The sequence below is a fragment of the Manihot esculenta genome, chromosome 3 (assembly GCF_001659605.2).
Source record: "Manihot esculenta cultivar AM560-2 chromosome 3, M.esculenta_v8, whole genome shotgun sequence".
NCBI classification, from domain to species: domain Eukaryota; kingdom Viridiplantae; phylum Streptophyta; class Magnoliopsida; order Malpighiales; family Euphorbiaceae; genus Manihot; species Manihot esculenta.
In genome coordinates, this window is record NC_035163.2 from 23877523 (window position 1) to 23949611 (window position 72089).

Consider the following 72089-nt stretch of genomic DNA (forward strand, 5'->3'; position numbering starts at 1 on the left):
CGGGTGTCGGATCCTCTTTGGAGGGTAGAGCAAGGGTAAAGGAAAGGTTTTCTAAAATGTTTTTAAGTGTTTTATGGTTTTAAATAGAAAAGAGTTGAGTTTTGAAGAGAAAGACCAAGGAGGCATTTGCCAGGTTCGGCCGCCGAAAGTGAAGTTCGGCCGCCGAACATGTGAAGGCTTCGGGAGCGCCTTTGGCCTCCGAAAGTCTTGTGGGAGCAAGCCAAGGTTCGGCCGCCGAAAGTGAGGTTCGGCCGCCGAACATGCATGAGTTTAGGGGGCACGTTAGGCTGCCGAAGGTTGATGACCAGGCCACCTATAAAGGGCCCTCAGATCGGAAATGGGCGAGTTTTCTCCCCATTCTCGAACTCAGGTGAGTTTCAGCCCTCCCTTGGTTGCTTGTGTGTCTTCTCTTCAAAATCCTTCAAGTTTTCATAAGATCTACCCTTGGTTTGAAGTTTTGAAGCTAAAGTAGAAGTTTTGGGAGCTTGGAGCTTTTGGAGCTTGGATTCTCCACACCTCCGAGTTAGGGATCGCACCAACCCTCGATCTTCAAGAGGTAAGTGTAGATCTTGGTTTCCCTTGAGTTTTCATGAAGTTTTAAGTAAGTTTTATGGAGGTTATATGGTTGAGTATGGGTAGATATGCATGTTTAGGCTTTTATGGGTTTGATGCCCAATGTATGTTATGTGATGATGTGTTGAGGAGTTTAAGTTAGTTTCTTTGCTCTCTTTGCTTGTGGGAGTGTGTATGCATGCTTGGGAGAGAGTATGTGAGGTTTGGGGTTGTTTTGGAAGGTTTTGGAGGCTGGTGTGCAAAGGCTGAGTTCTGATGAACTCAGGTTCGGCCGCCGAAGGTGGTTTCGGCCGCCGAACGTGCCTGAGGATGCATGGTTTGGCCGCCTAACCTTGCCCCCGAAAGTTGAGTTGTGGCTTGAAAGCAGACTTTCGGCCGCCGAAGGTAATGTTCGGCCGCCGAAAGTGCCTGACTTTCGTTTCTGGAGAGAGGGTTCGGCCGCCGAAGGTGCCGCCGAACCTACCCGAGTTTCGTCTCTGGAGGAGACTTTCGGCCGCCGAAGGTGCCGCCGAAAGTGCCTGTCCAGCCTTTTCATGGCTGTTTTCCTATGCATATTTCTATGATGTTTAGAGGGGTTTTTGGGGAGTTTCTTATGAGTTGTTAGCATGTGTTTAGTACCTCATGTGAGTCCATCTGTGTAGGATTGGACCCGAGGAGAGGTGTCTAGCTTCAGTGCTAGTTGACCCTGAGTTTGTTGAGCAGAGGCTTCAGGTGAGTAGAACTAAACTTAATGTTTTACTTTAAGAAATTCTAATGTCTAAAGCATACTCATACATCATGTTATGTAATAGGATGTTTGCACTAGTTCATCATGCCCATGCACCATGTTTATATGTTATAGGATGATTGCACTAGTTTCACGAAGGTGACGCATTGCATAATGTGCTATGTATATGATGTGATGGGTGGACCAAGGCGACCTCAATAGCCCGCAAGTCTGTCAATGAGTCTTTGTCAATCGGGCGAGTACATGTAGGAAAGCCCCATGAGAGCTCCTTCGGGGCCAAGTTTTGACAGAGGGAACGTTGGGGTCATGTCTAACCCTGAGGGGAAGGACGTTACGTGAACCCTCAAAAATCACCCGCAAGAGGAAGAGATTTGCTAGCATGAACTCAAGCGGGGGTGAGATGTTTGTTGTGATATAATTGTGATATGACGCATTTCATGAATGCATGAATAAGAAGAATAATTGAATTGAATAAAATGTCTTTATAATAAAATACATAAAAAGGGTGGAACAATAAAAGGCATAATAATATACCTAAAAATGGAGGAACTAAAGCAAATGTTTTTCTCTGTTTCTACTCACTGGGCTCTTGTAGCTCACCCCATTCCCTTACCCCCAGTTTTGCAGGGCCAGAGTAAGTAAGCCAGAGTATGTCAAGCCAGAGTAAGTAGCCTGAGTTCAGTCAGAGTAAGCTATGGGATAGAAGAGGTTCAAGCATGGGTTGCCATGTTTGGTTGTAATAGCTTAGTTATGTTTATGTGTTCGTAGAAAGGAGAGATGCTTATTGTATATGTTTATGGAGATAGTATGTAATGTAAGTTGTAAAGAAATGATATGTTATGTAATGCTATGTATGTTTATTTTGCTTGTATAGCTTAGTTATGGACATGATGATAGATGGACTTGATGTATGGTCCTTATGTATATAAAGAATATGATGAATGGAAAGAGTAAAGAGTAATGGTATAAAGAGATAGAGCCAAGTTAAGAAAAGTATAGATTGTCATGTGTTGTAGCATGAGATGTGTAGAATTGTGCTTTGCCTAGAGTGTTGGTTAATCCCTTTTTTGTTATGCATGATCTTAAGAAAATGTTTTAAATGTTATGAGTTTTGAATGGCCCGTGAGGGAAGAAAGGGTTTCAATCCCTTGACCCAAAGCGGATATGTTTTAAAGCAAGCTTGATGACCCATCTAGTATGAGGTTCTATGTTTTCATGCATAGGTCAAGCTGAGGTAAGGAAAAACAAGTTTAAAGGTTTTTATGAGACCAAAGATTAAGTTTTCAAGAAAATGTTGATCATGTATGGGATTATACCTAGAGTTCAGGATGTATAGAGGCTTACTACGGGTCCCGGCGGCCTTAAGCCGATCTGGATCCTAGTGCCGAGCAGGTCGGAGCCGCTACAGAGGGGTACCGGTTTCCGGGCTGTTACACAACTCGTAGCAGAACAGCTAAATGATCATCAATCCTAACTAAGATAACTTGCTACTTGCTTACCAGCTGAAACTCACTGATTAAAACCTGAAGGATTCATCTTTCGTTTCCCACACCAACAGGGCGTAAACCAGGGTGAAGTACTAAGTCCGATAAACCCTTTAACTACTAAGCCTCTTTTTCACTATTCTGATAACTCTTAACTCTCTCTCTGCAGGTGCCATTCTGTAGATGGTAAAACTGAAAGGAAACAATGGTTCTGCGTCCAGATACCATTCTCATTCCAACTCTACCTCCCTGACAGATGGGAAACCTGACAGCCTATCTGGGAAATATCTAGAACGCACTAGACAAGGCACTGAGGCTGATTCCCTGTCCTGACAAACCTGCTCACAAGAGCTAGAACAACCCGCTGATCACCTTTCCTGAGACACTATGAGCCTGTAGGGCTGACATCAACTTCTAGGCAGCTATACTCTGTCCCCCTAAAAGGACTACTCTGATCCATCTGCAACTATAAACTCTCCTACCTTGTCTCTGCGGACACAGGTAGTACCAGGAGTAATGCATCAATCCGCCCTAGAATGACATCACACAGTCAAATCTAGAACCATAAGGTCAGCTGGATCGCATCTACTCACCACTAACTCTGAACTGAACTAACTGACTCTGCATCAGATGGATCACACTCTCAGGTTCACTGACCCAAGGAAAACACTCTAAGCCCAGAAGTCATCAAATCCAAACCTATCAACGGCTCACAACAACAAGGAAAGCGAAACACTGGGGTGCAAAACAACTACCTTACACATCTGAGCACTTCTAGGTGAACGTATCTGACGTCACCGTGCTTACTGTGGTAGGCAAAACTATGTCAGGGTGAAAATCCAAGCTAAGCAAATGGAACTTCCCTCGGGAATCTATGGAAAAAGCTAACCCTTTTTCTCTGCCTCACCTACCATCCATTCCCAGACAACGCTAACCTTTTCTCTTTTTGACTTGACGCTTAGCTTACTCTGACCTATGACTTGCTCATAGTTGTTTATCTCTTGTTCTGTTTCCTGCTTTCTCTTGTTTCCCTTACTCTTTGTACTCTTTCGTAGGAAAACCAATCGCACTATACCTGGGGTTAGAGACACCTGAATCATTCTGCTCTAATAACAATTCTCTCGTCTCTTTTGAGAAATCACTTCTCGCTATTCCTGGGGTTATAGGAACCTGAGCTATTAGCACATCTCATAGCAATTCTTCTACCTCTTCTTTGATTCACAAATCCTTTAACTATTAACTCTTCTCTGACTCTCTATCTGTTTCACCTTTACTTTTTCTATACAGTTGACATCCTATCAGGAGCCTCAAAAATACATATCAAAACACTCACAACACTTGAGCATACCTGGCACAGAGGTATCAGATGTGGCTGCCTCTCTTTCTTGCCTAGTGGCCTGAGCCATTCTAAAGTCTGCGGGGACTGCACTATGCGAGGCGCAATAAGACACTCACGCATCATATGCCCCTCCTGACCACATCTAAAACAAGCTGTCGTCCCTGCGAGACAAACTCCTTTATGCATTCTTCCACATCTCTCACATTTTGGTTTGCCGCTACTAGAACTTGGACCAGCTCCACTAATCCCTAACTCTCTTTTCTTTAACCCTTTAAGGCCTCTAACCTTTTTCTTCTTAGTTCTCCCCCACTTCACTCCTTTCCAAGTGGCTGTACTCCAGGTGGAGGGTTCATTCTCTCCTATCCTAGAATCCTTGGTCTGATCACCTGTTATAGACTCATCCATATTCACCTGTACGCCTATATCTTTTCTTTCTCCTTCTATCTCTCTCTGATCTCCTGATGCTCTTTCTAGATTCATTTCTTCGCTATTGTCCTCATAAGATCCCTCTGATGGGTCTGACTCCACAAAACGACTCATTCTAGCTCTCCTGAAGACCAACACACAAAGAAACAAGCATTAGCACACATGTTCATATGAAAACACATGAACTAACAACATATACATGCATACATAGCATACCAGTAATGCACATGCATATACTCATGGCATTTCACATCAGCATGCAAAACAACTTCCTGTGGACATGACTTTCCTTATTGTGCTTTGCCTGACTATGACTCTAAACCAACCTCTTTCCAATGTGTGAACCCTTGCTCAACACACCGTACTTAGGAGGCCCTATGCTCTGATACCAATCTGTAACGGAACCTCTGTCACGTAACCTGCTCTGATACCAACTGTAACGACCCGGAAACCGGTACCTCTCTGTAACGGCCCGAACCGCCCGGCACTAGGATCCAGATCGGCTTAAGGCCGCCTAGACCCGTAGTAAGCCTGCTATGAACTCTGAGTACCTGTTAAAATCCCATACATGATCCGACATCTGTAAAACTTTTCTTTCAAAACTACCAGACTTAACTTTTAAAACACTCTGTAGGTCCAATCATATGAACCAATGTTCAGATATACTAGTCTGAACTACCCCTCAGGGGCTAACCAGTGATGCTCTACCAAGTAACCTCCATGCCCTATCCGCTGTGTCATAAGACCGCTATAATAGGTCAGCATATCATAAGTCAACTTGGCTACCATAGGGTCGCAGGAATCGAACCCGGTCTTCCCCAATGGCCTCTCTGTGGATCACAGGAATCAAACCTGGTCTTTCCTCTATATCTGATATTTCACTGGGTTTTCGAAACACAACATCTATTAAGTCTGGTCTGACTCATTTCTCATCAAGAAACTATAAAACAGGATACATGTATATACTCAAGGGATCAACATACCCATACTATAGGCAAAAGCACATTCTATCTCATATACAAACTGACTTACTATCTATTACATCACTTTACAATATCTCTTTATTTTACATCATGTCCATACTATACTATTACACATGCAACCTTCTAGCATATACTCTGATGCTCCTACTCTTCCCAGCTACTCTGAAACCTGCAAATCTGGGATTAAGGGAAAGGGATGAGCGACTAAAGCCCAGTGAGTAGAAACACTGAAAACAGTTCATTCACACATATTTTATATGAAATGTGTCACAACTCAAACATTTCACATCTTGGATTAGACATGACCTCAAAACTCCCTCGACGGGCTATTGATGTCGCCTTGGTCCAATCCTCACTATCAATGAATAAACCTGTCACCACATAGTCCCAGTATCTGTATCGTGCCAGGCCATCGACTGGGGTCCTGGTCTTCCTGTCATGCATACATGCAACGTATATTCATTTTAATCTGTCAGGCCAGTGATGAGGTCCTGACTTTCCTTTATAATTATGACCATGCATACTTTTTAATCTTCCAGGCCATAGAATGGGGTCCTGGATTCTCTATACCTGTCTGGGAACTATTGGATTATTCAGTATTTACCCAACTCATACAATAACTATGCAATGCAACAGCTTCGTGATTCTAATGCAATCACCCTGATATAAATCATAGCATCCATGATGCATGAACTATGCTCAAACAAGCAATCTGTTACGTTAATATAAAACATTAAGTTTCGTTCTACTCACCTCTGCTCCTCTAGCAGATACTGACTGACTCTGCAACTGCTAACCCTGACGACCTCCCTGAACTGTCGGGTCCGATCCTACACAAAAGGACTCGTTCCATACGATCATGTTTTAATGACAGGTTTTATTGTTCTACTCACTGGGCTATAGAGCTCATCCCTCTCCCTTATTCCCAGTTTTGCAGGTTTCAGTATACAGGTTGTACAAGGGCAAGTCAGAGATGCATAAAAAAAAAGAGAGCTTGTACCCTTCTAGAAAACTCTGACATCCCCGAATTCCACCGGACGGTAGAAATTCCGATGCCTGATTTAGCCGGGTATTACAATCTTCCCCCCTTAAAAAACATTCGTCCTCGAATGTTAAAAACACAAACAAACAAACAAACAAGATCTAAACTCCACAGCTTTCGCTGTGCTACTCTGCTCCTTATTCCTTTTTTTTCTTTATCTGTTTCCTAACTTTCCAAAGGGATACTCAAAACTCTCTTTACACTAAACCCATAATCAACTCGTAGCAGAACAGCTAAATGATCATCAATCCTAACTAAGATAACTTGCTACTTGCTTACCAGCTGAAACTCACTGATTAAAACCTGAAGGATTCATCTTTCGTTTCCCACACCAACAGGGCGTAAACCAGGGTGAAGTACTAAGTCCGATAAACCCTTTAACTACTAAGCCTCTTTTTCACTATTCTGATAACTCTTAACTCTCTCTCTGCAGGTGCCATTCTGTAGATGGTAAAACTGAAAGGAAACAATGGTTCTGCGTCCAGATACCATTCTCATTCCAACTCTACCTCCCTGACAGATGGGAAACCTGACAGCCTATCTGGGAAATATCTAGAACGCACTAGACAAGGCACTGAGGCTGATTCCCTGTCCTGACAAACCTGCTCACAAGAGCTAGAACAACCCGCTGATCACCTTTCCTGAGACACTATGAGCCTGTAGGGCTGACATCAACTTCTAGGCAGCTATACTCTGTCCCCCTAAAAGGACTACTCTGATCCATCTGCAACTATAAACTCTCCTACCTTGTCTCTGCGGACACAGGTAGTACCAGGAGTAATGCATCAATCCGCCCTAGAATGACATCACACAGTCAAATCTAGAACCATAAGGTCAGCTGGATCGCATCTACTCACCACTAACTCTGAACTGAACTAACTGACTCTGCATCAGATGGATCACACTCTCAGGTTCACTGACCCAAGGAAAACACTCTAAGCCCAGAAGTCATCAAATCCAAACCTATCAACGGCTCACAACAACAAGGAAAGCGAAACACTGGGGTGCAAAACAACTACCTTACACATCTGAGCACTTCTAGGTGAACGTATCTGACGTCACCGTGCTTACTGTGGTAGGCAAAACTATGTCAGGGTGAAAATCCAAGCTAAGCAAATGGAACTTCCCTCGGGAATCTATGGAAAAAGCTAACCCTTTTTCTCTGCCTCACCTACCATCCATTCCCAGACAACGCTAACCTTTTCTCTTTTTGACTTGACGCTTAGCTTACTCTGACCTATGACTTGCTCATAGTTGTTTATCTCTTGTTCTGTTTCCTGCTTTCTCTTGTTTCCCTTACTCTTTGTACTCTTTCGTAGGAAAACCAATCGCACTATACCTGGGGTTAGAGACACCTGAATCATTCTGCTCTAATAACAATTCTCTCGTCTCTTTTGAGAAATCACTTCTCGCTATTCCTGGGGTTATAGGAACCTGAGCTATTAGCACATCTCATAGCAATTCTTCTACCTCTTCTTTGATTCACAAATCCTTTAACTATTAACTCTTCTCTGACTCTCTATCTGTTTCACCTTTACTTTTTCTATACAGTTGACATCCTATCAGGAGCCTCAAAAATACATATCAAAACACTCACAACACTTGAGCATACCTGGCACAGAGGTATCAGATGTGGCTGCCTCTCTTTCTTGCCTAGTGGCCTGAGCCATTCTAAAGTCTGCGGGGACTGCACTATGCGAGGCGCAATAAGACACTCACGCATCATATGCCCCTCCTGACCACATCTAAAACAAGCTGTCGTCCCTGCGAGACAAACTCCTTTATGCATTCTTCCACATATTGTAATACCCGGCTAAATCAGGCATCGGAATTTCTACCGTCCGGTGGAATTCGGGGATGTCAGAGTTTTCTAGAAGGGTATAGAAAGGTTTTCTAAATGTTTTTACGTATTTTAAAGAGTTGGGTTAGATAGAAAAGAGTTAAGTTTTGTGGAAAATTGGCCTAAGGAGGTTCTGCCAGGATTCGGCCCCCGAATGTTAAGTTCGGCCGCCGAAAGTGCTCAATGTTCGGCCCCCGAAGGTTATGTTCGGCCCCCGAAAGTTGCATGGTTTTGCATGCAGTTTCGGCAGCCGAAGCTGAGGAGGTCGGTTCGTTGTGTACACGCCTCAGTCCGTGGTTTGGCCAGGTGTTCACCTCCAGATCATGACCAGAGGTTAGGCCACGTATCCCTTTGACTCATCTGCAAGCTTTAATCAGCTCATGCAGAGGGTTTGGTCATTTGCAAAGGGGTTGAACGTTGTTGAGAGAAAAGAGAGAAAAGTGAGGTTTTGGTAATAGTTGAAGAGGAGTTGCTGAGTTGGTTGTTCCTCTTCTGTTTTCAAGAGGTAAGGGAAGTCTTTACGTTTGTTTTAATGAGTTTTAACAGCTTTTCAAATGGTTAAGGGTAGAGTTGCATGGTTAGGTTTTAAAGCTTAGTTTTGATGCTTTAATGGTGTAAGCTTGTATATATGTTGTACTTGCTGTTTTGTTGGGGTTAATAGGTAGTTTTGGACCCCTTGGAGCATATACCAGAGTATATGCAAGTTGAGGAGTTGTGTATGCATGTTGGAGTGGTGTTGGTGCTTGGCAGGAGATGGTTGTGCACGAAGCTGAGTTCTGGATGAACTCAGGTTCGGCCGCCGAAGGGAGGATTCGGCCGCCGAACCCCTTGTGAAGGTAGTTTCGGCTGCCTAAGGTTGCCCCCGAAAGAATGGACTTTCGGATCTGTCCTGCACGTTCGGCCGCCGAAGGTGCCGCCGAAGGTGTCCTGCCTAGCTTTTCCTTTGCATGTTTTAAGTGATTGTTCTATGAGCTTTTAGAGGGGTTTTTGGGAAGATGTTTAAGAGTTAATAAGAGTTTGTTTGACACCTCAATCGAGTCCTTTTGTGTAGGATCGGACCCGACAGTTCAGGGAGGTCGTCAGGTTTAGCAGTTGCAGAGTCAGTCAGTATCTGCTAGAGGAGCAGAGGTGAGTAGAACGAAACTTAATGTTTTATATTAACGTAACAGATTGCTTGTTTGAGCATAGTTCATGCATCATGGATGCTATGATTTATATCAGGGTGATTGCATTAGAATCACGAAGCTGTTGCATTGCATAGTTATTGTATGAGTTGGGTAAATACTGAATAATCCAATAGTTCCCAGACAGGTATAGAGAATCCAGGACCCCATTCCATGGCCTGGAAGATTAAAAAGTATGCATGGTCATAATTATAAAGGAAAGTCAGGACCTCATCACTGGCCTGACAGATTAAAATGAATATACGTTGCATGTATGCATGACAGGAAGACCAGGACCCCAGTCGATGGCCTGGCACGATACAGATACTGGGACTATGTGGTGACAGGTTTATTCATTGATAGTGAGGATTGGACCAAGGCGACATCAATAGCCCGTCGAGGGAGTTTTGAGGTCATGTCTAATCCAAGATGTGAAATGTTTGAGTTGTGACACATTTCATATAAAATATGTGTGAATGAACTGTTTTCAGTGTTTCTACTCACTGGGCTTTAGTAGCTCATCCCTTTCCCTTAATCCCAGATTTGCAGGTTTCAGAGTAGCTGGGAAGAGTAGGAGCATCAGAGTATATGCTAGAAGGTTGCATGTGACATAGTATAGTATGGACATGATGTAAAATAAAGAGATATTGTAAAGTGATGTAATAGATAGTAAGTCAGTTTGTATATGAGATAGAATGTGCTTTTGCCTATAGTATGGGTATGTTGTTTTAACAGCTTTGAAAATGGTTAAGGGTAGAGTTGCATGGTTAGGTTTGAAAGCTTAGTTTTGATGCTTTAATGGTGTAAGCATCTGTAACGACCCGGAAACCGGTACCTCTCTGTAACGGCCCGAACCGCCCGGCACTAGGATCCAGATCGGCTTAAGGCCGCCTAGACCCGTAGTAAGCCTGCTATGAACTCTGAGTACCTGTTAAAATCCCATACATGATCCGACATCTGTAAAACTTTTCTTTCAAAACTACCAGACTTAACTTTTAAAACACTCTGTAGGTCCAATCATATGAACCAATGTTCAGATATACTAGTCTGAACTACCCCTCAGGGGCTAACCAGTGATGCTCTACCAAGTAACCTCCATGCCCTATCCGCTGTGTCATAAGACCGCTATAATAGGTCAGCATATCATAAGTCAACTTGGCTACCATAGGGTCGCAGGAATCGAACCCGGTCTTCCCCAATGGCCTCTCTGTGGATCACAGGAATCAAACCTGGTCTTTCCTCTATATCTGATATTTCACTGGGTTTTCGAAACACAACATCTATTAAGTCTGGTCTGACTCATTTCTATAAAACAGGATACATGTATATACTCAAGGGATCAACATACCCATACTATAGGCAAAAGCACATTCTATCTCATATACAAACTGACTTACTATCTATTACATCACTTTACAATATCTCTTTATTTTACATCATGTCCATACTATACTATGTCACATGCAACCTTCTAGCATATACTCTGATGCTCCTACTCTTCCCAGCTACTCTGAAACCTGCAAATCTGGGATTAAGGGAAAGGGATGAGCTACTAAAGCCCAGTGAGTAGAAACACTGAAAACAGTTCATTCACACATATTTTATATGAAATGTGTCACAACTCAAACATTTCACATCTTGGATTAGACATGACCTCAAAACTCCCTCGACGGGCTATTGATGTCGCCTTGGTCCAATCCTCACTATCAATGAATAAACCTGTCACCACATAGTCCCAGTATCTGTATCGTGCCAGGCCATCGACTGGGGTCCTGGTCTTCCTGTCATGCATACATGCAACGTATATTCATTTTAATCTGTCAGGCCAGTGATGAGGTCCTGACTTTCCTTTATAATTATGACCATGCATACTTTTTAATCTTCCAGGCCATGGAATGGGGTCCTGGATTCTCTATACCTGTCTGGGAACTATTGGATTATTCAGTATTTACCCAACTCATACAATAACTATGCAATGCAACAGCTTCGTGATTCTAATGCAATCACCCTGATATAAATCATAGCATCCATGATGCATGAACTATGCTCAAACAAGCAATCTGTTACGTTAATATAAAACATTAAGTTTCGTTCTACTCACCTCTGCTCCTCTAGCAGATACTGACTGACTCTGCAACTGCTAAACCTGACGACCTCCCTGAACTGTCGGGTCCGATCCTACACAAAAGGACTCGATTGAGGTGTCAAACAAACTCTTATTAACTCTTAAACATCTTCCCAAAAACCCCTCTAAAAGCTCATAGAACAATCACTTAAAACATGCAAAGGAAAAGCTAGGCAGGACACCTTCGGCGGCACCTTCGGCGGCCGAACGTGCAGGACAGATCCGAAAGTCCATTCTTTCGGGGGCAACCTTAGGCAGCCGAAACTACCTTCACAAGGGGTTCGGCGGCCGAATCCTCCCTTCGGCGGCCGAACCTGAGTTCATCCAGAACTCAGCTTCGTGCACAACCATCTCCTGCCAAGCACCAACACCACTCCAACATGCATACACAACTCCTCAACTTGCATATACTCTGGTATATGCTCCAAGGGGTCCAAAACTACCTATTAACCCCAACAAAACAGCAAGTACAACATATATACAAGCTTACACCATTAAAGCATCAAAACTAAGCTTTAAAACCTAACCATGCAACTCTACCCTTAACCATTTGAAAAGCTGTTAAAACTCATTAAAACAAACGTAAAGACTTCCCTTACCTCTTGAAAACAGAAGAGGAACAACCAACTCAGCAACTCCTCTTCAACTATTACCAAAACCTCACTTTTCTCTCTTTTCTCTCAACAACGTTCAACCCCTTTGCAAATGACCAAACCCTCTGCATGAGCTGATTAAAGCTTGCAGATGAGTCAAAGGGATACGTGGCCTAACCTCTGGTCATGATCTGGAGGTGAACACCTGGCCAAACCACGGACTGAGGCGTGTACACAACGAACCGACCTCCTCAGCTTCGGCTGCCGAAACTGCATGCAAAACCATGCAACTTTCGGGGGCCGAACATAACCTTCGGGGGCCGAACATTGAGCACTTTCGGCGGCCGAACTTAACATTCGGGGGCCGAATCCTGGCAGAACCTCCTTAGGCCAATTTTCCACAAAACTTAACTCTTTTCTATCTAACCCAACTCTTTAAAATACGTAAAAACATTTAGAAAACCTTTCTATACCCTTCTAGAAAACTCTGACATCCCCGAATTCCACCGGACGGTAGAAATTCCGATGCCTGATTTAGCCGGGTATTACAATCTTCCCCCCTTATAAAACATTCGTCCTCGAATGTTAAAAACACAAACAAACAAACAAACAAGATCTAAACTCCACAGCTTTCGCTGTGCTACTCTGATCCTTATTCCTTTTTCTCTTTATCTTTTGCTAACTCTCATCTGGTGATATCCAAAACTCTGATCACACCAAAACCATAATCAGCTTGTATCAGAACAGCTAAAAGATCATCAATCCTAACTAGGATAACTTGGTACTTCCTTACCTACTTACCAGCGTAAACTCACTGGTTTACTGGTCTATCAGATTAAAACCTTAAGGAGTCATCTTTCGTTTCCCACACCAACAGGGCATAAACCAGGGTGAAGTACTAAGTCAGATAAAACCTTAACTACCAAGCCTCTTTTTCACTATTCTGATAACTCTTAGCTCTCTCTCTGCAGGTGCCATTCTGTAGAGGAAAGAAAGGAAACAATGGTTCTGCGTCCAGATACCATTCTCATTCCAACTCTACCTCCCTGACAGATGGTAAACCTGACAGCCTATCTGGAAAACATCTAGAACGCACTAGAAAAGGGTACTGAGGCTGATTCCCTGTCCTGACAAACTTGCTCACAAGAGCTAGAACAACCCGCGGATAACCTTTCCTGAGACACTATGAGCCTGTAGGGCTGACATCAACTTCTAGGCAGCTATACTCTGTCCCCCTAAAAGGACTACTCTGATCCATCTGCAACTATAAACTCTCCTACCTTGTCTCTGCGGACACAGGTAGTACCAGGAGTAATGCATCAATCCGCCCTAGAATGACATCACACAGTCAAATCTAGAACCATAAGGTCAGCTGGATCGCATCTACTCACCACTAACTCTGAACTGAACTCACTGACTCATCCGATGGATCACACTCTCAGGTCCACTGACCCAAGGAAAACACTCTAAGCCCAGAAGTCATCAAACCCAATCCTATCAACAGCTCACAACAACAAGGAAAGCGAAACACTGGGGTCCAAAACAACTAACGTACACATCTGAGCACCTCTAAGTGAACGTACCTGACGTCACTGTGCTTAATGTGTTAGGCTATACGATGTCAGGGTGAAGATCCAAGCTAAAGCAAATGGAACTTCCCTCGGGAATCTATGGAAAAAGCTAACCCTTTTTCTCTGCCTCAACGACCATCCATTCCCAGACAACTCTAACCTTTTCTTTTTAACTTACTCTAACCTAACACTTGCTCTTAGTTTTCTGTCTCTTGTTCTGTTTTCTGCTTTCTCTTGTTTACTTTACTCTTTTTACTCTTTTGTCAGAAAACCAGTCTCACTATACCTGGTGATCTCGCTTTGTACCTCTTTTCTGAAATTCTATCTCTTTAACTTGTTATTCTGAACATGGAACTCTATTACATTCTGTTACGTTCACTCCTACTAGGATCCACAAAACAAGACAGATATCAAAACTCTCAAAAAGAGCATACCTGGCAGCACTGGATCTAATGGGGCTATTCCCTGCTGAGCCTTTCTACCTGACAAAGACCGCTGGGACCGAACCATCCAAGGCATCATACGACACTCACGAATCACATGCCCCTTCTGTCCACACCTATACCATCCTATTGTTCCTGCCAGACAAACTCCCTTATGCAATCTACCACACCTCAAACATTGTGGCTTGCCTATACCAGAACTTGGACCAACATCATCACCTAGACTCTTATTTTTCTTTGACCGTTTCAAACCTCTAACCTTTTTCTTGATAGTTCTCCCCCACATCACTCCTTTCGCGGTAGCTGTACTCCAAGTGGAGGGTTCATTCTCTCCTATCCTAGAATCCTTGGTCTGATCACCTGTTACAGACGCATCCATATTTACTTGTACACCTACCTCCTTTCTTTGCACATCTACTTCGATCTCTCTCTTGTTTTCTGATTCTAGCTTTATTCCTGCTCTATTATCAGCAAAAGATCCCTCAGATGGATCTGATTCCACAGGTTGACTAACACTCCTCATCTTAACACTCCGCTAGTTCTCCTGAGGAACAGCACATAAGAACAAACATTAGCAAACATAGAGTTCATATGAAATACATGAACTTACAATATATACATGCCTACATAACATAACATCAATACACATGTTTATATACATGGGCATTTCACATCAGCATGCAAAAACCACTTCCTATCTTAGTGGACATGATTTTACTTATTGTGCTTTGCCTGACTATGACTTGAAAGCAACCTCTTTCCGATGTGGGATCTCTAATCCTTGAACAAAAATGCTCAACACACCGTACTTAGGAGGCCCTATGCTCTGATACCAATCTGTAACGACCCGGAAACCGGTACCTCTCTGTAACGGCCCGAACCGCCCGGCACTAGGATCCAGATCGGCTTAAGGCCGCCTAGACCCGTAGTAAGCCTGCTATGAACTCTGAGTACCTGTTAAAATCCCATACATGATCCGACATCTGTAAAACTTTTCTTTCAAAACTACCAGACTTAACTTTTAAAACACTCTGTAGGTCCAATCATATGAACCAATGTTCAGATATACTAGTCTGAACTACCCCTCAGGGGCTAACCAGTGATGCTCTACCAAGTAACCTCCATGCCCTATCCGCTGTGTCATAAGACCGCTATAATAGGTCAGCATATCATAAGTCAACTTGGCTACCATAGGGTCGCAGGAATCGAACCCGGTCTTCCCCAATGGCCTCTCTGTGGATCACAGGAATCAAACCTGGTCTTTCCTCTATATCTGATATTTCACTGGGTTTTCGAAACACAACATCTATTAAGTCTGGTCTGACTCATTTCTATAAAACAGGATACATGTATATACTCAAGGGATCAACATACCCATACTATAGGCAAAAGCACATTCTATCTCATATACAAACTGACTTGCTCTTAGTACGGTGTGTTGTGACATATACAAACTGACTTGATCTCATATACAAACTGATTTTGATCTCATATACAAACTGACTGATTTTTATGCATCTCTGACTTGCCCTTGTACAACCTGTATACTGAAACCTGCAAAACTGGGAATAAGGGAGAGGGATGAGCTCTATAGCCCAGTGAGTAGAACAATAAAACCTGTCATTAAAACATGATCGTATGGAATGCATCATATCACAGACAATTCACATCTAGGGTAAACCTGTCACCACATAGTCCCAGTATCTAATCCGTGCCAGGCCGTCGACTGGGGTCCTGGTCTTCCTGTAATGCATACATACATCCATACATACATACACACATATTTTAAATTTCCAGGCCATTGATGAGGTCCTGGATTTTCCTGTATAAATAATAAATCTGCCAGGCCATCGCATGGGGTCCTGGACTTCCTGTACAAAAAACAAACCTGTCAGGCCGTAGAATGGGGTCCTGAACTCTCTATACCTGCCAGGCCGTAGAATGGGGTCCTGGACTTCCTGTCTGGGACTATTGGATCATTCAGCATTCACCCACATCAACAATTAACTATGCAATGCAACATATTCGTGATTTCTAATGTAATCATCCTATGCATATTCATGATGAATGAAATATGCTAAAAGCATTACATTTCTTAATTAAAAGAATTAAGTTTAGTTCCACTCACCTCTGACTGACTCTGACTGACTCTGCAGGCTCCTGAAGCGGTACTCACTGCTGAACTCTCTGGTTCCTCTGGTCTATGCCTACACAGATAGACTTAAATGAGGGACCAAACATACTCTAACATATCTCTAAACATCTCCCAAAAAACCCCTTAAAATACCTTAGAACAACCATGGAAAACATGCAAAGGAAAACTGGACAGGGCACTTTCGGGGGCACCTTCGGCGGCCGAATGTGCATGACAGATCCGAAAGTCCAAATGTTCGGGGGCAACCTTAGGCAGCCAAAACTGCCTTCAGAAGAGGTTCGGCGGCCGAACTCCCACATTCGGCGGCCGAACCTGAGTTCATCCAGAACTCAGCTTCGTGCACAACCATGCCATCCAAACACTAACCCTCCAAACATGCATCCCACCTCTCCAAACATGCTCGAACACTTAATCATGCATATAGGAGTCTTAAACCACATTAAAACTCCAACCAACAACACACATCAAGCATACATATAGCATAAACGATTCATGCACCCTACTATGCACAACTTATGCATACACATGCATAACTCCCCTTCTCCTTCATCAAGCTTATGTAAAACATGATAAAAACTAAGGATTCACACTTACCTCTTGAAGAACAAAGGCTGGTGTGACTCCAAACTTGAAGAGATGGAGATTCAAGCTTCACAAGTTCTTAAACTCCACAACTTCTCAAAACTATCTTAAACTCACTTTAAACTTGTTTTTCTTTGAAAGATTTGATGAGAAACTAGGTAAGTCACTAAGGGGAAGCATGAACATGTCTCTGACCCAAAGGAAAGCTTAAGCACCTCCTTTCTCGGCCAAAAGCACCTTTAACAAAGAACCACCGCTTCACATTTGGTGGCTAAAGCTACATGCAACACCTCACCACCTTCGGAGGCCGAACATTAGAGTTTAGGGGGCCGAACATTGGGTACTTTCGGCGGCCGAACTTCAACTTTCGGGGGCCGAAAGTGGCAAAGACTTCCTTAGCCTTTTCTCTTCAAAACTCATTTCTTTTCTAAAACAAAAGCGTAAAACATGTAAAAATATTTTAGAAAACCTTCACTCTACCCTTCAGGGATGCTTTGACATCCTAGATTCCATCGGACGGTAGGAATTTCGATGTCTGAACATGCCGGGTATTACATTCTCCCCCCCTTAAGAACATTCGTCCTCGGATGTTTCTAAAACAATAAATAAAACACAAGGAGGAAACTAACCTCAAAACAAATATGGATACTGCTGGAGCATAGACTCCCGCGTCTCCCATGTGCATTCTTCTAGATTATGGTGGTTCCATAGAACTTTCACCATCGGAATCTCCTTGTTCCTTAGCTGTCTGATCTGCGTGTCCAAAATCCGCACTGGCTGCTCTATATAGGTGAGATCCGTATGAATCTCCACCTCAGGCTCACTCAGAACCTGATTCGGATCTGACACATACTGTCGTAGCATAGAAACATGAAATACCGGGTGAATCCTTTCCATAGAAGCAGGTAAATCCAGCTTATACGACACATTTCCGATCCTCTGTAACACCTCAAAGGGGCCAATGTACCGTGGAGCCAATTTACCTTTCTTCCCAAAACGAACCACACCTTTCATTGGAGACACTTTCAGCGATACCCAATTACCTTCTTGAAACTCTAACTGCTTTCTGCGAACGTCTGCATAACTTTTCTGTCTACTCTGAGCTGTTCTGATTCTCTCTCTGATCATGGGCACCATTTTACTGGTAAAGTCTACTAACTCTGGCCCTGCAAGAGCCTTCTCTCCTACCTCTTCCCAGCAAACTGGTGATCTGCATTTCCTCCCATATAACGCCTCATAAGGAGCCATTCCAATGCTAGCATGATGACTGTTATTGTAGGCAAACTCGACCAAAGATAGATGCTGCCTCCAAGAACCGCCAAAGTCTAACACACATAGGCGAAGCATATCCTCTATGGTCTGGATGGTCCTTTCTGACTGTCCATCAGTCTGTGGGTGGAAAGCAGTACTAAAATCCAATCTCGTGCCCATTGCACTTTGCAGACTCCGCCAAAAGCGGGAGGTAAACTGAGGTCCTCTGTCTGAAACTATAGACACTGGAACTCCATGTAATCTCACTATCTCATCCAGATAGACCTGTGTCAACTTATCCACAGAATAGTTACTCCGTACTGGAAGAAAATGAGCAGATTTCGTGAGTCTGTCCACAATCACCCATATCGAGTCTATCCTGTTGGACGCTACTGGTAAACCCATTACAAAATCCATGGCTATGTTCTCCCATTTCCACTCTGGAATCGGTAATGGGTTAAGCATTCCGGCTGGTTTCTGATGCTCTAATTTCACCCTCTGACAAACCTCACAGGCTGTCACGAATTGCGCCACTTCTTTCTTCATGGCTGGCCACCAATAGACCCTTTTCAGATCCTGATACATCTTGGTGGCTCCTGGGTGAACACTATACCTCGCATTATGAGCTTCCCTCATAATGTCTTCCTTACACTGTCCCTATCTGGTACACAAAGTCGACTCCCATAGCGAAGGATCCCTTTGCTGTCAAATCTAAACTCTGCATTGTTGCCTGACTGAACAGTTCTGGCAATTTTCATCAATTCAGGGTCCTCGTGCTGTCTCTGAGCTATCTGCTCCAGAAACACGGGTGTCACTCTCATCTGTGCTATCAACGCACCTGTACCAGACAACTCTAACTGTAATCCCTCGTCAAAGAGCTTATAAAGCTCCATCACAACTGGTCTCCGCTCTGCTACTATATGGGACAAACTGCCTAGTGACTTCCGGCTTAGGGCGTCTGCGACAACATTCGCCTTACCCGGGTGATACTGGATCTTACAATCATAATCACTGAGCAATTCGACCCATCTTCTTTGCCGCAAATTCAGCTCTCTCTGACTTAAGATGTACTGTAAACTCTTGTGATCAGTAAAGATCTCGCATTTAACCCCGTAGAGGTAATGCCGCCACATCTTAAGTGCAAAGATAACTGCTGCCATCTCTAGATCATGGGTGGGGTAATTCAACTCGTGCTTCTTCAACTGTCTAGAAGCATAAGCAATCACCCTGTCTCTCTGCATCAACACACAACCCAATCCCACTCGAGACGCATCACAGAACACTGTGAAATCTGTATTACTAACAGGCAGAGCTAACACTGGTGCTGTGGTCAATCTCCTCTTGAGCTTCTCAAAGCTCTCTTCACACTGGTCTGACCAGACAAACTTCTGGTTCTTCTGAGTCAATTTGGTCATAGGAGCAGCTATTTTCGAGAAGTCCTGAACGAACCTCCTGTAATAACCTGCCAGTCCCAGAAAGCTTTTAATCTCAGTCACTGTCATGGGTCTGGGCCAGTTAGCTACAGCCTCTATCTTCTTGGGGTCTACCTCAATACCCTCTGCTGATACCACATGTCCCAAGAAGGAAATGCTCCTTAACCAAAATTCACACTTTGAGAACTTGGCATATAAACCATGCTCTCTCAGTGTCTGCAAAATGATCCTCAGATGCTGGGCATGCTCCTCTGCATCTCTGGAATACACTAAGATATCATCGATAAACACAATGACAAAGTGATCCAGAAACTCACTGAATACCCTGTTCATGAGATCCATAAATGCTGCAGGGGCGTTAGTTAACCCGAACGGCATCACTAAGAACTCATTATGATTGTAAGATCCAGTATCACCCGGGTAAGGCGAATGTTGTCGCAGACGCCCTAAGCCGGAAGTCACTAGGCAGTTTGTCCCATATAGTAGCAGAGCGGAGACCAGTTGTGATGGAGCTTTATAAGCTCTTTGACGAGGGATTACAGTTAGAGTTGTCTGGTACAGGTGCGTTGATAGCACAGATGAGAGTGACACCCGTGTTTCTGGAGCAGATAGCTCAGAGACAGCACGAGGACCCTGAATTGATGAAAATTGCCAGAACTGTTCAGTCAGGCAACAATGCAGAGTTTAGATTTGACAGCAAAGGGATCCTTCGCTATGGGAGTCGACTTTGTGTACCAGATAGGGACAGTGTAAAGGAAGACATTATGAGGGAAGCTCATAATGCGAGGTATAGTGTTCACCCAGGAGCCACCAAGATGTATCAGGATCTGAAAAGGGTCTATTGGTGGCCAGCCATGAAGAAAGAATTGAAGGAGCAGTTGCGGGACTTGGTAGATAAGGGTTTCATCCGCCCTAGTACCTCACCTTGGGGTGCTCCAGTGCTTTTTGTCAAGAAGAAGGATGGATCCCTCAGACTTTGTATCGACTACAGACAGTTGAACAAGGTCACTATCAAGAATAGGTATCCTTTACCTCGGATTGATGATCTATTTGACCAGCTAGCTGGAGCAGGTTGTTTCTCGAAAATAGATCTGAGATCCGGGTATCATCAGTTGAGAGTCAGAGAGGCAGATGTGCCTAAGACAGCTTTCCGGACCAGATATGGGCATTAAATGAGGGACCAAACATACTCTAACATATCTCTAAACATCTCCCCAAAAACCCCTTAAAATACCTTAGAACAACCATGGAAAACATGCAAAGGAAAACTGGACAGGGCACTTTCGGGGGCACCTTCGGCGGCCGAATGTGCATGACAGATCCGAAAGTCCAAATGTTCGGGGGCAACCTTAGGCAGCCAAAACTGCCTTCAGAAGAGGTTCGGCGGCCGAACTCCCACATTCGGCGGCCGAACCTGAGTTCATCCAGAACTCAGCTTCGTGCACAACCATGCCATCCAAACACTAACCCTCCAAACATGCATCCCACCTCTCCAAACATGCTCGAACACTTAATCATGCATATAGGAGTCTTAAACCACATTAAAACTCCAACCAACAACACACATCAAGCATACATATAGCATAAACGATTCATGCACCCTACTATGCACAACTTATGCATACACATGCATAACTCCCCTTCTCCTTCATCAAGCTTATGTAAAACATGATAAAAACTAAGGATTCACACTTACCTCTTGAAGAACAAAGGCTGGTGTGACTCCAAACTTGAAGAGATGGAGATTCAAGCTTCACAAGTTCTTAAACTCCACAACTTCTCAAAACTATCTTAAACTCACTTTAAACTTGTTTTTCTTTGAAAGATTTGATGAGAAACTAGGTAAGTCACTAAGGGGAAGCATGAACATGTCTCTGACCCAAAGGAAAGCTTAAGCACCTCCTTTCTCGGCCAAAAGCACCTTTAACAAAGAACCACCGCTTCACATTTGGTGGCTAAAGCTACATGCAACACCTCACCACCTTCGGAGGCCGAACATTAGAGTTTAGGGGGCCGAACATTGGGTACTTTCGGCGGCCGAACTTCAACTTTCGGGGGCCGAAAGTGGCAAAGACTTCCTTAGCCTTTTCTCTTCAAAACTCATTTCTTTTCTAAAACAAAAGCGTAAAACATGTAAAAATATTTTAGAAAACCTTCACTCTACCCTTCAGGGATGCTTTGACATCCTAGATTCCATCGGACGGTAGGAATTTCGATGTCTGAACATGCCGGGTATTACAATACATTTATCATTTAACTAACATAAACCCTAACATTTTACAACTAGTCTAAACATGCATCAAAACCCTTAACCCCTTCTTAAAACTTTCTTAAAATATCATAAAAGGCGTGGATCGACACTTACCTCTTGAAGATCGAGAGGAGATGCGCTCCCAAACTCGGAGATATGGAGGAACGAGCTCCGGAGGTCTCCAAGCTTCAAAACTTTGATCTTTAGCTCAAAAAATTCAAAACAAGATGAAAACTTGTCAAAAACTTGAAAGAATTGAAGGAAAACATAAAATCGACCAAAAGAATGCGAAATCTCACCTATACCCGAAAATAGAGAGAGAAAACTCGCCCATTTTCGGACATGGGGCCTTTTATAGGTGGCTGGCCAGACCACATTCGGGGGCCAAAGGTGCTTCCGCAAGAGCACCATGTTCGGCGGCCGAACATGAGGTTCTGCGGCCGAACACTACAAAAATCTGTCGGAATAGTAACGGATATTAGTAACGAATTTAAATCCGTTACAAATTTGTAACGGATTAGTAACGGATTTTATATTCCGTTATTAATTTTTATTATTTAGTAACGGATTAACAATCCGTTACTAAATCTGTTACTTAATAAAATTATTTATAAATTTAATAACGGATTTTGAGATCCGTTATAAATCCGTTACTAAATTAGCTAAAAATTAGTAACGGATTTCAATCCGTTAATAAATTTGTTACTAAATCGGTTACTAAATAAATAAATTAAATAAATAAAATAGTAACGGATTTAATAACGGAATGCAATATATTATATAATTAGTAACGGATTTAGTAACGGATTTAATCCGTTACTATTTTTTAAATAAAAAATCAAATTTTTAATAAAAAAATCGATTTTTTGTTTTTTAAAATTCCGAAATTTCTTTTTAAGTTTAGTAACGGATTTAGTCCGTTACTAAATCCGTTACTAATCTAAAAATTAGTAACGGATTAAGAAATCCGTTACTAAAATTTGGAGAATAATACCGCCTTTTTATTTTAGTTCGCCCGCATTTTTTTTTTTAAATTTAGTAACAGATTTAATCCGTTACTAAACTAAAAATTAGTAACGGATTAAGAAATCCGTTACTAAAATTTGGAGAATAATACCGCCATTTTATTTTAGTTCGCCCGCGTTTTTTTTTTTAAATTTAGTAACGGATTAAATCCGTTACTAAATCCGTTACTAATTCGCGTATTTATACATTCACCCATTTTATCTCCCTTCACTTCATTCATTTTCTTTCTCCCCATTTTATTTCCCTTTCATTTCATTCATTTTCTTTCTCCTCTTCTCTCCTCATTTCTTCATTTCTCCCTTATCTTTTTTTTTTTTTCTTAATTATTAACTCCAATTTTTTTTCATTTTCTTTCATTTCCTTCAATTTTCTCTTCAATTTTCTTTCATTATTGATCTTTCTTTTATCACTTGATTTTTATTTTATTTTCTCTCATATTTTTTTCTTTCATTTTCTTATATTTTCTTTCATTTTCTTTTATTTTCTTTCATTTTCTCTTCCACTTTCTATCATTTCCCTTCATTTTTCTTTCATTATTCATTCATTTACTTTCTTTTCTCTCATGTATATACTCTAACCTTTTTTTTACATTCTTTTGTATATCTTCATTTTCTCTTTATTTTTCTTCATTTTTTCTTCATCTTTCTCTCATTTTCTTTCTTTTTTCTATTTTTTCTTTCTTTTTTCTCATTTCCTTTAATTTTTCCTTTTTTTCTTATTTGCTCTTCATTTTTATCATTATTTTCTTTTATTTTCTTTCTTTTGTTATTTTCTCTTTTATATCTCATTTTTTTCTATTCTCTCACATTTTTTCTTTTTTTAAATTTTCTCATATAATTTTATAATAATTTTCTCATAAAATTAATAAAATTTAAAATATTAAAGTTAATATTTAATATAAAATACAATGAAAAAATTAATAGTTTACCATAATTAAATTATTATCTAATATAAAATATAATGAAATAAATTAATTCCATTTAAAAAAATGAAATAAATTAATAATTTAATATAATTTTTAAAATTAACAATAGATTTAATAACGGAATATAAATTTAAAATATATTTTTTTTATTTTATCAAATTAGTAACGGATTAGTAACAGATTTCTATCCGTTACTAAATTTAGTAACGGATGCAATTTATTTATATATTTTTAATTTTTATTAAATTAGTAACGGATTTGAAATCCGTTACTAAATTTCATTACAAATCCGTTACTAAATCCGTTATTAAATCAGTAATGGATTGCTAATCGGTTACTATTGCATTAGCGACGAGGTTCATAGTAGCGGATGTAAATCCGTTACTAATCCGTTACTAAACTGGTTAGTAACGGATTTTTCATTGATTAGTAACGGAAAAATCCATTACTAATCCGGAAAAATCTTGTAGTGGAACATGAGGTTCGGCGGCCGAACCTGGACTCTTCCTCCGTGGTGTTTTCTTTCAAAACTCATTTTCTTTCTTCATTAAAACTATAAAAACATGTAAAAACATTTTATAAAAACATATTTTACCCTTCTAGAGGGTTCTGACATCCGAGATTCAGCCGGAAAGTAGGAATTCCGATACCGGGGTCTAGTCGGGTATTACAGGTAGCGAGTTGTTATCATAAAATAGAGTCACGTGACAAAAATTTGATAAATCTATATGTGGTTCTATCCATAGAAAAGAAGACTCAGGAGCTTCATATCGACTTCAGAACATGTGCCGATTCGCGCTCTCAATTTTAGAGCGAATCTCCATAAGGAAGTTATCGTTAAACAGCTATAATCCAATATATCTCATTTACTTCTGCGATCATGGGATTCCCAACCAATTAGCTGGTGAAGATCCCTTATCAACGAGTCAGCCACATTATCACCGGATAATCAAGAAATGCTATCTTTATCTCTATCTTTTTACAGTATAAAAGGAGAATGATCATAAAGGTAAAGGTACACTATTTTTAAACAAAAATACTCTCAAGTTCTTCATTCACCATTTTCTTCAGTCTACCGACTTGAGCGTTAGAGTGGCTAACACTTTATATTCTCTTTCTAGCAGGTTTAGCAAATCACAACACAACTCCATTTCAACCACGTCATCAATTTGATTTCAACAACATCATTTGGTTCCGTTGCCGGAAAATTCATTGAATTCTCTCTATTTATTTGGATTAAAACTAATCTCTTATCCATTTTCTCTTAAAAAGAAATCTCTCTTTTATCTTTAAAAAATACCAATAATTCACGACCTGTTGCTAAGGTTACTACTGATGAGAACGCTATCATTTCTTCCACTCCTAGTAATGGGCAAAACACGCCCTCAATGGTCAATGAAGCAGATCTCAACAATCTGGGCACTGAACAAATACTCCAGTACATTAGAAGGTTGCATGTTATTTTCAAGTAATACAAAGTTCGGGAAGAAATATCACTCATGACTCTAAAGGGACGGGAGGAAGTTTTCGTAGAGACCTCAAGGATTTGGACAGAGGTAATCCAGACACAGTCCAAAGGGAAGGACAATGTCGAGGAAGAAGAGCCATCAGATGATGTTCCCAAGGGCATTGGTTAGAAGCTAGTATGGGCTGTTCAAGAGTAACAGGAAGGATCGAAAGAGGACAAAGGGATGGGCAGAAGTAAAGCCAAAAGCTGGAGAAGCAAGGATTTGAGGGAAACCACAAAAATTACCCGAAAAGAATGATCGAGGTAAGTATAAGAAATATACCCTATTGATCAACTCATGAACACATATTCTAATGTAGATTAGGAAAAACGACAAGAAGATCAGGAAGTCTCTCAAACTCAACCCTAAAAAGTCAAAAAATGAGACATGACCAGGTATTGCTATTTTTATGAAGACCACGGACATGTAATAGAGTGTTGGCAATTGAAAGACGGGATCGAAAGGTTAGTAGGGAACAACACACTTTGAAAGTTCATCAGAAAGAGTAGAAAAGATAGTAGGTCCGAGCTTGGGGTAACAATTTTCGAAACCACCCCTGATAGTGAATTTGAAGGGGGTTATTTATGTGATTGCAGGAGGACCAAATGTTAATAGAGGTGACAATAAGTAGAATATTACGAATGTCCAACTCTTGAGCCAAACTCCGAGTTTTGAAATTGTCAAGTCAGACGACCGAGTCTTTTATTTTATCCTTGGAAAAATATTTGTGATTTATGAAAATATTATAAAATTAGGATACATTCTTCAAACTTCTTTTTTGATAGGAAAATTAGAATCGTTGGATGGATGAAAGTGTGGGGACAAGAACAAAGGTCATAAGGCAATCGCTAGGCCATCCAGACATGGGTCCCACATATAATTCGGGTGTTGATCCGCAGAAATAAATTTATAAAAGGCCACAAAGCCATCCGGGCATGGGTCTCACATATAATTCGGGTGTTGGTACGCAGAAACAAATTCATAAAAGACCACAAGGCCATCCGGATATGGATCCCGCGTATAATCTCGTATAACAAGGCATTTCATGCCAAGCCATAACATAATCGCCAGGCCATAATCCATGCATGAAAACACATTTATAAAAAGGCCACAAGGCCATTCGGGTATGGGTCCCGCATAACAAAGCATTTGATGCCAGGCCTCAAGGCAATTATAAGTCAGGTCGATCTACCGGGTATTAGTTCCGCTTCATGAAAAGTTTATAAGGCATTTAATGCCAGACCGGAAGGCCAGTATATGCCAGGTTGACTTATCGGGTGTTATCCCGCTTCATGAGAAGTCTTTAAGGCATTTAATGCTAGGCTGCAAGGTGAGTATAAGTCAGGCCAACCTACCCGGTGTTAGTCCCACTTTACGAAAAGTTTCTAAGGCATTTAATGCCAGACCACAAGATAAGTATACACCAGGCCAACCAACCAGGTGTTAGTCTCATTTCACGAGAAATTTCTAAAAGCATTTGATGTCAGGTCGCAAGACGGATATACACTAGGCCAGCCAATTAGGTGTTAGTCCCGTTTCACGAAAAGTTTCTAAAGGCATTTGATGCCAGGTTGCAAGGCGGATATATGCTAGGCCGACCAATTGGGTGTTAGTCTCGTTTCACAAAAAGTTTATAAGGCATTTAATGCTAAGCTGCAAGACGAGTATAAGCCAAGTCGACCTACCAAGTATTAGTTCCGCTTCACGAAAAATTTCTAAGGCATTTAATGTCAGACCGCAAGGCGAGTATACGCCAGACCGACCAACTGGATATTAGTCCCGTCTCATGAGAAGTTTCTAAAGGCACGTAATGCCAAGTCACAAGGCGAGTATATATCAGGTCGACTAACCGGGTGTTAGTCCCATTTTATGAAAAGTTTCTAAAAGCATTTGATGCCAAGCCGCAAGGTGGATATACGCCATGCCAACCAACCGGGTATTAGTCTTGTTTCACAAAAAGTTTATAAGGCATTTAATGCTAGGCTGCAAGGCGAGTATAAGTCAGGCTGACTTACTGGGTATTAGTTTCGCGTCACGAATATACCAGGCCAACCAACTAGGTGTTAGTCTCATTTCACGAGAAATTTCTAAAAGCATTTGATGTCAGGTCGCAAGACGGATATACACTAGGCCGGCCAATTAGGTGTTAGTCCCGTTTCACGAAAAGTTTCTAAAGGCATTTGATGCCAGGTTGTAAGGCGGATATATGCTAGGCCGACCAATTGGGTGTTAGTCTCGTTTCACAAAAAGTTTATAAGCCATTTAATGCTAAGCGGCAAGACGAGTATAAGCCAAGCCGACCTACCAAGTATTAGTCCCGCTTCACGAAAAATTTCTAAGGCATTTAATGTCAGACCGCAAGGTGAGTATACGCCAGATCGACCAACTGGGTATTAGTCTCGTCTCACGAGAAGTTTCTAAAGGCACTTAATGCCAAGTCACAAGGCAGGTATATGCCAGGTCGACTAACTGGGTGTTAGTCCCATTTTATAAAGTTTCTAAAGGCATTTGATGCCAAGCCGCAAGGTGGATATACACCATGCCAACCAACCGGGTATTAGTCTTGTTTCACAAAAAGTTTATAAGGCATTTAATGCTAGGCTGCAAGGCGAGTATATGTCAGGCCGACTTACTGGGTATTAGTTCCACTTCACGAATATACCAGGCCAACCAATCAGGTGTTAGTCTCATTTCACGAGAAATTTCTAAAAGCATTTGATGTCAAGTCGCAAGACGGATATACATTAGGCCGACCAATTAGGTGTTAGTCCCGTTTCACGAAAAGTTTCTAAAGGCATTTGATGCCAGGTTGCAAGGCGGATATATGCTAGGTCGACCAATTGGGTGTTAGTCCCGTTTCACAAAAAGTTTATAAGGCATTTAATGCTAAGCTGCAAGATGAGTATAAGCCAAGCCGACCTACCAAGTATTAGTTCCGCTTCACGAAAAATTTCTAAGGTATTTAATGTCAGACCGCAAGGCGAGTATATGCCAGACCGACCAACTGGGTATTAGTCCCGTCTCACGAGAAGTTTCTAAAGGCACTTAATGCCAAGTCACAAGGCGAGTATATGCTAGGTCGACTAACCGGGTGTTAGTCCCATTTTATAAAAAGTTTCTAAAGGCATTTGATGCCAAGCCGCAAGGTGGATATACGCCATGCCAACCAACTGGGTATTAGTCTTATTTCACAAAAAGTTCATAAGGCATTTAATGCTAGGCTGCAAAGCGAGTATAAGCCAGGGCGACTTACTGGGTATTAGTTCTGCTTCACGAATAGTTTCTAAGACATTTAATATCAGGCCATAAGGCGAGTATATATCAGGTTGACCAATCGGGTGTTACTCCCGTTTCACAAGAAGTTTCTAAAGGCACTTGATGCCAGGCCACAAGGCGAGTATACTCCAAATTGACCAACTGTGTGTTAGTCCCGTTTCATGAAAAGTTTCTAAAAGCATTTGATGTCAGGACGCAAGGCGGGTATATGCTAGGCTGAGCAACCGGGTGTTAGTCCAATTTCATGAAAAGTTTCTAAAGGCATTTTATTCCAGGCCGCAAGGCGGGTATATGTCAGATCGACCAACTGAGTGTTACCCTAAGAAGTTTTTAAGGCATTTAATGCCAGGCCACAAGGTGAGAAATTTGTAAGGCATTTAACACCAGGTCGACCTACTAGGTGTTATTCCCGCTTCACAAGAAGTTTCTAAAGGCATTTGACGCTCAGGCTGCAAGAGTATAAGCCATGCTATGTGACCAAGAGCATTGATCCCATCTTACAAGGAGAATCACAGGCATGTGTTGCTGTTCTTACAATCATTCTAAAAAATCTAAAACTTTTTGCAAGGAGATAAATGACCAAAAACTCATCAGGGCTGGTCAGGGCTGTAAAAATACACGTAAGCCCATCAAGACTAGAAAAGGTCAATGAGCTCGCAAAGGCTAGAAAAATGCCCAAAATTTTATCAGGGTTGAAAAGTGTCCGGAGGCTCGACAAGGCTGAAAAAGGGCAAGGAGTTCGTGAGGGCTAGAAAAATACCGGAAACTCGTCAGGGCTTGAAAATTCCTAGAAGCTCGTCAAGATTAGAAAAGGCCAAGAAACTCACAAGGGATAGAAAAATGCTTGGAAACTCGACAAGGCTTTAAAAGGGCAGAGAGCTCGCAAGGGCTGAAAAATGTCTGGAAACTCGTCAAGGCATTACTATATCACTCGGATCAATTTTTGGCAAGACAAGATCTTGGACTTGACTGGTTGACAGGGCAAGTAAGAAGAAAGCAAAGACGTCATACGTTCGACTCGAACAAATAAAGCCATATGACCCAGATCATAAAGACATCCATCACCTTGGAATCTAAAGAATCGAAGACTAGTGGGAGGACTCTGATGCTACATGAGACTTGTCCAAAGTAGGCAAGGAGCTGTCATCATAAGACATGGCCATATGGTAAGGATCTGATAAATCTATACACAGTCCCACTTAGAAAAGGAGATCCGGGCGCTTCAGGTCGACTTCAGGACAGGTTGGCCTTAAGTCGAACAAACTCGCCTCTCAACTTCATGGCGAGTCTCCATAAGGAAGTTACCGTTAAACAGCTACAATCTAGCAGATCCTTTTTATGTTTGTGATCACGAGATTCACAATCAATTAGCCGGTGAAGATCCCTTACTAACGAGTCGGCCACATCATTGCTGGATAATCAGGAAATGCTATCTTTATCTCCATCTTCTTTCTTACAGTATAAAATGAGAACGATCATAGAGGTAAAGGTACGCCTATTCTCGAACATAAATACTCTCAAATTATTTATTCACCATTTTCTCCAGTATATTAATTTGAGCGTCGGAGTGACTGTTGTGGACATTCATCATCTCATATTCTCTTTCTTGTAAGTTTAGCCAATTACAGTATACAGTTCTATCTCGACCACGTCATCAATTTGGTTTAGCAACATCAATAATATTATTGAATTTTTTTTATAGAGCAGACATACCTTAAAATCACTTTAAAAATTGGGATACTCGTAGTTAGTGACGGATTCAGAAATTTGAATTAGAGGCTCAATTTTATTTTGTCAGTACAATGTCAAATTTTATTCATTTCAAATTTTTTTTATACGTATATATATATATACATTAAAAATAAAGTTTCGAAATTGAAATCAAATTAACAAAAAAAATTCATATGCACAAAATATTGCAAGTTAAATCAATTTGTTCACGTAGAAATTTTTTAAATTTTTTTGAATAACTTAGTCTATTATCCATATAAACACTATTTAATTTTCTCTGTATTTAAATTTTTTTAAAAAATAATCTACCTCATAATCTATTAAATTCATAAAATGATCTAATCTTTACTTGTAATACTCTTTTTTTTAATTTAAAATTTATTTTCATAAATTAAAATTTTAATATATAATTTCAATCACATAAATATAAATAAATAAAAATAACTATTATTTTATAATAATAAAAAGGAAGTATATAAAAATAAATTAAATAATAAGTAAATACTTATTTTATAAGTAATTTGAAAAATAAAATAATACACAGTTGAAACTCTATATTAGAAATAAATTTTTTGGATTAGAAAATAATAGAAAACTTAGAGTTGTCGATGTAAAAAATAGTATTTGGGATTGTGATTTTATTTATGAGATAATTATTAAGTTATTTTTAAAAAATTTATTAATTTATCTCCATATTAAAATCATTCTGAGTAAGATGTCTTTATAAAATTAAATTATTTAATAATTTATTAAAATAATTTTTAATCACTCTATTTTGACTTCATTAAATAAGATTAAATAGTATATATTTTAAAACTTATATATACTAAATAATATGTATATAAAATTATATGGAGTAAATAATATAAATATTTGAGGTTGATTAATTATTTTTTATAAAAAAATTAAAGAATTTAATTTTATAAAATATAAAGATATTTTAATCATATAATTTTGAAATTAGAATAAATTAATAAATTTATTGAGAAAAATAAATTAATAAATTTAATCATATAATCGTATATCAGTCCCTAAGCTACCCGAGGTCCAAAAGAGATGTTGTTGTACCTTTCAACCTTAAAATCAACCTCATACAAAGACATTGAGAAAAAGGAACAGAGAGCAACGTATTTGAAGGGGGGGCAAGAAAATTTCAAACCGATAAAACTAGAATTCTTTATATAATCAATTCTGTCCAAATCACTTTGCTAATTAAGGTTCAACTTCAACCTTTTCACATACATTAAATTTTCTTCCTTCAAATTCAACTCCACCAGTAAAACAACCATTTTCAATTCCTTATTCTTCGCAAACTATTCAACACATCAATCCCCCTATATAAACAATGGCCACCCTCTCACAACATTATACTTCACGTTACCAAACTCTAAGCAGCAAACGACAACAGCAGCTAGCTTCTCCATTTTTGCTAGAGCCATGCATCGTTCATCCCTCGTTAAATTCCAACGCCAACTTCTCAGTAAATACCCTGAAACCCAGATGAGGAATCGTGCTATTAAACCCTGTGATGTGTTCATTAACCACAGAGGCATCGACACGAAACGCACCGTAGTTACGTTGCTATATGATCATCTTTCTCGGTTAAACCTACGTCCATTCTTGGATAACAAGAACATGAAACCAGGAGATAAGTTGTTTGAGAACATCAACAGAGCAATCAAGCAATGTAAGATTGGTGTAACTGTGTTCTCTCCTCGTTATTGTGAGTCGTATTTTTGCCTTCATGAGCTAGCTCTCATAATGGAGTCCAAGAAAAAGGTGATTCCTATCTTCTGTGATATTAAACCCTCGCAGCTTCGCATTGCAAACAAGGGAGTGTGTTCTGAAGAGGAGATACAGAAGTTTAATTGGGCTCTTGAAGAGGCTAAGTACACCGTAGGCCTCACGTTCAACTCCTTAAAAGGGTAATTGAGATCATTCTGCTCTACAGCTTTTATTTATTTGTTTTTGGTCTTTCAAAAATTTTATTTTCTTTGTTTTTCCATTTACAGGAACTGGTCGGAAGTGATAACAAGTGCGTCGGATATTGTCATCAAAAGTTTAATTGAAATGGAGAATGAGAAGCAAAATGCAGAGATCAGAAAAATTCCGATGCCTGCTCAGAACATCATAGCCACTCCAACATACTAATCCAAAAACTTCATCTTCATTCTTTCTGCTTTTAATTATTTGTTGAATTCCTGCTAATAATTTATTCATTTATTCTCTGGTCCTCAGTTAATTTAACTTGCTATTCTTTTTGTTTTTTAAATAATAATATAAAATTTTGTTGAATTTTTTTTTATTAATTATATTGAAACTTATAATTAACGTAAAAAGCAGCTATCCATAACTGGCAGTTCTATTCAGAACATGCAATTTTTTTTTTCTATTTTTAGCACAATTATATAAATAATCATCATTTAATTATTGGCTTGTAATAAATTATGTTGAAAAAATTTTAAACTTGAAGATTAGATATTTATTGTATAAAATATAAGATATATACCATCTAATTTTTAATTTTTATTAATAAATTATTTTTATTAATTTAAATATAATATATTTGGATTTGGAGGTGGCAATTGAAAATTTTCATCCTTTATGTTGTTGCTCTGATATCATTTGTAGTTGCTCTGATACCGCTTGTAATTATTCAAAACCTAAATTTGGATATCTGATGAGCAACGTAATAAAAATAAGATAAAATAAAAAAAAAAGAAAGATTGAAAGAAAGAACATAAAAGAAGACACTGATAGATTTATGAGTTTAGAACAATCTCTTAAGGATTGTCCTACGTTTTGGAAGAAGGAATCATTATTCATGATGAGCTAGCTACAGAAACAAAGGAATGACTATTCCTTAAATAACAGACTGGACAACCTTTAGCCCATGAAAAAGACTGAAAAACCTCTCAGTTCTTTTAATGAGACTCTAACAAAAACATCGTCATTCCTTTCCTCCTAATCCTCTCAGACGTTCCAAACACTTTAAGAAATTCACGCATTAAACGTTTTGAGTATAATTTTTATCTAGAAATTTTAAGCACTTTGAAGAATTCGAGCATCAGTCATTCAATTCTCCACTTTGCTTGAACTTTTTCAACACATGTGAATCTTTGTTCTTTCTTCTGACCCTTGTCATTTTTTGTTAGCCTCAACAAGCTCAACGTCCTTTTGAACTTAATAACAGGTAAAAACTCGGTAAGTGCACCGACAGAGTTTTCTTCTGTGTGGATTTTTAAAATCTTGAGAATCACAAAACACCTCCACTATCTCTTGTTTGAATTCGAGCTCCTCCATTAGACCCTTTAACTAGATTCTCTCTTTAATAGCTCCTGGCAATGTCATATACTCGGCCTCTATAGTCGAAAGAGCTACGACATGCTACAGACTGGACTTCCTGCTTATAACATATCCACCAACAGCGAATACATACCCTAACATCGACCACCTTCTGTCCAAATCAGTTGCATAATTAAAATCATAAAAAAACTCTGACTTTCAGACTTGATTCCTTGACATAATCCATTAATATACCTGAGTACCCATTTCACAGTATTCCAATATCTCTTTTTGGTTTGCTCATGAACCTGCTTATGACTCCAACTGGATAAGCCAAATGGTCTTGTTCCAATCACTCCAAAATATATTGGATTACTACCTCTGTGAGTGACACTTTAAGAAGTCTGGAATCTTCGTGGAGAAACAAAATACTACACAGAAAAATAAAATCCATCTGGAATCTTCGTGGAGAAGCAAAATACTACACAGATTTGCCTCGTGTTGCGGAGTGATCTTCATGTTGGGCGTGCTTCAACCCATGCCCTTTTTGTTTCTGCTTGGTAAGGCATTCGGGCTTCACCAGCCCTGGGTGAGTCTACCGCATCTGGGCTACTCTTGCCCTGGTGAGTCTTCAGGCTTTCAGACTACTCTTGCACTCTTGAACTCTAGCTTTTCGGGATTTTGAGCTCTTCAAGCCTTAGCGAGTCTTCAAGCCTCCGGGCTTCCCTTCTTTCGTTGCAAGCTTCTGAGCATTATAAGCTTCCGAGAATTCCTTCCTGCCTTGCAAGCTTAAGAGCATCTGAGCATTCTTGATAACTGGCCTGTCTTGACGAGCATCCGAGCTCCACCAGCCCTACGAGCATCCCGAGCACTCCATCGCTTCTTTCAGCAGGCCTTCTTTACTCAACCCAGTTTCCATCAAGCAAGTTGGCCCATCAGCAAATCACCCCATCAATAGGTCTTCTCGCCAATCCGACTTCAGCAATCTCGCCTGCTTTGCAACTCATCCTACTTGGCTTGGCCCAGCAAGTCCAACTTCGGTAGTCTCGCCTGCTCCACAACTCATCTTGCTTGGCTTAGCAGGTCGTCTCAACCAGTCTGATTTCAGTAGTCTTGCCTGCTCCGCAACTCATTCGGTTTGGCTTGGCAGGTCATCCTAGCTAGTCCGACTTCAGCAGTCTCACATGCTCTCTTCACCAGCTCGTCAGCTAGATTCCAAAATCTTGCTCCGCCTACAAATTGGCCATGACTTCCTGATTTACAGATGCGAAGGTAAAAGCCACAGTTTTAGCCTTATTATATCTTGAAGGGAGTTTAATTTTTTTTTCTTCCTCTATCCCTTGCAAGCATATGATCACTAAACTTTTCTTACTCAAAATTAACTTCTTCCTTCGGTCTTTGTCCAATTCTATATTTTATTTTCAGTGTTCTCGGATTTATGATCTGAAAAAATATCGTACTTTTTGCTTTTTCAAATTAAAAAAAAAACTTTTCTTAATTTCTAGTTCGAAAAATCTTTTTGCTCAAATCAGAGTGAAAAGTAACTCTACCACACTTTAGGCTCTACCGCACTTTAAAACTGTGGTAGAAAAGAATAAAATAAAAAAATATATAATTTAAATACATTACCGTACCTTTCTTTGAGGTGCGGCGGTAATGCATGAGTGCGGCAGAACCGCAGTTAATTAATTTTAATTATAAATTTAATTTTTATTTAATTAATTATTATATTTTATTAATTATATATTAAATTATATAAATTAATTAAAATAAAAAAATTTAATACATTATTGCGCTTTTTAAAACTATGTTTTATACTAAATTAATTTAAATTATAAATTTAATTTTTATTTAATTAATTATTATATTTTATTAATTTAATTTATTTAATTATATATTAAATTTATAAAATATAATTATAAAAATTATATTAATATTAATATTAATATTAATTAATTTAAGTTATTTATAATATAATGTAATATAATATTTATTAATTTATTTTATTAATTTATATAATTTAATTAATTATATATAAAATTTATATAAATATAATTACAAAAATTATATTAATATTATCATAAATATTAATGGTTTTAATTTATTTACAATAAAATATTATATTTTATATTTATCATTTTATTTTATTATTTTTATTACAATTAATTTATAAATATTTAATATAATATTTGTGAATTATAAAAAAATTAAATTTTATTTTATTTTATATTTTTTCTCATAATTTTTTTATTCTCTTATATTCCTATCAAAATATTCTATAAATATTAATTTTTAATATTTTTATAACCTTACAAATATGAATATTGAAAAGTGAGAATATAAATGATAACCACCGGTTATACAGAACTATTTTAAAAAAAGAAAAAGGACAATTGAACGAGAAAGATTTCATTCCTTAATATTAATAAAATAAATTATATATATCCTTAATATTAATTAATATATTTATAAAATAAATTATATTAATACATTTATATATATCTTTAACATTAATTAAATTATATAAATTAATAAAATAAAATGATAAATATAATATTATATTATAAATAATTTAAATTAATTAATATTAATATAATTTTTATAACTATATTTTATAAATTTAATATTTAATTAATTAAATTAATAAAATAAAATAAAATAATTAATTAAATAAAAATTAAATTTATAATTGAAATTAATTGAGTGGTTATGCAGCAATCATACATTACCGCACCTTTAAGCAGCGGTAATGTGTTTAAATTAATTTTGTTTTAATTTATTATAAAGCGCGGTAGGCTCTCCTCTAATCCCCATCCCGGAAAAAATTGTTTTTGGACCAGGGATTGAGAAATTTTTTTTTTTTAACTTGAAAAAGCAGAAAGCCCAAAAATATCATTCTCTTTATATTCTGATGAATTCTCAGTTATTCCAAACACTCTCTTTTGTCTAGAAATTTCAAGCGCTTTTAAAAATTCGAGTATCCCTCCTTCACTTTATTTGCAGACTATAAGTCTTTTTGTTTTTTCGTGCTACGCCTGAAGAGGTGACTGTTACATTCAAAAAGGAAAATTTGCTTCCGGCTTGTTGGGATCAGTTTAGCTCGTCTGATCTGTCGAGAGTCTCTTGCTCATCGACCTTGAAGTTCGTACTTGTACTGCTCTTATCGTTCTGTACATGCAAGAATCGGTCAGCATTGGCCGATGGAGGAAGAAGGCCTTCAAATAAAGTATCTCAATTTTACAAAATGCACTATAGAACCACTGGTTGACTACTGATAGAAGAGCAATCTGCAGAGAATTTGTTTAAAATCCCACAATTTTCTCTGCAAATTGGATCGCTAATTATGCATATTGCTTTCTATGAGGAACTCACTGAATGGAAAGACTCCAGATGGGTTGCATGATGTTTGTGGCGTTGCCCGCTGATAGACATTATTAGTAGTAAAACCTTTAATAACATTGATCTTTGGGCAAAAAAAGGACTTGATTGATATTTTTGCTATGAATTACACATCAAAGAACAAGAAGAAATAAGAGACAAAATAGCAATTTGTCCATTACAACCTCTCTGATAATGAAAGAAGAAGAATAAGGAACAGAAGCAGAGAGAGAAAAAGGAGTCGTCCCTCAAATCAACCGCCAAATTGCCGAAGTCATGACTTGCATCAACATCTCTCCGGCGAATTTCAGGACCTCCGGTCGGACAAACATTGCCCATAGACCCACTACCGCAAGCACTATTTCTGTTCCCAAGCTCATCATTTGTGTTTTGCGAGTGCGCATTACGTGTTCGTCAAAATTAGCGATAGGGGAAGGAATATCTAGGACATTTGTATCTCAACCACATGATCCCTCCCTCAGTAAGGTTTCGAGTGACTATGCCACAACACCAACCACCAACTATCATTCTTACCAGCCATTCTGTTACCTTGTTTTTTTTCTTGCTTTCATCCTTAATCAGTCTACGTTATAATTTTTATATTATTATTTAGCGTCTACTCAATTTTAATTCATTACGTAACGTATCAATTATTACATAATTTATTCTATTAAATTTTAATTGAAAATTAAATTCAAAATCTTGTATAGGCTGAGTATTGGTAAATTTAAGCTGCGCAGCCATCGCTGAGTTGTAGACGCGCAAGAGGATGAGAGTAGTAGAGAACAAATAGATAAGGAGATAATAGATTCTCTTGTCCTAAACCTCTCCTCGAACAGAAATAATCGGTCAATTGAAATAACTTATACCAAACAGAAAAAATAAAAAAAATTACTGAAATAAACCATACAACATTTGAATATACATGCATAATTCTTATATTTCTACTTTTGCAATTTCTGATACAATACTTGTGATATTTTTGCTATTTCTAGACGCATCAACTGCGAGGAAATTTTTATACCACTTAGCAGAAAGCTTTGGTATGCGCTCAAGTGTTCGGCGATCAACATAGTAAAGCCCATATTGCGAGCTGTAACCATCGGCCCATTCGAAGTTGTCCATCATGCTCCACACAAAATACCCACGAACATCAGCTCCATTTCTGTGATTCAAAGTAAGCAAATTCATTAAATAATCAATGTAATGTTTAGCTGAAGGGAAGAACACACAAATGATTCTTTTACCTTATGGCTTTAGCCAGAGCTGCAAGGTAGGATCTATGAAAGTTGATTCTTTCAGAATCCTGCAGCAAGTCCTGCTGATCTTGTTGCTTCTGCTGTGGAGCAGGCGCAAATCCTACAGTTACATCAAATTCTTTTCAGTAAATTTGAGGAATGAATACTGGACACAGATGTCATGCTACTGACCATTTTCTGTCACAATCATTGGCATGTTATTGTATCTTTCCTTCACATAGTTGATCAACTTTTCCATTCCTCTTGGAACTACAAAGAAATCTGGATTTGCAGTCTGCAGGGAATTGAAGTTAAAAAGAGCTTGGTGCTGGAAGGAAAATACTTACCTAGATAGGGTCCATGTGTACCCAGAATATAAATATGGACCTCATCTAGATAAAAATTGCGAACATATTTCACAGGTAATGATATCGTACCGGGTCTCCGATCAGAACACCATCTCTTTCTCCTGTGGTGTAAACAAAGCCTTTGACTGGACGGTCTGAGCCGGGGATGCAAGCAGAATTTATGCAGTCCTTGGCATATAACGTTGTATAATGGTTAATGGCAATTAAATCTATGCTTTCTTTTACAATGCTGATCTCTTCCTGAGAAAACCTTGGCAGTGTACTTCCAAGATAATGACGCATTTCAGGAGGATAATCACCGTAGACAATTGGATCTAACATCCTGCATAGCAAAAAAAAGAAAAAAGGAATGGAATCAATGAGATCTTAATTTAATGGTGAGTTAACAATGAAACCATAATTATCATGCGAAAATTAAGCTATAAAATTTATTATTTATATGATTTGTGAATTTCACTATGTAAAAGTAGCATAACCATGGGGCTTGGGGGCAGAGATAGGGGTGCAGGGTGGATGGTCTTACTAATTTTAGCAAAATATATATATATATATATACTTCAAATAAAAATTAAATTTTTGCATTTCGCTCTGATTATGAATCTAAAAAAAATTTTTTCGCATGCCTAATTTCTTAACTTGAAATTTTGAGCGATTTAATTTTTTTTTTTATACAAATTAAACATTATTTATAACTTTTTAAGCTTCTCCTTTGAATCAAATGAGTTGAAATTTCATATTATTTCTCTTACTTCTTAATTTTAGGGAAGTGAAATTTAAGTATTATTTTAATATTTTAATCATAAAATTAAACTATTTGAATAAATTTAAATTAGAATTTATGTATTTATTTTTTACTTTACTTTGTATATATTGTGCACATCAGGTGTTTGTTAAAATATTTGAATGAAATTTTTTTTGCTATGCGAGTCATTTATTGATGCCTTTATATAAATTAGTATTTAAATCACTTAATTTAGAATTTTAACACATTGAAATTCGTACCCATTACATATAAATCTTGGTTTCCAACTGAATTAACTATTAATTATTTAAGGTTTGATTTCAGAGAAAAACCTAATTTCAAATAATCAAATTAGAAGTTTGTAAAGAAAATAAGTTCCACTCTCTCCATTTTCACGTTTTTTTTTTTTTTTTCATCTTGAAGTTTTACTGCATCTTATCTATTAGATAATCAAGTGTTATTTTAATTTTGGATTTTTTTGTCGGGTTTTGTAAGAAATTGTAGTATAAACTCTGATGCACCTATTAGATCTCCATATCTACCAAATGCTACTTACCAGGCCACTTGAAATGCCAGTGCCCTGCTTACAGCTTTCCGATCATCTTCATTCTCTCTAAACGCTTCATACATCATTGCATTTGCCACGATACTAATCAGCCCACCTTGCTTACTCTGCATCAAATAAATTCCTATTGCCAATACATACATGCATACATACATACAACATTCAAGTTACCTGGAAATTTTGGCGGTACAGCTTCACCGCCTTAGCATGAGCCAATATCATATTATGCATGGCAACGAGAGGCTCTACATCAGAATTGCCACTGGAACAGTTGCCAAAAGGTGGTGAACAGTGTCCTGGCGGGTACCGTCCTCTTATATAGGCCATGTCTGCAAATAAGTTCGGTTCGTTTAAGGTTGTCCAGTACTTAATTTTATGTCCAAAGCTCTTGAAACAAATTTCTGCAAAGTATACAAAATCTTCCCTGCAAGAAATCAACATCCAAATTCAGAAAGCTATATGTACTTGGCTTCACAAACTTCATTGTAAGAGCAGAAAATTACTGCATAAGAGGACTAAGCCATGATCCATATCTGTCCTCCAACTCTTGTGGGATATCATTGTGATGTATTGTCAGGAATGGCTCAATTCCTGCAGTTTATATCTGTCTGTGCCTTAAATAACTTTCTTCTCATGTTTCCAACACTCAGATGAATAATCAAAGGAAAAGTAAATTACCCCTAAGTAAGAGATTGTCTATAAGATTATTGTAGAAAGTGATCCCTCTTGTGTTCACTTCACCAAATCTTCCCCCTATCATTAATCAATCAGTAATTAATTAGCAAATAGCAAATCACTGAAACCCATCAATAATGGCAGCACGTACTTGGCAAAATTCTGCTCCATGAGATTGAGAACCTGTATGCATTTACCCCTAGAGACTGCATCAACTCAATATCTTCCTTCACAAACAGAACAGAACAGAGCATTAGAATTGGTTTGAAGTTCTTGAAATTTCAAGAAACGAGTGGAAATGGGAAACCCAAAGATCGATTAGTACCAAGAATTGATGGTAATGATCGTCTGCTATGTCTCCATTATCATTATTCTTTATGTTGCCTGAAATTATTGATCAAGAAAATGCCCAGATCTTAAATGCATATAATAGAGAGACAGAATGCAGAGTAAGTTGAAAATGGGTACCTGGAATATGAGTGAAAACATCCCAGTTGTTGAGACTCTTGCCATCTTCAAGGTAAGCTCCTTCAATCTGTGAAATGTCAGATCTGGGAACTAAGATTTTGCAGCCAAGAAGGGAAATTTAATTGAAAAAAGAAAAAAAAAACATGGGTACTTGATAAGCTGAAGTGCTTGTTCCAAAGAGGAAGCCATCTGGGAATTGAGATCTTCTGACTTCTTCTTCTTCATGTTCGTTAGTTGTTTCAGCTAAATAAGGATGCAGAAGGAGTACAAAAGAGAAGAAGAAGAAGAAGAAGAAAGATAAGAGCTGAGAGATTTTGAGTTGCATATTGATTTGCATGAAAAAAATCCTAACCAGATTGACCCGACAAGTAGTTCCACTGCACGTGGTTTAAGGGTAAAGTGAGAGTACATCCATAATAAATAATAATAATAATTTATCTTTTTTTTTTAAATGGAATTGAAATTAAAAATTAAGAAAATCAATTAACACCTTTCAGATTTAGTTATATAAATTTACTATCGAGTATAATAATAATTTATTTTATAAAATATTAAATTATTAGAATTACATATGTTGTCTAAAATATTAATAATTTTTAAAATTCATATATATATGAATATATAAGTACAATATATTAGTATTTATTTGATAATCATTGAATTTTTGAAGAATCTAAAATCTTATTTATTCGTTAAATTTAAGAAAAACTTATTTACTTTGAAAATTTAAAAAATATATTAATATAATAAAAACAAATAATAAATATAAAAATATATACAATTAAATAATTCAAATATACATAAATAATGAAAGCAGGTGGCATGGTCCCTCAAAATAAATGTGATGTATGCTCTTGTTGGTTTCTTGTTTGGCTCAATTGATAACTGATTGTTCTTTTTTTCCTTCATTAAATTAGGCACATGGACAACTGCAATTTTAGACTTTCAATTTGAATATGGAAGAAAATTCTGGAGAGAAAGCATGATATCTTTGCAATATTTCAGGAAAAGAATTAGTGATACCCTTTTTTTTTCTTTAAACACAGTTTTCTAAGTGATTAATTAAAAGAAAAAAAAATTAAAATTAAAATGGAGGACAATAATTTTTTTAAAAAAAAATTATAGACTGAAAACATTTTTTAAGGAAATGTATTTTATAATTTCTGGTATTTAAAAATACTTTCACCACTGATTATATATATAAAAACTATATATGAAATAGGAAGGATATGGAAGAAAGGTTTTATTCGCAAATGGGGTAAATTTGATATTTTAATAATTTATCTCACTGTTTGATCAAAAGATAAAGATATTGACTGATGAAAAAAAAATTATAAAGGACGAAAAAGATATTATAATTATTTACCATTTCTCTTTTCATGCATTTTAAATCTTATTAACACCACTAAAATTTATAGAAAAATCTCTAACTCTATTTTTCCAAGGTTGCAATTATAATATAAAATAAGTTTTTTAAGATAATAATTCTATAGAAAATATTTTCAATGTATAAATTATTAATAATTTTGAATGGTTTAATAGTCATAAATTTTATAAAATACTAGTATCAAATAAGATGCAAGAAAGTTTTCAGATTTTTTTAAAATTTTTTTTTAAATGGTGATTTAGAGATTAAAATCTAAAACTTCTCAAATTTACTCGGATGTACAAGCCTGTGAGTGCATATTTTTTTTTTAATCTTATAAATTAAATAAATATATTTTTATAAAATTCAAATATCAAATAAAATACAATTAAAAAGTTTGAGTGGTAAATAATTTTTTCCATAAAATTTATTTAAGAGTCAAAAGATATTCTAAACCATTTTTAAAATAATTAATTTTATTAAATTTGTGAGTACTCACTGAGTTAATATTATTATGATGTATTAATTTAAATAACTGATTAAATCTATTTATTCAAGAGAAATTCTATTCTTGATTAAATATATATAACCAATTAATTAAAAAATTGTCATAGCTCCACTTATAAAAATATATTAGTAATTTACTATTGATTGGATATTTATATATTTTTATTTAAATTTAAATTTAAGATAGGAAAATATATGCAAATGCAGCAAAAAAGGAAAAAAAGGAAAAAACAAAAAAAAACCAATAAACAACCCATCAAATCTTAAATCTGCAATATAATATCAAATAGATACATCTAGTATTTTTTTCAATTCCGATTTATGATCTGCACCTCGAATCTAGAGAGCAACAAATCTGGGAAAAAGAGGAGAACGAAGAACAAAGTAACTGGAAGAGATTATTGAACATGTAAAGAAGATGATGATGAAGAAGAAGATTCTGAACGCGTGACGAAGACAATGCAATGAGGATTTTGGATGCATGGAGACAATGACAAGGAGGAAAAGTCTGGATGCGTGAAGATGTGGATGCATTGTCTCAATGCCGAGGAGGAGGTCTAGAGATTCAGAGAAGGCTTCCTAGACATGTAGCATAGAGGATTTCCCACTTTTTGATTGATTTATCTGTTATTCGTATTAAATTTAACTATAGTTACTTATTCCTCTGTTTGGTTATCTAATATATAGCGGGAATCTCGCTATTAAATAATAAAAAAATATAAATAGCATGGCAAAAATTTAAATCTTTTATATCAATATCTTTTTATATGAAAAATAGCAATAATTAAAAGGATGGAATGGATTTTTTTATATTTTTCTTATTTTTTAAATAATTTTTTGAAAAAAACAAAATATATGAACCACCTATTAATATCGCATTTCAAAATCCTATGGTAGTAATAGAGATACTCTTAGATTTGAGGTGAGTTTTTCTACAATTAGGATAAATAATTTTAAAGGAGGGGCTAACGTAACTCGAGTTATTCAACGGAGGTGCTAGTTTAAACTTGAACTACTTAGTACATAAATTATTTATAAATAAATAGAAAATCTAACGTTGTGCTTACGGTACTATACTCACATTGCATATATATTTAAACGTAAAGATTTCTTTAATAAAATTTTTTTATAAGACCAAAAGCTAAAAACAGAGCCATTAATTGAAAGATTTCAAGATGTGAAGGAACGGATTCTATATAGCCAAAACTTGAAAATAAGAGATAATCAAAGATGTGTATAGCAAACATCATTTTGTGTAGAAAACATCATCCTTTCATTTTTTCATACAGTAACTTAAAGTATAAAGGTTCAATTTTCATGTTCTTCCATCCTTTGCTAAGATACAAATTGATTTAAGTGAAAAAATATTAAAGAGAAATGAAATAGCTAAAGAGTAGAAGTGAAGAATGAGAGGAGTTTGTAAGAAAGGTTTGGTCTTTGTATATTTTCCTATTTTTCTTAGATTTTTCTATATATATGCTTGACTATAGTTAGTGTATGTTTATTGAAAATGTTGTTTTGAATGTGTAAATTGTTAAATAAATATTGAAATAATATAAGAAAAGTTTAAAATGAAATTGGTAAGCATATAGGTATTGATTTAAACTTGATAAATTGAAATCCTATTTGCACCGTTCATGTTTGCAGCATTTTAACTAATTGTGTAGTTATCCAATTTAGGGGCAAGATAGACCAAAAGAAAGTTAAGATAAAGAGTTAACCCTGAACCTGAACCTGAACCTGAATCCTAATTTTGTACCTAAGTAGGTGTAAAATATAAGTTAATCTAAAATTTTACCATGGATAGTGCATTTAGAACACCTTGTAATTATCATGCTATAACTAAATTTATATGTAGTGAAATAAGATAAAATTAATGCCAAATGAATCGTAAGAAATAATTTTAAAAAATTTGTAGAAGTCATTTAAACACAATTCTATATATAAATTGATGAAAATTAAATTATTTCATTGGGCAGAAATTGGTATTGAATTAGTATATGATAAATACATATTTGAACAGTTTGTAAGTAAAAATTCATATATTGAGCTAGAGTAGGTTGAATTTAATATGATATATCTTATTAGAAAGTTAATACAAAATTACACAATTTTCATAAAGAAATTTAAATCTACTTATGTTCCTATGGTATTTGAAATTTGATATTCGGGCAAAATGCAACCCTAGTGAAAACAAGTTTCACAAATTGACATGGTTGTTTCTTGATGGAAATTATGCACGTGCTTGACTTGTGTGCTTGCTTGACGTGTTTGTTCGACGCATGTACTTTCCAAAATTTTATACACTCAAAGATAAGTATACATAATCATTTCAAGTATGTTTGAAACTCGAAATAATTATTTTAAAATTTATTTGATATATCATTGAAAATGCTAAGCCGTTAAAATTGTGGATAGAAAATTTCTAAGATCAATGGTAATGTTAAATTTCTATGATTAATGGTAATGTGCACCTTCATCATAAATAGAAATGTTGTCAATATTGTCATCTTTATATATATGCTTGGAAATTGACTTGTATTGACGCAGAATCATATACACGTCAATTTGAATTAACTTGATATATGATAATAAATATGATTAGTCCTAATAAACTTAATAGGAGTAAGATTAGTATAAAGGTATGACATGCGATATATATTATTTATTTATTAGGCTATATGCTAAATACCCTTAGATACTGTTATAGAATATTACTGTTACAGTTTTGGCCTTCATGTCTACTATATGATATTTTATGCCTACTACAAAATTTTCTTATATATTTAGTTAATCCTGCCACGTGATTATAGAGTTAAAAATTAATTAAGAGTTAACACCAAATTTAATTGATTTTCTAGCATATAATCATGTATTCTCAACTAATGCAAGCTTTTGATTCATGATTATTTACTACAAATATATGGCCATGCAAGCATGACAAATGTTATTTGTATGTTAATCCTGGAAAAATATTCGCCGCTACATGCCTAATGCTTGCTATGCCTTTTTTTAAGTAAATAACACTCACTTGAAATTAGTTTGCAAATATTGTAAATGTCTAAAATTACTTGTCCATTACTATGTTTATATGCTATTACTTACTTTATAATGCTCACTATGTTGTTTTTTTGCATATTGTCAATAAAATACTCACTAAAGAAGTTATTAGAGATTAATATTAGACTCAGAGGCCATTGTCATACTTGATTTTCTTGAGTCGCTTAGTCTTTGTACAATTATATTTTAGTATATATATATTATATAGAGATAACTGTAAAGATTATGCAAATTAAAAATGTATAAACATGCATGCATCTAAGAAATGTAACACGAAATAACTAGTTTTGGACTTTACGTCAGACTTGAATAGGACCTAATTTTTGTTATCGATGTCCGATGAAAACTCACGATAACTTTTCGAAAAGGAAATTTCGAGATGCACGACTTTCAAAAATGTGATGAGGATCGCAGATCTGTCACAAAGTTCGAGGTAAAAATTAGACCGTTTAGAGAGTTAATTTTACATTTTAACTTTTTTTAAATATTTTTATAATTTTACATATTAGGATTTTTTCTATTATAAATAACATTTTCTTAATTATTTGAAACTCATTTTTTAAATTTTCAAAAATTTTAATAAAATTTTTCGATTTTTAACCTCTCATTTTTTTAATATTATTTTAACCAAATGATATTGGTTAAAACTCTTGACGGGGTCTAATTAGTCTTTTTTTAAAATATACTTAGCTAAACATATGTATATGATGGCAAATCGGTAAAAGTAAAAGAATATTAATATTTTGCAATGCTTAAATATCTTATAGGTTAAAAAAGATAATGTAAGGTAAAAAAAATTAAAAATATTTTACATATATATGCATTACAAGTTAAAATATAAATAAAATAAAATAAATTCTATTAGATTTTTTATTCAAAATTACTTACGTTTATCCTAATTATGTTATGAAATTTATAAGAACATTTGATAACTTGATAAAATATACATATTAAATATATGATATAGTTTTGGAATGATTAAAATAGCTTGTGGCTGTCTTTGCTCGTTTTATTTCTAAAAAACTATTTCGTTATTTATGAAATTTATATATATGAGAATTGTAAATTTTTAAAATTAAAAAAAAAAGAGAATTTATATAATGAAAATCGGCAGTAGGCAAGTTTTTCCAATATTCATTACATACTTATTATATATGTAAGTTTTCTAAGTGACCATTTAACTAAATTAAATTTCTACGAGGTAAAATAATAGAAATGTAGTTAATTAGACATGTTAACCTCTAACAATATATATCAATCAATTTCAAATAAATTTTCCAATTTTGTCTGTCAACTGATTTTTTTTTTTATTAATAGTAAATGTATTCATTAATTATAATAGATGTATCGTTAAAGACATGTTAACCTCTCATCACAGTATATTATTAATCAATTTCAGAAATCTTTAATTTTGTCTGTTAATTGTTTTCTTTCTTTTTTATGATAAAGAATTGTAATGGAGATATAATAATTGTGACAAGTTGTTGCAGCTATCTCGTTATCAAAACTTGCAAAGAAATCATGAATTCCTTCTTTTGGAAAAAAATCAAAAACAAAAAGGAAATTCTAATTAAAATCGTATCGTATAACATCCAAACTAATTTGGTAGAGGACTTTTTTTTTCACTCCATTTAATATAATTCATTTTATAAAAAAAATAAATTAAAATGAATTTTTACAAAATTAATGAAAATTTTATAAGAAAAAATGGGTTTTTTTTTTTTTTTAATTTCTTGTTAGGCTTAACTTCATCTGCAATTGCTGATTTTCCAGCAATGGAGTAGTTTTCATTTTTGGGAAAAAAGTAAGCTTTGGAATGAATATATATATCTGAAGTAATAAAGAAAACACAGTAAGTGTATGTTGATGGTTACGTGATGCTAATGCAGTTCCAAATATAGAAAACATTTCTCAAAATGGAAAAATTAATAAAACTCAGAAAATCTTATTACCATGGAAAAGAAAAATAAATATCTTAAATGTGTATGTGTAACAAGCACGTGCCTCCTTCAAAATCTGTTAGGGATTAGGAGGAGTTGTCGCAATGCTATATATTAATTATTAAAAATTATTTTAATTTAATTTAATTACTGTACGTTGACACAAGCACTAACTAATTTCAATTCAATTTTTTTCATTAAATTTATGTAATTTTGTTAAAAATAATATAATATTATATTTTTAAAAATATAATATTATTTTTTAATTTAAAATATCAAAATTTAATATTTTAATTAAAATAAAAATTATATATTTTAAAAGAAAATTTTAATTATTTTAAAATTAATAAAACGGAAAGTAATTAAATTTAATTACTGGTAATTAATTTCAATAATTAAGGAAAGAAGTGTGAGTTTGTAATTCATGCTAACTGATGATGGAATTATTTTTTATATAATTGGAAATTAAGCTAGAAGACTAGAAATCTGATTATTAAATAGATCTTTATATGGAGAAATTCTTGAAAAAAAAAATTATAAAAGAATCGTAATCATAACAGAAAAAGGAGAGAGAGAAGCTGTGAACACGGCGATGAAGCAAACAAGAGAGTTGGAAGCCAACCCATTAATAGAGCCGTGAATGGTTCAACACATTACCCGGCCAAAACCCTCCTTCTCATCTCTCATCTCTCTCGCATGAACCTCTTCTATTACTCTTTCTCTCTTTCCTGCTTCCCTTTTTTCATACGCATACGATCCACACATGCCTCATCGCTTCATATTATTGATCACAAATAATCACCCACTATTGATTTAATCAAGGGAAGGACTTCTTGATCCTCGTAAAATATATAAACCTCGATTTTTTTTCATCTTCTCTTTCGATCTTTTAGGTTTACAGAAGCGAAAGAGAAGCAAAGTTTGTATTTTTAATAATGGAGCATGAGATGACGGATATTGAAGCACAAGCTAATCATGAAGAGCATGAAGAGCATGAAGATGAAGCAGACGCAGAAGTAGCCGCCATCTTTAAGAAAGCTAATCATCCTGTTACTTTGAAGGTATAATTTTTTTTTTTCTCTTTTTAGTGGGATTATCTTGTGATATGAACGTATTACTTGAAACGAGATTTATTTGCATATGTAAGATTTTGTTTGTTCAAGTATTCTCCATGTATAGGATGTAGTGAAACAATTTCTAAACCTGGGAAAATTGGGTGTATTTATTGTACAGTTTGAGGATGTGGTCTACAAGGTTTCACTGAAAAAAAGAGGCTCATGTCAAAAGAGAATGAAACTTGAAGAAAAAGTGATCTTAAGAGGAATCACAGGCATTGTACTGCCAGGTGAGATGCTAGCCATGTTAGGACCTTCAGGGAGTGGCAAAACGACGCTGTTGACTGCCTTGGGAGGCAAACTCGGTGGAAAACTCAGGGGAACCATAACCTACAATGGCAAGCGTTTCTCTAATGCAATTAAGCGAAACACAGGATTCGTTACTCAAGATGATGTTCTCTATCCTCACTTGACTGTCACTGAAACATTAGTCTTCACTGCCCTTCTTAGATTACCTAATAATCTAACAAAAGAAGACAAAATCATGCAGGCAGAGGCTGTAATTACTCAACTTGGATTAACCAAGTGCAAAAATAGCATAATAGGAGGATCATTCATGAGAGGGGTTTCAGGAGGTGAGCGTAAAAGAGTTAGTATAGGACAAGAAATGCTTATAAACCCAAGCCTTCTATTTTTAGATGAACCAACTTCAGGTCTTGATTCTACAACAGCTCAAAGGATTGTGTCCACAGTTTGGGAGCAAGCTAAAGGAGGAAGAACCATCGTGATGACAATTCACCAGCCTTCAAGTAGGCTTTTTTACATGTTTGATAAGGTTCTATTGTTATCTGATGGGAACCCTTTGTATTTTGGGAAAGGATCAGAAATTATGGATTACTTCTCTAGCGTTGGATATACGCCCTCAGTTGCCATGAACCCTTCGGATTTCGTTTTGGATCTTGCAAATGGTATATAAATTGAAGAGTGATCTTTAACTTAATCCATTAAAAACTGTCCGAGGTTTACTAATTTTACATGCTTTCAGATTCATGGTTTCCTAGTGTTAATCCTCATTGCTTGCTTCTTGTATGTAAACTGGTTCCTGATAAAGAAACATGCATGCAATTTTCTTGCTCGTTTTGTAGGCGTAGCATCATACACCGATGTTTGTGACAACCAAGCTACGGTCAAGCAGTCTCTAGTTTCTGCCTATAAGAGCAATCTTGCAGACAAATTGAAGGCAGAGGTTCATGAAAATGACAATCACCTTCAAGATGGAGAAAGTGATAAGCAGTTCGCAGGCTGGGCCACAACTTGGTGGCAACAATTCGCAGTGTTGTTTAGAAGGGGAGTGAAAGAAAGGAGGCATGAATCCTTTTCTAGTCTCAAGATTGGCCAAATCTTAATAGTAGCATTACTTGCAGGTTTACTATGGTGGCAATCTGATACATCGCACTTGCAAGATCAAGTAAAAATAACTCTCCCACATGAGATTGTACATTGAAAGATTTTTGTTTTTTGTTTAAGGGGTACTGATGTTTAAGCTCATCATATGCAGATTGGGCTTCTCTTTTTCTACTCTGGCTTCTGGGGTTTCTATCCTCTATTTCAAGCCATCTTCACGTTCCCTCAAGAACGCAGAATGCTGGCAAAAGAGAGATCTTCAGGAATGTATAGGCTGTCATCATATTTCATGTCAAGAATGGTAAGCGACCTGCCAATGGAGCTTGTTCTTCCGACAATTTTCGTCGCCATAACCTACTGGATGGCAGGCCTTAAAGGCACAGCTGAAAACTTCTTGCGAACCTTATTCGTAGTCTTGTACAATGTTCTAGCAGCCCAAGGTCTCGGCCTGGCTCTCGGAGCAATGGTGATGGACCAAAAATCTGCAACAACACTAGCATCAGTGATCATGTTATCGTTCCTACTAGCAGGTGGGTACTACGTTCAACATGTTCCTGTGTTCATTGCATGGATTAAGTACATCTCCATTAGCCAGTACACGTACAAGCTCTTGCTGGGATCTCAGTACAAGGCTACTGACAAATACCCATGTGGTAATGGTGGGGGTGTTTGTTTAGTTGGGGATTATCCTGGAATAAAAGTTATAGGACTCGATAAGCAAGTTGTCTCTGCTATTGCTCTGGGGATTATGCTTGTGGGTTACAGGATAATTGCTTATCTTGCTCTTATGAGAGTTGGAGTCACTAAAAAATAGTTCGTATTAAAGAAAAAATCTGCATATCTGGGTCTCCCTTCCTAGTTTCAATAAGTAGACCAAGCATTTCAGAAATTCGATTTTTTTTTTTTTTTTTTTTTTTTTTTTGCTTCCTGCTGGTTGTATTGGAGAGGTAAATTGATTTACAGAGGCAAATATTGAATCAAGTAAAAAAAAGAAAAAAAAAATAGCAACAGCCTTAGAATTTAATTTTAATTTTGCTTTTTTTTTTTTTTTTTATTTTACTTTGAATGCGTTATAATTTCAGTGCCGAGAGCCTATGCCCAAGTCGGAGCCGAAGCTCTTTTGAGAGGCTTGGCCCAATTATATAGAATGACTTTTTGCAAGAGATGGGTATTTTTATTAATAGTTTTCTTGCACATTTTGGCGATTATGTAATTAATATTATATTTGAATTATATAATTTAATATTTACAAATATTTATATTTTTAAATATTATTATATTTGATTAATAATAAAATCCTTAATTAAAGTTAAATGCAATACAGATTTATATTAAATTTCTGAATAATATAAAAGTGGAAAGATGGAAGAATATTGAGACTCATTAAATTATTTCTACTATGTTTTGTTAATTATAATTTTATTATGTAAAATTTTTAATTTAATTATTTAATTATATTAATATTCTATTTAAATTTAAATTGATTGAAAAAATCTCTAAAAATTTAAATTATAGTTGATTAAATTTAATTGTAAAAGAATTCTCTTAAAATTTAAATTATTTATATTGAAATTTTATCATAAGTTAAATTAATTTTAAAAAAATAATAACAATTTTTTGCTATTTAAAAGTTTTAATTTCATTATATTATTATTCTATTTAAACTTAAATTGATTGAAGAAATCCTTAATTGTATTTTATTATAGAATATTTTTTTAATATTTAAGTTCTATTTATTGAAATTTTATTGTAAGGTAAATTATTTTCTAAAAAAATAATGAATTTGAATAAAAACAAATTCATATATAAAAATAAAGATCAATATTTTATATTGAGAATCAAAATTTTATGATATATTATATTTAAAAATAAAATAAAAATTATTTAATTAAATTATTATTATCAATAAATTTATATATCTTTTTATTTTACGTATATATTGTTATAAGGTTGAGAGGAATGTTTTTTTTTTATAAAGTTTTCTTTTTTTACTTTATTTATTATTTTTTAATATTTACTTTAAAATATTATTAAACTCATAAATAATATGAATTATTTAATAATATTAATAGTGAAAATTTTCAAGTTAAAGAAATTTTGAATGTTTTGATTCTAAATAAAAATTTTATTAAAAAAATTAATTGAATTGAATTTTATAAAATTTTAATTTTAAATAAGAATTTTATGAAAACTGGTGAATCGCACGTCCTTGTATAAAGGGATAATGTATCTCTTATATGGGCTATAGACACTCCTTCCCTTGAGTTAGTTTTTGGGTGAGTTAGATTTGACTCAAATTTAATAAAAATAATAATTAAATTAAATTTTTAAAAAAATTTTATTTCAAAATGAGAGTAAGAAGATAAATATTAAAAATAAAAAACTAAATAAAATATAACTGCTTCTTGATCCTAAGACAGCACACGCCGAATTGATGAGGTATCCTTGTTTGCTATACGTTTCCAAGCAACGTGTATTTTTGAATATTTGATCATACTTTACATTAAAATAAAAAAAAACTGTGATTTAGTGAAATTAATTATTTAATTTTTTAAATAATTTTATTTTAAAATTATGAAGATAAATTGATGACAATAACATTTTAATCATGTTATACATTATCAACTGTTTGAATAAATGGGCTAACTAAACAGTTAATGATGGAAAAATATTAAATAATTAACTGCATTTTTTAAAAGAAATGACGAGTTAATGTATTTTTAATATAAAGAAATAGTTTAATAAAAAATTTAAAATTTTTTAATTAAATAAAAACTATGAACCAATGAGGCGGTGGTCAAACTTGAGAGATTTGACGTTACAAAAGGTGGTTTGTCTACTCTAGTTAGTGGTTGCTTTTATTAATAAAATGGGGCCCTCCCTAATCTCACTGTTCACTGTGAAGAGACAAAATAAAACAAGAAAACATGTGCTTAATTTCAATTCCTATGTTCTGAAATTTATAACATTAATGTAATGGGACAGCCACCTCACAAGGTTGAGCTCACTGTTCTGCCACTAGAAGCCCCATTCATGCTTAGATTACAGCTCAATTTTTATAATTAATTACTTTATTGTGAATAAGAAAAAAAAAATCTTATTTCTCTTTTTAATAATTTTAAGCTTTAGCTATATTACTTTTTATTTTAAAATATGCATGGGATGGCAATTTACTATCACCGATATATTTTATTTTTTTAAATTTAAATCAAATAATATAAAATAAATTATTTTATTTGAAAATATTTTTATATAAAAATTATTTTCCCAGAAACTATTAATACATGTGGAAATATATTCCAGGAAGTTGGCAGGTCGGTTGATATGTGATATTTGTGTTGAAACATTGAACTTGATTTTCAAGCTATGACTTTGGAACTTTCATGGAATATGGATTTTTTAGCTAAATTAATTTATTTTTATGTTAGGATTTTAAGCACTTTTGTTGAAATTAGAGTAGTAGAGCAGGAAAAGTCTAGTTAAAAAGGTCCATTTATGCTAGTAAAATAATATATTTACATCAAATTTTTTCCATTTTATTTACAAATTGTCTTAAAAAAAAGGAGAAAAATTCAACAATCGGGAATTCTCATGCTGCTTTAAACTTGTTTTCCATGTGCATTTATATTAGTCTTTTTCTGCTGCATTTGAATTCAATGGCTTTCAGCTTCTTTTCTCACAGCAAAACTGTAATCCCAATTTCCCCTCATAATTTCTAACAAATTTCTATTTGACTTGGTCCAATATTTTAAATTGTTTGATAGTTTTTCAATGGATAATCATTCACCCTTACGCCGATTTAATTGAACAATTATTTAATTTTAGAAACTTTTAAGATTATATATCACTATTTTTATTAAAAAAAGTAATTGTTAATAATATTTTTTTATATTAAACGCATTTTCGTTAATTAATTTAAATTTTAATATATTATTAAACCTGCATAGTTAAGTAAAATTAATCATATAATTGGTCCAGCACCTAAAAATTATTTGGTTGAGGATGTTTTTTTTGTCATGAGAATATCTAGCTCCTAGTTCGATTATTCAATTTTTTTTTTTCAATGCTTATCATAGCTTTACACGACAGACGACGTCGGTCAAGTCCAAGGAAATTTCGTCGGCAATCCAAATTAAATCAGCTTCACAATTCCTGCATGCCAGAAGAATCAATCTATGGGAAAACCACATCCCCAGTAGATCACTAATTTATTGGGCCGTCATCGAGTAATAATCCGAGTCAAATTTAGACTTTGAGTTTTGAGGGGCAAGGATTTCAATTCCACGTGTACATTTCCCCACAATAGGAACTATCATATAAAAAAAAAAACAGATTCGCAGCAAAAATGAAAATAAAAATTTTAAAAAGGAAAAAAGTAGGTACAAGAATCCGAATCTTCATTTTCATGACAGCTACAGCTTTTTCATCCAATGGCAACGCTCCATTTGTTGCTATCATACAAATTTATCTGCACGTGGCATTTAAAATAAAATGACGGAAATTTTTACCAAAATTTAGAGAATTTCAAATCTGGACAGACTATAAAATACCACGTGTCATCATATTTTTCATCAGTGCCCATCTACTTGATCTTTTGACCCACCAAACAATTCTATAATTCTATTTTTAGATATTCTTTATTCTGAAATTATTCCACGTCATTAAATTTCTAAAATAAAATTAAAATAATTTTTTTTTAAAAAAAAAACCCTAATCATGAGAACAATCTAGTCATAACTATGTGCCCGTTCTGAATTTGACCTAACGCCATCATTGCGTCAAAACCTTTTTACATTAAAACCATGGAATCTAGCCAAATAGTTTACTCTCTTCAATCATTCAATTTTGAAAAAATAATTTAATTTTTAATTAGTCAAAATCAGCATTCGGAGTTTTGAAATGGAAAACGTATTTTTTTAATTTGAAATAAAATTTCAAACCCATTTGTTAAATTATAGTTGGAAGCTAATTCGCAGAGATGTTTGAGTGAAAGAAACCCTAATCTGCAATCCTTCTCCTACAAAAAGGGGGAAAAAAGGGCAACGCGCATGTAAACGTGCCAAAATTTCAACCTCAATTGTATTCGCTTTTTTTTGGTTGCCCTTTCACTCTCTTCTCTTTAGAAAGAAGAAAAATAAATTCCGGCCTAACTTCAGTAAAGCAATAATTCACGTGTCATCATGTGAAAAATGCATTCTAGCCAATTAAAAATTTTTTTATTTTTTTAAATTAAATTTTAAATAAAAATAATAAATATTTTTAAATATTTTATTTTATAAAACTTTAATAAAAAATTTAAAATAATTATAATTAAATTTCAAACGAATTTAAATTTAAAATAATCTATTATAGATTTAAATTGAGTTTAAGTTTTCTGTATAAATATACTATTTAAATTTATTTATATAAATAATTAATTTAATATAAAAAATATTTTATAATAATATTTATAAATTTTTTATGTATTTTTATTTAAAAGATTAAAATTTAAATATTTTTTAAAAATATTAAAATTTTTTATATGAAAATTATTAATAAAAAATATTTTTATATAAATTACTAATTAAAATATATAAAATTAAATGAATTCACATTTATTTAAATAATAATAATAATAATAGAATTTGAAATGAATTTATATAATTTAAATTAATTTTTAATAGTTTAAATATTATTAATATAAATTAAATTTAAATTTAAATTTAAATAGTTTAATTTTGTTCGATATTTCACCCGTTTACATTTTTAATTTCGGATCGTGGAAAATGGATACCTCCTTTTTTAGATTTCTAGAATATCCATTCAGTGTTAACACGTGTCCATCATATTGGTGACTCATTATGCCTTTCGTGATGGTTCATGCACCGAAGAGAGCCCTCTCTCTCTATCTATCTTACTCTAGTGCCTCTTGGATAAGGTCGGCCGCATGATGGAGGCACGTGGCCTCCTTTTAACGGTGATAAGCATAAAGTGGGTCCCTTCAATTCAACAGTGAGAAAAGGACGACCGTACTTATCTCTCTGTTACTATACCCTATATAAACAGCTCCCATGCCGTAAATCCAAGGGAAAAAGGGGAAAAAGAAAAGAAGAAAAACAGAGAAAATTCTAGCCCATTTTCTCTCAAACCAAACAAACATTTCATTCTGATTTCCTGTCTAAAGATTGTAAATTTGCGGCCTGAAAATGGGAGTGCAAGAAACTGACCCCCTTTCTCAATTGAGCTTACCTCCGGGTTTTCGGTTCTACCCGACCGATGAGGAGCTTCTGGTGCAGTATTTGTGCAAGAAAGTTGCTGGTCACCAATTTTCTTTGCAAATTATTGGTGAAATCGACTTATACAAGTTTGATCCGTGGGTCTTACCAAGTAAGATTTCATCCTGGCAAGAACTTTACCCATGATTCTGTTTAACGTTTATTTTACTGATTGGGTTTTGTTTGCTCCTGTTCATGTGTTACAGGCAAAGCATTGTTTGGGGAGAAAGAATGGTACTTTTTCAGCCCTAGAGACCGAAAGTATCCAAACGGGTCACGACCCAATCGGGTTGCAGGATCCGGATATTGGAAGGCCACTGGAACCGATAAAATTATCACCACAGAAGGGCGTAAAGTTGGTATCAAGAAAGCTTTAGTGTTCTACGTTGGCAAAGCTCCAAAAGGGACTAAAACGAATTGGATCATGCACGAGTATCGCCTCTTAGAATCCTCTCGCAAAATGGGGAGCTCAAGGGTATTGAAACCAACCTGTTCTTCACGTTTTTGGTGTAATTTGTGAATTTTAAGTACTTTGTTATTGAATTTTTGTTTCCTGTGCTGGCAGCTTGATGATTGGGTTCTATGTCGTATCTATAAGAAAAACTCGGGTGCTCAAAAGCCAATTTCAAGTTTTTCGAGCAAAGAGTATAGCAACAATGGATCATCATCTTCTTCCTCTTCCCATCTGGATGATGTTTTGGATTCGTTGCCAGAGATCGACGACCGTTTCTTTGCTTTACCTGCCACCAACTCACTAAAAACAACGCAGCCTCTTGAAGAGAAACTCAACTTTAATGGTTTGGGTTCTGGTAATTTCGATTGGGCCAGTCTTGCTGGGTTGAATTCGGGGCCTGAACTCGTTCCAAGCGGGCAAACACATACCCAAACTCAAGGGATGGTGAATTATCCCAGTAACAGTAACGACATGTATGTTCCTTCGTTACCGCAACAAACTGGACTCTCGGGTTCAAAGTTGAGCATCAACTCTATTGAAGAGGAGGTTCATAGCGGAGTGAGAACTCAGAGAGTTGATAACGTGGGTGTGTTTCAACAAAATTCGGGCTTGTCGACTCACAACTTCTCTAACCCGCTTGACCCGTATGGGTTTAGATACTCGGCTCAATCGGGTAATGGATTTGGGTTTAGGCAAAACTAAAACAGATATTAGGAGTGCAATTCTAATTGTTCAGTAGAGACAGACAAGAGGGAGAGGGAGGGCATTTCTGTAAATATATGTCATTCTTTGGGGAGAAGTTATGGTTTCACATTCCAAAAAATAGTAGAAAGAGAAAAAAAAAGGGGAAAAGTTGGGAACTTTTATTAATAGGGCAAATGAAAGTTGCCCTACTATTCATTTTTTTTCCTTCAATTATTAGGTTTTTTTTTTTTTTTTTTTTGGGTCTGGTCAGGGGATTAGTTTCTGTAGTTACAACTGTATAATTTAATCTGAAAAAATTAAATTAGTTAAGTTGTAATTTTGACCAAGTTGGTACTATATAAAGAAATCAGAGACTGATTTAGAAATTGATTTCAATATAAGTGTGGTAGATGAATAAACCAATTATTTTTTGTTATATTTGTATGCAACAGCTAGTTAAGAGATAGCGATGGTGCAGTGCATGTGATGACTACAAATTTATAACATGGCTATGAATTGATGGATAATAGATTTAAATTAAAATTGGTTCATTAATTCTATTTTTTTTATAAAAAAGTTAATCTTAAATATGATTTTGTTTTGATTTAATTTTGGTGTTGATTTTAATTTGATTTAATTTTGTTATTGAAGTCACATGAGTCTAAAATACAAAGAATCACATGATTAAGCGAAGGAGAAGAATATTAATAAGATTATGCAGTTCAGCCATTAAGTAATTTTTGGGAGTAACATAAAAAAAAAAAATACAATTATTCATCAGAATTAAACTCTATAATTAATAATGATAAAGTAGTGCTCTTTTTATATATATATAAAATAATGTAATACTCTCTTTGTTCAATAAAAATGGTTTTGTTTTTTTTTTATATGTTTTAAATATCCAGTCATTTTTCTTAAGTTTTAGTTATTAATTTTTTAAATATATTTTTAGTTAAATGTGTTAAAGTAAAATTTATTTGAAATGAATAATTTAACATTATTCTCTTTTAAATAAGGTTGAGAATTGGTGATACAAATACTTATTAAAAACGCTTTATTTTTAATGGAGCGATCAGTATAAATAATAATATTTAGTCTTAATTTAATAGGTTGTGGAATAAGCCTGATTAATTGGTCAGTTTAGTTTAAAATCGAATCGAATTGAATAAATTAAAAAGTAATTTTTTATTAGGACGTGCAATTGGTCGATTCGATTTTAAACCGAACCAAACTGAAAAAACTGAAAATCAAATGATGAAAATATTAAAAATAAAAAAATTGATTTTGAAGATATAACCAAATCAAATCGAACAGATAAAAATCGATTCGATTCAATTCGATTACTTTAAATCGAAATCTGTATTTTTTTAAAAAAAAATTTATACTTCGCATGTAGAATAATTTAATAAATATTTCATATAAATTTATCAATAAATATTATTTAAATATATAATGATAATAGTTAAAAAAATCTATATAAATATATATAAATTTAAAAATACATATAAAATCAGTATTTCACATAATAAAAATATATATATAATCGATTATTCGATTTGTCAGTTATTTAACACGTTTAAACCGAACCGAATTGAAAACTAATAAGCTTAAAAATATTAATCAAATCAAATCGAATATTCTGATTAACCGAATCATTAAACCGAAATTGATCGGTTCAATTTAATTTTTTGATTCAAATCGATATATGCTCTTCCCTAATTTTTATTATATTTAATATCAATTCGAATTGAATTATATAAACAATCGAATCAAATCAAATCAAAAAAATTAATTCGATTCGATTTAAAATTGATTTTTTACTTCTTCTCCTCTCTCTATTCCTTTTGTTTATTAGAATTTTTGATCAAATAAATCCCAAAACTAAATTTATATATCAATAAAAACTCAATTTCAATCATTCATATGGAAATTTAACAAAAATAAGGTTACAATTGCAAAAAAAAAAAAAAAATAACAGTAATATTACAAAGTAAAATTTAAAAATGATGATAGTGTTGGGTGACGAAGGTGTGGTGCTTCGTCGCTGGAATGCGGGCTGTACCACTAGATTGGGCTGTGTGGTAGTGACGTAAGAGAGAGATTGTTGCACGCTGGAGGTTAGTTGTTGTAGTGCTGGAATGCGGGGCTGCAACGCTAGAGTGTGGGACCGCAACAATGGAGAGAGGGGTTGCAGCTAGATCGGAGATGTTGTGCACTGGAGGTGAGGCGATGCAATGCGGCGACCCTGGAGGTCTGACGACACTGCTTGGTTGGCAGAGCGGTGCTTCATGCTGGTGCTATGTTCGGCTAAATTTTCAATTTTAAAAAAATGAATATATATGTTCGCTGAGATTTATAAAAAAATGTATGATTTAGGATTAAAAGTTCGATGTTATTTTTAATCAAAATTGAAAGCTGAGCCCTATTTACCTCTTTAATTTCATAATGTTGGTTACAATAAAAATTCTCTTTTTTTTTTTTTTTAAATACCGCACTTGATATGATAACCGCTGGATTTCTTAACTCCGGACCAGGGCCTCGACTATAGCCAAAAGCCCATCAAGCAGAGGCCCACACACGCGAGACAAGCCTGACCCGTATGCCTTCAAAGGCCGGGCTCACCCATCTCCTCCATTCAGGCCGGCCCGACCCGCGCCAAGCAAGCCCTCTCCTCTTGGGCTCAGCATCTGGCCCGACTCTCAGCCCAGCCCAGTGTCCAGACCCAACTCAGACAGCCTGGCAGATCCGCACGGATGTACGCATGGAGAGAATCAGAGGCCGTTACGCATGGAGCAGGCGGCTGATACCCTCGTACACCCAAATCTGCATGCCAGAGCCGCGTGTCCCAATCACGGAGAGGCCTTTACACTTCACCATGAGCAAAGCAAAAAGGATAAAAGGGGAGCACCCTCCCCAGACAAAGCAAGTTTTGGAGGGAAGTCTAAGAAAGCTGTATTAACCATCATTCTATAATACAAAACCCTTGTAAAACCCTACTCTATTGGATCTCAAATTATCAATTGGCGCCGTCTGTGGGAAAACGAAGGAGATCTTTTCATCACCAGAGTTTCCACTTTCAAAACCCACTGAGATCCACGATGGCAAACCACCAAGAAAGTAACCTTAACATTCCAAATGACCTGAGCTCTGCCCAAGAAGGGCAGCAGTTTTCTTTTTCTAGCCCCACAGCGATGAATAACCAAACACTTGTTCCCCCTAATCCACCACCAAGCTTGGCAGGGAATGCTCCCACTATGACCCTGTCCAACCAGGACATTCAAACCATGGCTCTCCAGTTACAAACCACTGCTCACTGGTTGGGGCAGATAATGCAACAGAGGGGTCTTAGCACCCCAGTGAATGCACTCCCAGTAGTAGAGGAACCCAGAACCAATGAGCCCCGACCCACCTCTGACCACCTCCGAACAAACAGCCATGATGCCGGAGAAGGAGAAGAACCACAGGCCCGAATCCATGCGAGGAGGGCGAAAGAAATGATAGAAAATGAGGAGGCAGATAACTATGCCGCTGAAACAACCCCGGAGACGGGAACGGAAGTGGAAGAGGAAGAGGAAGGTAGCTCGGGAGACGAGAAGATGAACCAAAAATTGCAAAAGTTGAAAGAACAGCTCTTAGCCGAGCTAGGTAAGAAGGATCAAAGCCTAACTTCCTTGCCTACTTCTTCTCCTTTCTCGAAGGTGGTACAGCAAGAGACTGTCCCCAAGAAATTCATGATGCCGTCAATGGCTGCCTATGACGGAGCTGGCAACCCGAGGGAGCATGTCATGAACTATAAAACGTTCATGGAGTTGCAAACTCTATCGGATGCATTGATGTGTAAGGTATTCCCAACAACGCTTTCGGGACCAGCACGAGCATGGTTCAATAGTCTGGAGGCCGGAAGCATCAAAAGCTTCGGAGATCTGGCCACTCGTTTCATCAGCCGGTTCATAGCCGGGGTGCCAGCAGATAGAAAGACGAGTTATCTAGAAACAGTGAGGCAGAAGGCAGGAGAATCGCTTAGAGAATACGTTGCTCGTTTTAACACGGAGGCCCTGCAGATTCCCGAGCTAGACGAAGGAAGGGCAGTGGAGGCTATGCAGAAGGGAACAACCTCTGCCGAGTTTTTCGGCTCTTTGAGCAGGAAACCTCCGACCTCACTGGCCGAGTTAATGAAGAGAGCGGAGAAATACATAAGGCAGGATGATGCCTTAGTGACAAGCAGATTTGCCAAAGGGATGGCAACAAAAGAAAAAGCCCCGGAGGAGAAAAGGCCGGAGAGACATGAGAGGAAGCATGGGAAGAGGCCTGAGCCGTATAAGCAGGCCTGGGAGAGAAGGGAACAAAGGCCTCCTCCCCCTCCACGAGCGCTTGAACCAAGAACGCTTCCTCCGTGGGTTCCTGAAAAGCCAACTCCCCTTAACGCCTCCAGAGCCGAAGTGCTCATAGCAGTTCAAGATAAGGATTTTCTCCAGTGGCCAAGACCCCTGAGGTCGGAGGCAGACCAAAGAAACCCTGACAAGTACTGTCAGTATCACCGGACGCACGGTCATGATACGAATAATTGTTTCCAGCTGATTACGGAGATTGAAAGGTTAATAAAGAGGGGGCATCTCAAAAATTTCGTTAAGAAACCGGAGGGGCAGAGACCTCAGCCCGGACCGGCAACCCAGATGCCGAGGAAAACAGGAGCCGGGCCAGTGAATGATGGATCCAGCGGGACCATTAATATGATTGTTGGAGGAACAGGAGGACGGATGAGCCGTCGAGGAAAGAAGAGAAATCGAGAAGGGGAAATCAGCCAGGGTGAAGTCATGCAGATCATGGAGCATTCTCCTATGACCATTACTTTCTCTCCGGAAGATGCACAAGGCATTCAGATGCCTCACGATGACGCACTAGTCATTGAGGCTGTCATCAATAATTTCCGAGTAAAGAAGGTCCTGATAGATGACGGGAGTAAGGTTAACCTACTGCCGTACCGGGTTTTCCAGCAGATGGGAATTCCGGAGGAACAGCTAGTTCGAGACCAGTCACCTATCAAAGGAATCGGGGGTGCGCCGGTGTTCGTTGAGGGAAAGGTGAAACTGGCTGTCACCTTGGGAGAGGCGCCAAGAGCTCGCACTCATCACGAGGTATTTGTGGTAGCCAAACTCCCATTGTGCTACAACGTGATTCTGGGAAGGCCGGCGTTGTTCGATTTCGAGGCTGTCACTAGCATCCGATATCTGGCACTCAAATTCCCAACAGAAGGAGGAGTGGGAGTAGTTAGGGGCTGTCAAGAAGAAGCAAGGGCTGTATACCTGGCTACAGTGGCAGAGCCGAGCTCAATTGGAGAAGCACTTGACTCGGAAGTTCTGGAGGTCAGGGATGAGACCAAGGAGGCCCGGACAGAGCCAGTTGGAGAACTGGAGACTTTCTCCCTGTCAGAAGTAGAAGCAAGCAAAGTTTTCAGCCTCAATGCCAACCTCACCCAAGAACTGAAAGATGAAGTAATGGTTTTAATCCGGAGTCACGCGCCGACCTTCGCATGGAAGCCCTCTGATATGCCGGGAATTGATCCCAAGGTAATGACGCACCGGCTGAATGTCCTCCCTGAAGCTAAACCGGTGAAGCAAAGGAAGAGAGTAGTGGGAAAAGAAAAACAACAGGCCACCCGGGAGGAAGTGCAGAAGCTAGAGGAGGCAGGTTTTGTTAGGGAAGTAATGTACCCGCAGTGGTTAGCAAATCCTGTGTTAGTCAAAAAAGCTAATGGCAAATACAGGATGTGTATAGATTTTACCGACCTAAACAAGGCCTGCCCTAAAGACTGTTATCCCCTCCCCGATATTAATAAAATGGTCGACTCAACGGCCGGTTTTGATTACATGTCTTCTTTGGATGCTATGTCCGGTTATCATCAAATCCCGATGGAAAGCTCGGATGAGGAAAAAACCTCATTTATAACCGAAGATGGGACTTACTGCTACAGAGCTATGCCCTTCGGGTTGAGAAACGCCGGGGCAACTTATCAAAGATTGATGAATAAGATCTTTAAAAACCAGATTGGCAGAAACGTGGAGGTGTATGTGGATGACATGGTGGTCAAGAGTTCAACTTTCCAGCAACACGTTGCCGATTTAAGGGAGGTATTTGGGGTGCTGGATCAATATAGAATGAAGTTGAATCCAGCAAAATGTGCCTTTTTTATCAGGGGAGGGAAGTTCCTGGGGTATATGGTGAGCGGAAAAGGGATCGAGCCTAATCCGGAGAAGGTGGAAGCTATACTAAGTATGCCGGATCCGACCTGTGTAAGGGATGTACAAAGATTAACCGGGAGAGTAGTGGCGCTCAACCGATTCATGTCGAGGTCGGCAGAGAAATGCTTGCCATTCTTCAAGAAATTAAGAAAGATGCCAAACTTTGAATGGACAGAAGATTGCCAAAAAGCCTTTGCAGAGTTGAAGAAATATCTTAGCTCGCCCCACGTGCTCAGTAGCCCCTTAAAAGGAGAAGAACTCCTGATATACCTGGCAGCCTCAGAACAGGCCGTCAGCGCGGTTTTAGTAAGGGTGGAAGAAGGGAAGCAGAAACCTGTTTTCTATGTTAGCAAGGTGCTCAGAGATGCTGAGGTCAGATACTCGAATATCGAAAAGATAGCCTACGCCCTGTTGTTAGCGGTCCGGAAATTCAAAGTTTACCTGGAAGGTCATCAAGGAGTTGTAATGACGGATCAACCCTTAAAGAAGATACTACACAGACCGGAAACTTCAGGACGGATGTTGGCATGGTCCGTGGAAATCAGCCCTTATTGTCTGGAGTATCGACCTCGGACAGCGATAAAATCTCAAGCCCTGGCTGACTTTATAGCGGAGTGTACATTCAACAAGGAGAAAGGAGAATCAGCCTCAAGCATGTCGAAAAAAGGGGGAGAGGGAGAGCTTTCTCAAGAATTCAGCTGGAAGTTGTATGTTGATGGAGCATCAGGCGCTGAGGGCAGCGGTGCTGGAATAATGCTTAAGGGGCCGGAGGGCTTTAAAGTGTGTTATGCCTTGCGGCTAGAATTCAAAGCTTCTAATAACGTGGCCGAGTATGAAGCCCTGGTGAATGGGATGTTGGTAGCTTCGGAAATAGGGGTAACCGACCTCGAAGTAAATAGTGATTCACAGCTGGTAATCAATCAAGTGATGGGAGTGTATCAGGCCAGGGACCCCATCATGCAAAGCTACCTTGATAAGGTAAAAACTTTAGAAGCCGAGTTCACAAGTCGAGGAATCAACATCAGGTTTCAAAGAATACCTCGAGAAGAAAACGAGGAGGCAGACCTGCTGAGTCGGTTGTCTAAAGAGGAGCTAGAGCAGCTCCCTGATGAAGTGTACATACAGCATGTCCATACCCCTGCATTTGAAAAGACAAACACGGTACTGCAGGTGGAACAGAGCTCAAACTGGATGACCCCGTATCTAAAGTACCTGGAGAAGGGCGAGCTCCCCGAGGATAAAGACGAAGCCAGAAAGATAGCTGCTCGAGCGGCCAACTACCAAGTAATAAGGGGAACCTTGTATAGAAAAGGAAAGTCCAGCCCATGGCTCCGATGTGTGAGTCCGGAAGAAGCCACAAAGGTAATGGAAGAGATTCATAGAGGTCTATGCGGAGCTCACGAGGGAGCAGGGACGTTAGCCAGCAAAATATTCAGGCAGGGATATTATTGGCCCACGGTCAAAAAAGAAGCAGAAGAGTTTGTTCGGAGATGTGACGTATGTCAAAGATTCGCTAATGCCATCAGGACCCCTGCCACTCCTCAGGCAAGCATATCCAGTCCGTGGCCTTTCTCACAATGGGGAATCGATATCCTGGGACCCTTCCCCAAGACTACGGGGCAAAGAAAATTTGTAGTGGTGGCCGTGGAATACTTCTCTAAATGGCCAGAAGCAGAAGCTATAGCCACCATCTCAGCTCGTAAAATGATAGATTTCGTATGGGGGCATATCGTTTGTAGATTTGGCATACCCAGAGTGCTTATCTCAGACAATGGTAGACAATTTGACTGCAACACTTTCAAAGCCTTCACGACGAACATGGGAATATGGCATAAGTTTTCCTCCGTAGCTCATCCCCAGACCAATGGTCAAACAGAAGTTACCAACAGAGCTATCCTCCAAGGGTTGAAGAAGCGGTTAGATGGTGCAAAGGAGAATTGGGCAGAAGAACTCAATAGCATCCTATGGGCACTCCGGACCACTCCCAGAGCGCCCACAAAGGAAACTCCATTTGCACTTGCTTATGGCACAGAGGCCGTAGTCCCAGTCGAGTTGCGGATTCCCACTCATCGAGTCCAATTCGTTAGTGAGGACACTAATGGGGACAAATTGAGAAGCAACCTGGATGCTCTGGAAGAAGTGAGGGAAGAAGCTCAAATCCGAACTGCTGCCTATCAACAACGAGCAGCGAGGTATTATAATCAAAAGGTCAGAGAAAGAAGCTTGAAGGTAGGCGACCTGACCTTAAGAAACCTAGAAGCTACAGGGAAAAGAGCAGCTGCAGGAAAATTAGCGCCAACCTGGGAAGGACCTTTCAGAGTGACGAAAGTGGTCAAGCCAGGAGTATACCGAATAGAAGATACGCAAGGAAATCCTGAACCCCACGCTTGGAACATCAAGCATCTAAAAAGGTACTTCCCTTGAAATATTTGTAAGAAAAGCATTGTATTTCGATAAAAATGAGCAAAATTGTTTATACAATGTGATTATCTTTATGAATAATATTTTCCCACAAAAAGATTTTCCCACAAAAAGACCGGGATCCCCAAGATCTCCCGGGTAACCAAACAAGACCGGGATCCCCAAGATCTCCCGGGTAACCAAACAAGACCGGGATCCCCAAGATCTCCCGGGTAACCAAACAAGACCGGGATCCCCAAGATCTCCCGGGTAACCAAACAAGACCGGGATCCCCAAGATCTCCCGGATAAAATAAAAAAGACCGGGATCCCCAAGATCTCCCGGGTAACCAAACAAGACCGGGATCCCCAAGATCTCCCGGGTAACCAAACAAGACCGGGATCCCCAAGATCTCCCGGATAAAATAAAAAAGACCAGGATCCTCAGGATCACCCCGGAGCAAAAAACAAACAGGATCTCGTAAGATCTCCTGAAAATAATGGTCGGTGAAGGATTTAAGAGCCTCCCGAAAAATGAAAATTTCCCCTATCATACGCAGGGACAAATTCGTAAAAAGCGGGTTCCGACCTGAAAAAGCTCGGGGCATAATATTGTCGACCTCGCAGAAGATACGGTTCCGACCTCACAAAAAAGGAGAACCCTAAAAAAAAAAAAAAAAAAAAAAAAAAAAAAAAAAAAAAAAAAAAAAAAAAAAAAAAAATCAAGAAACAAATTAGGTTCCGACCTCGAGGAAAAGCTCGGGGCACCCCAGCCAGTAAACATGTTCCGACCTCATAAAGAGGCAGAGGGCACGACGGCTAAAGAGTGCCGAACCCAAAATGCATACTAACGATTAAAAATTTAGCCAAGATAAAAGGCAGGGCTCCCAGCTCGGATAAACATATATCCTCAAAAACCCAAAGGCATGAAGGCCAAGGAAAAAACCAAAATTCTCTAGAAACTTAACCGTCTAAGGCATAAATAAAGAAGAAGAAGGCTACATCCGAAGCCCAAGTCAGTTTACCAAAGTACAAGATTTGATCACACTATTAGCTAAAAGCTAAAGGTCAATACAGCACTTATAAGAATACATTACAAGGCATATGAAAAACCATGACAGTTCAAAAAATTGATATTTTATTAAATCATTACAATTCACCTCTCAGGCGAAGTAGGAGGATAGATAGTCCTTAAAGGACTTACATCAGTTAAAACTCCCTCGCCCACACTATCCCTATTTGCAGTAACATCTGCAGGAAGCTCAGTATCCCTTGGATCAGAGCTCTCAACATCAGCAGCAGGAGCAATTTCCGATCCAAGGTTGGGGTTCTCCTCCTCAGCAACAGGGTCGTCATCCTTCGACCCAAGGACTTCCACGTCCTCTTCTTCCAGCTCGGCGTCATCCGAGGAAGACACAGTTGACCGGCCACCAACACGGCAATCTCCCCGGGGCATAGGTAAATCATCCTCTCCATACATTACTGGCTCGCCATCTGAATCTACTTCACGCTTACGAAGCTCTGACAACGGGGTATCAGGAGCCCACCTAGCTTCTCTTAAACCACGATTATAGCCGGTTGAGTAAAAACGAAGGGCTTCATTAACAATAGCCCTCTTCATTTCACCAGAAGCTAAATATTTACCAAGATGCGCTTCACAGGCCTCAGCTACAAACTCCTTAAACTCAGAAGAGTCCTTGTAGTCCTGAACAGCCGACTCACCGGCCTGAACGATTTTCTCCTTCAGCTCGTCAGACTCCTGATACTCCGCTATGCATTGCTCGCGTACCAGCTGAGCTTTACATTCCAACGCCCTGACTTCCTGGTTAAGTTGATCATGACGAAGTTTGAATTCTTCAGCCAAAGAAGTCAGATCTCTGATACGGTCAGAACTTGCACTCAACTCCTGCTCGAGGACCTGCACCCGAGCTAGGGCCGCCTCTTTCTGAGTTCTCTCCTCCTTCATATGAGCTTGAAGTCCATCAAAATCTGCCTTTAAGGCATCATACTGGCGCTGGACCTCCGCTTTTTGGCCCAAAGCCTCATTCCTCTCTTGAAGAGCATTCGCCATAGAGGATAGTTGCTCCGAAACTCCCTTGCAGCGAGCCTCCAAGGCCGTTGCCCTCTCATCAGACTCTTGGAGAACTTTGCGAGTCCGAGACAGCTCATCTTCTAAAGACGAGGTGTGCTTCGCTGTCTCAGCTGTTTCCTCCTCAGCCCTTTTAAGGGCCTCCAATGCAGAGTTCAATTCCGCCTGGAGGGTCTGGATTTGTTCTCGAGCAGCAGCCAGATTCCCCCTCGCATCATTAGTTGCAGATATATTCTCCTCTCTACGCGCTTCCTCAATCCGGCGGTCTACAGACTCCCGGAAGGAATGATCACGGATATCCACCTCCGTGACAAGACCCGTCACCTGGCACAGGAGAACAACAGTCAAGAAAACAAAACAGAACAAACTGAAAAGACAGGGAAAAATGACTTACCATCAGTAGCATCTCCCTGATTGTGTTCCCGAGCTCTTCACGAGAACGAGATCGGAGAGATACCTGTTCCTCAGTAGAACTGGCTAAGAGACCAGTCAGGGCAAGAAGACGGGGATCCGAAGCTTGTGTAACCCCGCCGAACATCTGCATTCTGAGCAGGTCAGCAACAGCACTGGCTGGAGACTCAGAGGTAATGTCCGACGCTTTCAAAGCGTTGCCAGAGGAAGGTAACGGAAGCTCGGCAGCAGCACTTTTTCCTTTCCCAATGGGAGGAAGAGCCATGGAAGACCCTGTAGTAGCCCTGGATTTCTTCCTAGCTGGAGATGGGACAGACGTTCTCGGAGGAGCTGGGCGCTTGTCCCCGGTCTTTGCTGGAACGACCCCAGAACCCTCAGGTTCAGTCCTCACAGGGGCAGGGGCATCTTGGGTGAGATCCTCTGGAGTTCGGTCCTCAATAAGGACGATCTCCAGTCCTGTCCCGGAATCCTCCTTGTCTTTACCCCCAGATACCTTCTCAGGAGAGTGGGCAGTACCCCGCTCCACCTGCTCAACAACAGAAGTCTGCTCCGTGATAACCAAGGAAGCCTCTATCACGGCCTCTGAGGAGGCTGGAGCAGACCCAGACCCTTCGGCAGACTCCAAAGGCGAGCTCGGTCCGCCACGGCCAGATGGCCTGGATGACTTGGAGCTGCGAGAGCTCGGCTTTGCAGCTTGAGAGGGAACTTTGGCTGGAGATCGGCTAACCTTCTTGGAGGAAGTAGCTTGAACCACTTCCGCAGCAGCTTCAGATACTGAACGACCAGCTGAAAAGGCGTCGACGATTGCATGAATATTGTCCCGAGATAGGACAAAGTTCTTGGGAAACTTGACCTCGTCCATTTTTACTTCCGAAGCTGCGAAAATGCGAAATCATGAAAGTTAGCATACATCCTGATATTACAAGCAAAGGAGAAACCAAATAACTGGGCAGAGTGCTATACCCATGGACCGGACGTCCCTACGATTAGACACGTACAAACACTTCTCGACGTCATACTTCCGATCAACGGAAGTCAGCCGGAGCAACCCTACTTGCTCAATAATACTCAACTCGGGTAGGTCGTTGCAACCCGGATAGATCTCTCCCCACCTTAAATCTACCTCCCACTCTCGGCCGGAACCTGATTTCAGCTCGGCCACAAGGAAATTCTCTACCCATCCCTTTATAGAATCCTTGTAGCCAGTGAGGAGAGACAGCCCCCTACGGGGGGAAAAGTAATAGAAGTTTTGAGCCGCCTTTACCAGGCGGAAAAAGGTAACAAACAGACAGGCCGTGGGTGCAAAACCCCACCCCAGGCAGATAGACTCGAAACAAGACATGAACAAAATGGAATTTGGGGATAACATTCGAGGAGTTACCATGAAGTAATCAAAAACCTCAATAAAGAAAGGAGTAAAAGGAAGTGGTAAACCAAAATCTCTCTGCTTCAAGAAAAACACTATACTACGATACTCTTGAGGATCCACCAAACCCGGAGGAGGAGGATAAGGAAGGACTATCCTCTCATTTGGGAGAGGTGCCCGAATCAGATACAGAGGAGTATCCAAAAGCCTCCGAGAAATGTATTTATTTATGTTAGCAGGGGTAATGTGGGACTCAATGTTAACAACATCAGGGAGTTCTGAAATCGCCATAGAAGAACAAGGAAGCGTACCTGAGAATGAAATAAGGTAAAAACGCAGAAGGAATGGCAGGAAGACAGAAAGCAGAAAGGAGTTGTTTTCCTCAAAAGGCAGAAGGAATTCGAAATGACAGCCAAATAATGAAACAGCACTTTAATCTGTACAGTTTTGTCTTGGAGCGGCGCGATCATTAATTACCCTCGAAGTTTACCCTCCCGACGGTTGGCTAACCGGTGGGAAAGGTAAAGGGGGCAAAAAGAGGGGCAAAAGGATGACCGCTGGGCTTCTCTGCACACAACAGGGGCCAAGTCCATCATAATGGCCCAGGGTTCAAGGGCCCACGCGCCGCATAAGAAGCCCAACTCGTCAGTCAAAGTAACTTAGCCCACAAAGATTTACCTCTTTATCAATAAAGGGGATAAAGGGGCAAGTTGTGAAGAGACTCAACAGTACGAGCGAACAGGAGCACAGTCCAGGTCAGACTTGCTTATTATTTAGAAAATTATAAGTTCTGATGCGATTGTTATTAAAATAAATACTGAGAGACCGGGGCGCTGAGGACACCTCGGAGTCATACAGAGCTAAAGGCTCAGAGTTCAACTTAAAAGCAGAACTCACAGCTCGGTATTCTAGCTCGGGAGAAGAAAATCGAAAGCAGAAGCTCACGACTAAGTATTTTGGCTCGGAAAAATAGGGCTCGCAGATCGGTCAGTCCAGTTCGGAAAGCGTAACTTGAGACCTCGATCAACCAAAGAAGCACAAAGCTCAAGATAAGTCCGAGCTCGTAGGTCGGATAGTACAGCTCAGTGGAGTTAACTGACCTCCCAGTCAGTTGAGTAAGTCTTAAAGCCGAGCTCATAGGCCGGATAATACAGCTCGGAAGAAGCTAACCGACCTCCCAGTTAGTTATATCTTAAGATCGAGCTCGTAGGACGGACAGCATATCTCGGGGGAGCAAGCCGACCTCCCAATGAGTTGGGTCAGTCCGGAACTCGGTTTGTCGACTAAAAGCGGAAGTTCCCGAGTATTATTATTTTAGTTCGGAAGAAACAAAGTTCAGCTAGTTAGAACTACAAAGAAGACAATACAAGTACTTCATCCATAACAAAAAAAGAAACAAGCTCAAGTATGAACGAAACATAGGAATTTCATTAAAAGAAAAGTACATTACAGAATGGAAGACTATCCTTTAAGGATTTACATATCCGAACCTACATTACAGAATGGAAGACTATTCTTAATGGATTTACATATCCGGGTACTTCGTCGACTACATCCGACCTCAGTATTCAAGTCTTCGGTCCGGAGGATACTCCAGCTCGATATGTGAGTTCGGCAGAAAGGCCAAGATCTGTCTCGCCGCTGTAAGGAAGCTCCTGACGTTGATTCAGAGAAAGCGTTTCCCCCATAGGTCGG

The 72089-nt window shown here is 37.5% G+C and overlaps 5 protein-coding genes across 7 annotated transcripts; 3 read left to right on the forward strand and 2 right to left on the reverse strand.

Annotated features, from left to right (window-relative positions):
- The first annotated feature begins 31947 nt into the window (after positions 1-31947).
- Positions 31948-32598, forward strand: LOC110611596 (TIR-only protein). The gene is made up of 2 exons (XM_021751989.1): positions 31948-32372; positions 32460-32598. Exons 1-2 carry the CDS (start codon positions 31948-31950, stop codon positions 32596-32598), a joined length of 564 nt encoding a protein of 187 aa, XP_021607681.1.
- Positions 32599-37985: 5387 nt separating this feature from the next.
- On the reverse strand, positions 37986-41543 carry LOC110610589 (beta-glucosidase 18). 3 transcript variants are annotated; one of them, XM_021750572.2, is made up of 12 exons: positions 41318-41543; positions 41167-41233; positions 41024-41082; positions 40850-40925; positions 40702-40776; positions 40527-40614; positions 40195-40447; positions 40015-40130; positions 38786-39038; positions 38541-38643; positions 38358-38469; positions 37986-38275 (listed from the first exon to the last, which is right to left on the reverse strand). In XM_021750572.2, exons 1-12 carry the CDS (start codon positions 41501-41503, stop codon positions 38047-38049), a joined length of 1617 nt encoding a protein of 538 aa, XP_021606264.1. In that variant the 5' UTR covers positions 41504-41543; the 3' UTR covers positions 37986-38046. The 3 variants fall into 3 exon arrangements, with proteins under 3 accessions (XP_021606264.1, XP_043810492.1, XP_021606265.1); XM_021750573.2 differs by having other exon boundaries at positions 38101-38283; XM_043954557.1 differs by lacking the exon at positions 41318-41543 and having other exon boundaries at positions 40850-40921.
- A 7443-nt stretch (positions 41544-48986) lies between these two features.
- Positions 48987-51312, forward strand: LOC110612362 (ABC transporter G family member 9). The gene is made up of 4 exons (XM_021753130.2): positions 48987-49100; positions 49273-50062; positions 50240-50562; positions 50653-51312. Exons 1-4 carry the CDS (start codon positions 48987-48989, stop codon positions 51310-51312), a joined length of 1887 nt encoding a protein of 628 aa, XP_021608822.2.
- A 5242-nt stretch (positions 51313-56554) lies between these two features.
- On the forward strand, positions 56555-58326 carry LOC110610532 (NAC domain-containing protein JA2L). Its single transcript, XM_021750493.2, has 3 exons — positions 56555-56864; positions 56959-57227; positions 57318-58326. The coding sequence occupies exons 1-3, from the start codon at positions 56684-56686 to the stop codon at positions 57906-57908; spliced, it is 1041 nt and encodes a 346-aa protein (XP_021606185.1). The 5' UTR covers positions 56555-56683; the 3' UTR covers positions 57909-58326.
- A 9358-nt stretch (positions 58327-67684) lies between these two features.
- On the reverse strand, positions 67685-69890 carry LOC122723301 (myosin-4-like). Its single transcript, XM_043955090.1, has 2 exons — positions 69012-69890; positions 67685-68941 (listed from the first exon to the last, which is right to left on the reverse strand). Exons 1-2 carry the CDS (start codon positions 69888-69890, stop codon positions 67685-67687), a joined length of 2136 nt encoding a protein of 711 aa, XP_043811025.1.
- Between the last annotated feature and the right edge of the window lie 2199 nt (positions 69891-72089).

Coding starts and splice junctions, on each gene's coding strand:
- LOC110611596 (XM_021751989.1), top strand. CDS start 31,948: ATGAGGAATCGTGCTATTAAACCCTGTGATGTGTTCATTAACCACAGA. Junction 32,373..32,459: donor ACGTTCAACTCCTTAAAAGG/GTAATTGAGATC, acceptor TTCCATTTACAG/GAACTGGTCGGAAGTGATAA.
- LOC110610589 (XM_021750572.2), bottom strand. CDS start 41,503: ATGCAAATCAATATGCAACTCAAAATCTCTCAGCTCTTATCTTTCTTC. Junction 39,039..40,014: donor CTGGCATTTCAAGTGGCCTG/GTAAGTAGCATT, acceptor TTTGCTATGCAG/GATGTTAGATCCAATTGTCT. Junction 38,470..38,540: donor AATGATTGTGACAGAAAATG/GTCAGTAGCATG, acceptor ATGTAACTGTAG/GATTTGCGCCTGCTCCACAG.
- LOC110612362 (XM_021753130.2), top strand. CDS start 48,987: ATGACGGATATTGAAGCACAAGCTAATCATGAAGAGCATGAAGAGCAT. Junction 50,063..50,239: donor CGTTTTGGATCTTGCAAATG/GTATATAAATTG, acceptor CTCGTTTTGTAG/GCGTAGCATCATACACCGAT. Junction 50,563..50,652: donor CATCGCACTTGCAAGATCAA/GTAAAAATAACT, acceptor CATCATATGCAG/ATTGGGCTTCTCTTTTTCTA.
- LOC110610532 (XM_021750493.2), top strand. CDS start 56,684: ATGGGAGTGCAAGAAACTGACCCCCTTTCTCAATTGAGCTTACCTCCG. Junction 56,865..56,958: donor TGATCCGTGGGTCTTACCAA/GTAAGATTTCAT, acceptor CATGTGTTACAG/GCAAAGCATTGTTTGGGGAG. Junction 57,228..57,317: donor GCAAAATGGGGAGCTCAAGG/GTATTGAAACCA, acceptor CTGTGCTGGCAG/CTTGATGATTGGGTTCTATG.
- LOC122723301 (XM_043955090.1), bottom strand. CDS start 69,890: ATGGACGAGGTCAAGTTTCCCAAGAACTTTGTCCTATCTCGGGACAAT. Junction 68,942..69,011: donor TCAGGGAGATGCTACTGATG/GTAAGTCATTTT, acceptor CTCCTGTGCCAG/GTGACGGGTCTTGTCACGGA.